We start from the raw sequence: 72089 nt of genomic DNA on the forward strand, positions 1-72089 counted from the left end.
CAAAAATGCCTTAAAATGCTATAAATGAAACCATAATGTGAAACTTAGAATGAAATGGTGTTTGGCCCTTGGCCACACCTCATATATGATCATGGAAACCCTATGGAACAGAAATAATGAAATTTCCACGCCTGATGCAAAAGTTATGCTACAATGACTTATGAATTTTCAATATTTTCATAATTAGCCTTAAAAACAAAAGTGCATAGAATACATGTTACATGTCATTGGCCTCCAGCCTCATTTGATACATGTTGAATATAATGAAAATAGTGTACTTATGCACACTTTACATAAATGGAATCAAATAATACAAGTTTGATACAAAAGGTTACAAACATGGCATTTCATGCGAACACTTGCATGAAATGGAAATGCGAAAGCTATAAGCCTTCGAAGGAGTGACGAGCATCACGAACCAAGTCTTCATATCTGAACAAATCTCCCAGTAACTTCAGGGTAAGTAAACAAGTTTACTCGTAGAGAATAAGCATGTAGAGAATAAGCATGCATCGACTCGATTTCTTTAGAGATTTTTAGGACTAACATGATATAGTTCAAAAGGGATTATGCCACCTAACGTCTATGTCAAAGATTAGAGTCAAGGATCATCCTAAGCTACCATGGAGCATAAGCAACAAGAATCATGATATATCTACATATATGAAGCAAGTCAAGATTGGGATAATCCAAAAAACACGACAAGAAGGATGCTTGAGTACAGATCAACATGAATTGCATTTTTAATACAATTAAACAAGGTTTGGAATAATCCGTACAACACGACAAGAAAGTACTAGAATACAAGTATCACATTATTAATGGAATTGAACAAGGTTTGGAACATACCAATTAACACGACAAGAAGTATACTTGAATACAAGTTAACACGAGTTACATTATCAATGCAATAAACATGATCAGAGCATTCCAATTAACGAGATAAAAGTAATACATGAAATCAAGAGTAAGACATAATATCTATGCAATTAAACAAGAATGGAACATTCTATGAAACATGAAAAGAGTTATACATGAATCAAGAACAAGGCTTAATATCTATGCAATTAAACAAGATTGGAGCATTTCACATACACGACAAGTTTAAATCTTCAAGGAATAGCAACTTGAAATTTAAAGAGTGAAATCACCAATGTGGAAACTCGGACATCGCCCGAATTAAAACCGTACTCTTGAGATCACTTTAGGGCTACTAACCCATGAGTACCTTTCCCCTAGTGCGCACTATAGTGTAGGAGGACAATCCCCCATACTAAAACTAAGTCCTAGCCATGACAATTCTTGATTGATATCCCAAGTCTCAAAATCAACAAGTTGTGCAAGTCAAGATTGTATCAAAATACAAAAAATGCATTAACCACATATCATGCACAACCATGATTTTGGAACACACAAATCATGCCCCAGTTTCACAACTATGATGGCATGTGAAATGTTAAGAAAATAAAGTGTACATCTATATAGACTAGAACCAAGGTATATATTGCATAAGAAAATCCATCGAAGCAAATATACCATAAGTGTAAGATACACGAATCAATTACATACTAAACAACACATGTGTAATTAAATCATTCCTAGACAAATGAGCATGTTCATTAAGCACATTAATGAAACCAAGACACAAGAAGTTTAGATACATGATATCAAGGTATGATTAACTCGAGGAAGGCATAAAAGAGAATTTAATCTACTTAAGGGATTAAATAATCAAGGTTACATGGCAAGTCCAAATGTTCTACAAACAAGTTATGTCAAGGATCATATCAAGACCAAGTTCAATGTCAAGTTTCAAGTTCATTTCATACATGACACAACCATGAGAGCTAAGTTCCATACAAGGAAAATAAATAAATATAAGTTTCAAAACTTATCCGGTTATGCTCAATGTAATACACGTGAAGGAACTTATCAAGGAAATCATGAATACAAGGTTAGAAACTTAATCAAGTGCATAGAACCATTGAATGGATTTTAATTATTTCATTTAATTAAAATCTCTAGATTTTGAAACTCATCCAAATGATTTCAATTTAATGTATGTTATTAAACATGTCAAGACTTGATTTAAGAGCATGATACAAGTGCATTCTATGCAAGTTACGGCCATGTGTATTAAACTTTAATACTGGAAAAATAATAATTGAAAGGTTTCAAAACCTAATCAAATGTTCTAGATTTAATATATATGAAACTACATGCCATACACATCAAGAATTTCAAGTCGGAATTCCAACGGGATGAATCGTACACTTGGAGCAATTTAATTAATCTAATTAATTAAATATTACTAGATTTCAAAACACTTCTAATTTCTAACACCATCCATGTTCCCTTCCACCAAACAGAACACTTTTTGATTTTTGGCATACCATTTGTCATAACCATCGTCTGATTTAGCAAGTGGCTTTGTTTTGCCACGAATATAGGAGAGTTTCTCCCTTTTAGCAATATGCATCTCCATCAGTTGGGACCAAATGTCATAATTGGATTCAGTAAGACTAATTCCTGCATTAAAAACACTTTCAGATTGAACAACAATAGGAACTGATTTTGTCCCAGAGGATTCAATATTTTTTTCACTCATTTTTTCCTTTTTTTTGATATATATATAAATATATAAATATATATATATATATATATATTACAAAAAACAAAACTAAACTAATTATATTCAAGTAGCCCAATTAGTCTCTGTTAAGTAATAGAAACAAAAATAAAGAATAAAAAAACTGAGATGAGAATAGAGTTGGTAGATCCAGTAAAGTGGAAAAACGATGGTTGCGGAGAGCTGTCGGCGATCTGATGATGGAGACAGCGGCTGTAGGTTCTCATCCTTATGCGACAGTAACGATGGATCCTGCGGCGATGATTGAGACTATGGCTGGTTCGGTTCAGCTAAGATGGATCTGGCGATGCTATGGACAGCGGTTCGGCAGTCAAGGGCTGCAGAACCGACGACGGCTGTCAACAAAGAAGACCCGGTGACAGCGACGGTGCGGCTGTGGCTTGTGATGGCTGCGGCTTGTAATGGTAGCGGCTTGTATATGGATATATATTGGGTCTGTTTATTTCAAGGCTAAATTCAAAAAGATGAAAGTCTATGTATGTATATGGATCTATATATTTCAAAACTAAATTCAAAGAGAATCAAAAAATACAGTTCAATGATGGCTCTGACACCATCTTGAATTTCAGAGAAAGAATATGAGAATTAAAACTCCATTCAATATTATTCACGATGGTGTTACATTCAATTTATAGAGTAATACCTAGCTAAAATAGGTAACTAAATATATAATAATCGAGAAACTAATTACTTACCAATTAGCCCTAAATCAAGGAGTAAATAATTCAATCCTACAGCTGTACACTCTATATAATCCCGAATTACACGAGGTAAAATCTCAACACTTGAGGCCTAGGGACAAGTTTATTTCGGGGCTTTTGATTATGGCTTTGATTGGAGTGATGTGCTTGACAATTATATCAGTTGTGGTAATTGTGTTTGTTTCTATTGCTGCAATTACTACAGACAACCTTGGAGAAGAAATTGGTCGTCAAACCGGAATATTTGTTGGGATCATTTTTTATTGCATTCTATTGATATCTCCTATCACAGCTCTAGTAGCAATTTGTTACTTAATACCTCATGGTATAATTAATGTAAACCATGCCAATGGAGGCCAAGAAGCACTTGGAACTCACGTGCGTTGATGTAAACCTGTATGCTAATGATAATCAAGAGATTTCTGAAATTCAAGTTGTTGTAGACCATGCCAATGGAGCCCAAGCAGCTTCTGAAATTTAGTAAACATGAGCTGTGGTGAAGTTCATTATTTATGTAAATGTGTAAATTTTCACTTGTCTTTTAAACGACATGAAGGGCTTTAACACATAATGTATGTATTGGTTTGCCTTAAATCTTAATATTAAGTGTTGTTTTATTGACTTGTAGGATGTTGTATTTGTTTTTTAGAAAGAGATTAATTTATTGGTTTATTCTTTAATTTTGGTTATCTTTTACTTTTACCTTCTTTTTTTTTTTTTTTTATACGTCGTCAGTGGACTAAAGCTAAAGCTAAGTCAGGTACGAGAGAGTGAAATGGAATAAAATAAAATGTCCATTTTACTTTATAAATTCCTTTTTAATGTTTTGTAAGCTAAACTAAAACCTTCCTATGATGTGGTTAAAAACATAAAATTATGAAGGCTCAAAAGCGGCAAAAAGAATTGAATTAATCATTAGGGAAATTCGATTGCACCAGACTTTATTTCTCACACCTCCAAAGGAACTCAAACTCGAATCCATTAACGCATTCATCAAAAACTCCTATGAAGTTTCTTTTCCCATAACAAAGTAAGGTGACATATGGTCTCATTCTCAGAGGCCTTTGCTAGTTTCTTTGAAAATATCGAGTACGCATTAAAGATACCACATAATTGCTTCTGTGAGTTATACGCAGTGGAATGTATATAGGAAAGTTTTAGGTTTTGTAAAACAGATCTATGTCGTTACCAACTTTACTTATTTTAGCAATTAAACAGGTAATCACATGCAGATAAAATAAAGCAAAGTATAAAGTTAGAGATGACACCAGGATTTTAGCGAGGAAACCCCAGTTGATAAAATATATCAACTGTAATAGGAAAAACCTCGTGGACTTGTACAGTCTAAAGTAAACCAATCCACTATGCTTGAAAGAAAGTATACCGAACTTTGACTCCAGCTCACACCCTATCGTTTTACACCACACCAACCGCTGACGATCCTCTGGCTTCGCGACTCCCCGTCCAACAGCAACTTGACCTCAAGCTTACACTTGATATTTGTAGAAGAGTAAAAGGTAGATCAGACAGCACTCCACAAATGCTCCAACCCTTTCAAAGTGTGACTGTATTTACTTTTGTTCTTCAATCGTCTGAATGATATAGAAGAAGATCTGCTTTGTCTGATCGATGTTAATACAACTGTATGATTACAATTAGGTGAATATGTGCATGTTCTAGGAAGATAACAGAAAAATCAGCTTTGATTTTTTGAGAAGGATAAACTTCCTAAGGCTTTTAAAAATAATGAAACTGTATAACAAAAGCCATGAATAAACTAATGTATATGACATGGTTTGTATAGAGTATAGAATGACCTAATCCTACTGAAAAGAAGTAAAAATTCATGTATAGGATTTGGTATAATTTTAGACCAACTGGGAAACAATTCAGAATAAGGAAACTGAAGTTATATAGCAAATAGAACATCTTAAACCAGTTCAAGGAAGCTGAACCGGTTCAATTTTGGCAGTGACTCAAACTTGAGCATCTTAAATCAGTTCAAGGAAGCTGAACCGGTTCAAGTTTGGCAGACCTGAATTTTGAATTCTTTCAACCTTGTTTCATTCTACGGGAATTTTAGATTAACATAGTAAGTGTAGAATATCCAACCTTGTTCATATTCCTTCCTAAAGTAGTGTCCTTACCCTTTTCTTCACAAACTCTTCAGGTATGGTAAGTTTGACTCTTTTCCAGTTCTGTAGTCCCTGTCGTACTTGATGACTTGTAGAACAAGTAATTTAAATTACAAATCAACTTAGACTTGTTATGTCTACGATAATTGCCAAAATAAATAATATCTCATAATCTCCCCCTTTGGCAATTTCGTGACAAAACCCTAAAAACAATTTTGCAATCTTCCCAAAGCAAAAAAGTAAATTACATTATTTGTTTAAAGGCAAAAATATAGAATAGGAACACTATTCTTCTTAGATTCAAAACTTGACCTATTTCCTGCATACTATCAAGCAACAATTACCAGTGAAGTTTAATAAATAAAAATTTATAAGAACTCCCCCTAAAGTAAATATCCAAAAATTTTATCTCCCCCTTAACAGTACATTTGGTATCCCCTTTTTTGTAACAAATTGACAAGGCATAGAGACAAATAAAAGAACAGATAATTCCAATTCAAAGAAGTTAATTAAAGCATATTAAAGTCATTGAAAGCATATTCTAAGAATATCTAAAAACAAAGACAAGTTGTGCAATAATTAAACAAAACATGATAACATGATGCATAAGAATTTAACATTAAAAGCAGCACCATGTCTCCTCAACCACTCAGAGATAAGAAACATCATCACTAGTCTCCACCACTCTCTTCTTCATCCTCATTCTCCTCATCTTCATCTGTTTACTCATCCTCATCTTCCTCATTGTTAGCTAACAGAAACAGATATGGAGGTGCAGGCCTGTAGTTATCCTTATTCGAAAGCGTCATCTGTAGTTTGAGATCTCGAATCTCAACCATTATCTTCTCAAATAATGAATTCTGATACTGAAGTAGATGGGAATACATGATGTTGGCATCAGTTTTCATAAAAGTCCCTTTCAGAGTAAATAGCTGAGTAATATCTAAAACTTGTGATAGCCCCTCATCAACAGATCTCCTCGCCTTTTCTGGCATTCTCTCTAGCAATCTTTAATTTGTTCAAAGCACGAGGATCTAATTCCGTCATTATCGGCTTATGATTAGCTCTTGGAGGAATCGGCACATTCTTCTTTTTCAGAATTTCCATGATGATCATTGGAAATGGAGAAGAGTATTTGCGAGAATTTTTCTTGTAATGAGCAATGATAAGCTACACAATAGAGTGGTCAAGCAAAATATTCTTATTGTTGGCAAGAAAATATAGTACTTGTGCTCGCTCCAGAGATAATTCATCATTCTTCCTGAAGTAGCCCAGATTTGCCATAGCAAATAAGTTGAAGAACGCAACTTTATCTATCAGAAATCGGGCTGGGATAGTATCTTGATTCACAGAGGAGTTATGCACATAGATCTTTGGTACAATCCGTGAAAAATCAGGGCCTGTAACTATCAAAGGCAAAGTATGTCCCGAGAATTGATGATTTTCTGGAAGGCCAAGGATAGACGCAATATCCTGCTCATCAATGGTATAATCAACTCTAAACAACAATACAATGAAGTAGGAGTCATGAACCTCATGGATATTAGTATACAAGTAGCTACTCATATCCGGACAATAAACGCCTTTGTCAAGCCTAGTGAAGAAAAGCTAATTATGAGATTTGATGTAATTCACTAGTGCTTATCCTGCAGTGTCTTGAAGCTTCTGAAGATTAACATTTCTCTCTACTTTTACGGGCCCATCCTTGTAAACAGAGGTATACACCTTCTAAGCTTCTTCATTGTAAAATGTGACTGTGTAAATTCAATCCTTCCAGTGCTAGAATTGAATGATATCTTATTAGAGCCATACAAGGTGCTTGTGAACCACTTCGAGGTTCATGAATGGTGATGCTGGTTCTAGACCTTTTTAGTGGTCTAGGATTAGCAATTCCTTTCCCTTTAGCTTCCCGAGTCAATTTAGGAGCCATGTCCTTTAGAACCTTTTTTACTTTGAAGCTTGTAATTCTCTCAGGAATTTTAGCAAACACTTGGTGTGCAACCCCAAAAGTATTAAAAGAAAAACTTGTTTTGATCTTCAATTCACCCCAAAATCAATCAACACATGCAACTCTGTAATCCCTAAGCACAATGAAGCATCAATCTCTTCAACCAACTCAATAACTTAACCAATCCTCTAAGATTTAAACCCAAACTCCACAAAACTCATTAAAACCCATTTTGTAATTTTTAATCTTCATAATCTTCTATTCTTGTCTTCAATCTTATGAATATCAAGAATGAATGACAAAAATTTATGATATGATGCATATGGATATATATATATGTGTGTGTGTGTGTGAGTTATGTAGTGATATGGAGTGAAGGAGAGCAAGAGAGATGGAGTGTAGTATGCAAAAATGAGGGCTGAAACATGTTTTAAATCCCAAATCCCATGTTCTTAAGCCAGTTCAGCTTTCTTGAACCGGTTCAAGAAGGACAGTGTGCAATATGCACAACACCTTGAACTGGTTCCACAATCTTGAACCGGTTCAAGATGGACAGTCACTTGATACGTGGCCAAATGACATGCTTAAACCGGTTCATGCTCCATTGAACTGGTTTAAGACCTCCAGTCTTGAAACTACAGTGTATTTTTGAAAAAAACTTTTCCAATGAATTTCCAGAAAATTTTAACACATTGGTGATAAAAACAAGTAACAAAAACAAACTAAAAACATAAAAATCAAATCTTTTTGAATTTTCCAAAATTTTCAATTTTTTTTTTCCCGTTTTTCTTTTTATCAATAAAACAAAATCACCAATCATTAAAATTATCTAGTCAACACACAATTCAAAACCCTTTCAGAGAATTTCAAAACTATCATAGAGAACAAATATTTGACTCCACAGATTTTTCAAATAATTTTAAATATCAGAAAGTAATCACAACATGAAATCAAACTTGCAAATTTTACTAAAAAATTTAGAAATTAATCTAGCAAGTTCATTTGTGTGTGTGAAATCCAATCTAATCCATCTTCAGTTGAATTTCAACAGATCATTGTCTAAACCTTATTGATCAAAAAGTATCAAGATAAAATTATTTTGAGCAATTTTTTTCTAAGCAAGGCAGCTTTCACTCTAAAGAGTAGTCAGCAATTCCCCAACTTAACTTATCTCCACTTTTCGTTTCAATTCACAATTTAATGGGAGCTTTCAATCAAACTTCAATAGGTAGCCTTTTCCTTAGCAACTTATTCAGCATTTTTTTCTTTTCTTTTCTTTTCAAGCTGAATATATTTTTTTTTTTCAAATTGTTTTTTTATTTTGTTTTTACCTCCAATTTTTTTAAACAATAACCTTTATAGCTTTTGTGAACAATAAACTCTAGTCAACCAACCTATAGATATTTAATAAAATTTGTCAATGATGGACTATTGCACAAAAGTCTATAAACAAAAGAGATTCAAATTTAAAAATTCCCTAAACAATGCAAATTATCTTTTAATGTATAGATTACAGACAAAGAATCTATTATTATTCAAATTATCACGTGTTTCTATTTGCATTCAAAGATAGATCATAAATTCTTCAAAAGAATTTTCACATGTATATCAAGAAGATTATGATCGGAAAATCAAACCCTAACCTTATCCTTAAGAATGATGATCTGTTTCTCAAGCTTAGTGATGACAGACTTACTTTCAATAGCCTTTCTTTTGCCTTCATCAATTTATTTCTTTAGATCTTCATTCTCTCATTTTCCTTAGATAAGCTCATTTGCTAGCTTATTGATTGTCTGTTTGGTTTCAATGGTTTCTTTGACCATCTTCTTTAGTCTTTCATCGTTCTTTTCAGCCTCTTCAACTTGTTCATCATGAATGTCACTGTCTTCGTTATCTGAACTGTCAGAGTCAGATAAATTAACGACATAAGGACCCCTATCAAGAAAAGCGACATAAGGAAAATTATTAGTATCATCTCGAGGAGCATTGCTATCACTTAAACTAGACTTTTCAATCATAGAAACTTTCATTACTTTTCCTTTATTCCTTTCCTTTTGTTATTTTCTAGGACTAGGAAAAACATTTGATGTGTAACCTTTGCCACCACAATTCCAGCAAATGAATTCAGTTTCTTTTGATTCTTCTACTTTCTTTTCATTAAACCTAAACTTTGATGTCTTGTCAAAATTTTGAGGATTAGCCATGTTGCTATTCCTTTTCCTTTGTTGCCTTTACAAAATCTGACTGAATTGCCTTGACAAGAATGCAATATCATCATTCATAAAATTCACAAAATCTGACTTAAAGTAAGATTTTTCTCCTTCTGACTTAAATTAAAATTCTACATCTCAAAAGTTTTTATTGAACCTACACTAAAAGAAAAAAGGGCTTCTACGAGTGGCCAAAAACATCGTGGAAACTTATTCACTGCGCATTGTAGGCCCTCGTGTATGAGGGTTCCATAAATACTTAATTTTTTTTACGGGAAAAAATCTATCTCGTAGAAAAATAATAGATTCGCCGTAAAAAACAATTTTGTTTATATATTAAATTTATTTACAACATGGATATTCTCCCATTAATAATTAACTTATGAGACACCGACGCATGCCGTAGAAAATTTTTCTATGACAAATTGTAACTATCCGTAAATAATCTCACGAGGGTAGAAAAGTTTTCTACGGCGAATTGTAACTACCCGTAAATAATCTCACGAGGCATTGAAGTATGCCGTAAAAAATTTTTTTACGGCAAATTTTAACAACCCGTAAATAATCTCACGAGGCATTGAAGTATGCCGTAAAAAATTTTTTTACGGCAAATTTTAACAACCCGTAAATAATCTCACGAGGCATTGAAGTATGCCGTAAAAAAGTTTTCTACGGCGAATTTTAGCTACCCGTAAATAATATAAACCATTCTCACGAGCTGCCATATATGCCGTAGAAAAGTTACTTACAAGAATTTTCACTAATATACGGCTTTTTATTTACGGGGTTTCAAGCTCCCCATAAATAATATATATATATATATATATATTAATAAATAAAGCACCCTTAAGTAATACCAGTTAATCAATCATCCATAACCTGTAATTCACATCACTTTCAGCTATAATTCAATTCAAAAAACATATCCCATTAAACATATCAAAAGAGTTAGAATATTTTTACAATTCATCATTTATTAATGTGCCAAAACAATTCAATATTTATCAATGTTCTAAAACAAGAAGTAAATCCATTTGTTAATAAAATCATCAATTTCCTAACACGTCTATTGAAAAATTGATAAACCTTCTAATACTTGAGTTTCAGTCTGTGCTTGTCAAAAAACCACCTCACTGTACAAAATCCAAGGAAGTAGCTGCAAAATCCACGGTACAAAATTAAAGGAAGTAGCTGCATCACACGAGTCTCAAATTCAAAATGCTAATAAAAAAGGAGAAGAACAAGATTATCATTTATGAATCAAACACAAACATTTTGCTAAGAATTTCTTCCTCAGATCTGCCAAAAATATTTCAAGCAGATAATTTTCCTTAATTGAATACTAGATTTTTGCAAGGATGTATGAAAATAGACAATATTATAATCTCTTTATATTCATGAGATAAAGAGAATAAATTTTATAACCGACTCGAACCATAAATTTAGGATTGTATTACACTCAGTGATCAGGTGTCCATGGCATTTTTCTAGGTAATTAGTCCTGAAGAAGTTCCAAAAATTTTGAAAGAGAGAGAGAGAGAGAGAGAAAGGGAGAATTTTTTCCCCTTGGAAATGAAAAAGATGGAGAAATTTATTATAGTGTTAATAAATGAAAGCTAGTGTTTTGATATAGAGTAGTACAAATTAAAAGGGGTTGAAATATTATAGAGGGAAACGAAAGGAGAAAGTATGAGCATAGAGTAGAAATTAAAATGTAAAAAAAAATACCAGAAAATGAGATAAAGCAGAGAGTTGAAAAGTTGGAATTGTAGGGATAATGGATATGGTTGAAAGCAATTAAGAGAGGGCTTGATTGTTTGTTCCTGAAATATATTCAATGATTCATTGCTCCCATAAATCCATCAACTTCAAACTCTACCTAATAAGTATGCAAGTTTGCGTATTATTTCAAACCATAAAAAAGCAGCCTACGTTCAGAATCTACAATGTCCTCAAACTTAACCCTTTTATGTATTCTATTACGTGCTTTAATTTGAGACATAAACCCCACATCATCATCTATATATCACATAGATTAGTCTACCCTTTTTCGCATAATATATATATATATATATGATGTTCTAATTACGTTCTAAAAAGAGTATGTGATTCGAAATGTCACTATACATAGTAATGAATTCCAATTTGATTTCTTATGTTCATAACACATACATTAATTTTCAGAAAATGCCCCCGTATCCTGCTCTCAAATACCAAGCCTAAAGGCAATGACTTCAATATAAGAGAGTCATGCATGCCAATAATGTATGCTAGAAGAAAATTTTGCTCTACATATCATGAGCATATCAATTTTTTCTTGCCTTTGTTAGCTGCAATGCATTCATACTAAACATATGGAGTCATCCCACCTCATCAAAGAGACAAGATTGGACAACATGACAATTGCAACTACTCAAAACATTTCCCGTTACAAAACAAAATCCATGACTTGTAACAAAATCCATGAGAGTAAATAATTGTTATGACACAACAATTTTGAACTTTGCCTAGGCTGAATGTTTGTGTTTTCTGAAACAATTTCAAATGCAAGGAAACACAAAACAATTTTCTACAGAGAAAAAAAGTGTTGTATGAAATAAACATATGGAGTTTCAAGCTTAGATTTCACGATTTTAAAATAAACAAATGTAGTTTCAAGCTGTATTATCTTTTTTGTTCACTGAGAACATAAACTATTCCCAAAAAAACAAAATTTATATTAAATATGTTCTTAGCATAATATATATGATGGTACAAAGCTACTGAAAGTAACTGAAGATGGTAAGGTGAAGCTATTGACAAAAGAGGCTGAGGGTGTAGAATTCAAATTAATAGACGGTGTTGATATAGCAAATGATGGCATGATCTATTTTACAGATGCATCACACAAATATAACCTATCGAGGTTCATCTGGGACATTTTAGAGGGAAAACCACACGGCATATTAACGAGCTATGATCCATCCACTAAAAAGACCGAAGTTCTAATCTGGACCTGTACTTTGCAAAATCCTCCAAATAAATGTTGTAGCTTCCCCCCTCTAAATCCACCAAAAAAATGTTGTAGCTTCACATGTTTTGCCATGTGGGCTAAAGGAACAGACAGGGATCTTCTCTTTTTTTTTTTTTTTTTTTTTTTTTTTTTTTTGTCTATCTGTATTTCTCTGTGACTTTATATCCCATTTAGTTTGGTTTTTATTTTTTCCCTGACGCAAATTCTTTAAAATTTTCCTCTTTAATATTCAAAAATCTAAGAGGGCGCCAAAGGTGGAAGTTGGAATTGTGACCACTGATGCTTCAATGGATGAATGGCTGCAGGTGTGTAGTATCTACATTTTCCACAATCACAATATCCCTACTTTTTATTGTAATTATTTTCTTAATCATGTTCACACTTTTTTTTTTTTAATGATTTGTGTCATATTTTTTCTTCTTTTTATTTATTTAAACTTTTTTTTTGTTCAAGGGACAACATATACTCAGGCACAATCAAACAAATCAAAGAAGAGGAAGTAGACGATTACTCAAATAACCATTGATAATGATGATCTCAGTTTTATCATTTAGCGACTTAAATTTTCTATTCAGCCCAATATCGAACACAACTAGCATTACTAGACCTAGGCAATCCTTCGTGCATAAAAATAATAAATCGAAAAGCAGTAAAAATGGTCACTTAAGGCACGTGACCCCCTATACACCATAATATGAATGAATGAAAACCAAACATAATTTCCCGACCTCCATTTATACACAATAATAATAATAATATAGCCACTTAAGGCACATGACCACCTATAGACTGTAATATGTGATGAATGAAAACCAAACTCCATCCGCAATAATTTTCCGACCTCCATTTATACACAATAATAATAATAAAAAATGGCCCCTTAAGGCACGTGACCCCATAAAATAATTAACTTTTAAGCATATAATGCATTGCCATGGTGATAATAAAAATGAAGAAGCATAGCATTTGACCTTTGTTGTAGACTGGAATCATAGAAATTATGATTCTTTTGCTCCTAATGAACTGGTGATAATCAATCATGTCAGAAAAAAAACATTTCAAAAATGTAATGCCAACAAATATATAAAAAATCAGATTGTATGACTAATTTAAAAGATATAATAATAAGTTAGTGAATGACTAATTGACCTGTATAATTTTTACATATTTCTTAGGCCATACAACCGATCTTGTGTTAGCATAATGAAGATAAAAATTCCATTTAGGCTTGCTCTATACAAAGGACAGTCGCCGACTAAGATATCATTAATCCATACTTTCCGACAATCTGGACCAATTGGAAAATGATCTTCTAACACATTGGGATCCGTTGCTGCAACCCATTCCAGTATAACAACTCATGGTTATTTCTCTATTATGATCTCATCCCCACAATTGCCTACCCCTATTATACACACAAGTAGTAGAGGAAATGATTGGCCAAAGATCTATATAATCAATCCTCCAGATTGGGAGTCCACAACATTCTCTCGAGTCTGTCTTTAAAGAGAGAACAAAACTATAATCTCACTATTCCATAAGACAACATAACCTAGTTGAATAATCCAACATACTATGATCACACTATGTTTTTGCTTATCACACCACATGAATGCACATAAGATATATGTCACCTGTTATGTTGTGTGTTAAAACCACATACATTTATCTTCAAATGTAATAAATGTCCCCATCACTGTGATGACCCAGTCATTCCCTTCCTTTTCTTTTTCCTTAGAATTTCACGGATGAATTTTTTTTCTTTGAAATTTCTTTTCTGAGTTCAGTTTCTCGTCGCTTAGTGTCGTCTCGAGTGCTTAGAAATGAATTCTGAGACTCTTTCGTGTGGATTGACAACTTCCTTTGAGGACCGAGTCATTTTCGCATTTTCACTTTTCGGACACTATTCACTGTTTTGTTCTTTTCCCTGTTTCGTCTATTCCTCGTTTGTCACTTTGTTGGCAAAACCTCACTTCTTGTGTTTGGAGTTAGTTTTTGACTTCACGTGTCTTCATCTTGAGTGGTTTCCACAAAATACGTATCTTTACTTTTGCAGAAAAGTACTCTAGTTGCTCCCGGTGTCCATAGGGGCATGGATGCACAATTCTTTAGAATCTTTTTCTTTTCTTGGGGTGTTTTTCATAATTTTATTTCAGGGGTATCTAAGAAAATATCTTTTGGAAGATATTTTCATTCTGGGGTAGTTTCGCAATTAACCCTCTTTATAGGGGCCATTGTGCAATTAACGAAAGTTATTGCAGAAAGTCTCGTCTGGAGCCTGGATCCTCGTACAGGATTTATTTTCACATTTCGTCGAGTCATGTACTCTTAGAATTCCGTTCTGGTCATTTTTCTTCAGTTTTAGGGTTTCTGGACCTAGTTGCCGCCAAACTTGTTTGGGACATATCTCTCTGCTCGGGACTCGGTTTTCGACACCATTTTTTTCGTTGTTTGTATTTTCTCATTTTAAATCTTTTTCATTCAGAGAGTTTTGCCGTTTGAACACGTTTGCTCAAATTTCACTTTTTCGGACCCGGCGGGGCCTTTTCGGGGCACTTTTTGAGATTTTCTACAAAAGGGGGATGAGATATTTTGATTTTCATCTTCCCCACTCCATATGCACGACCTGAAGCTTCCATGGCAGCCCAAGGGAGGCTGCCATATTCTCTCTCCTCATTTGAGCTTCATTTTTTTGTCAAAATATAGTCGTGCCATAGTATTTGTTGTTCGTCTTGATGATGCGCATCTTTTGCCCTTATTAGAACCCATTTTTGGCCAAATTTTGAGTTTGGTTTTGAGGTCAAGTTGTGATTTTCATGGGGCTTCTTAGGGATTCTTGTTCACGGCGTTGTCCCCGACAAAACCTAGGAGTATCGTCAGATTCAGAGCACTTTTCTTTTGGTGGGGATTTGAGTTTTCATCTCAAATTGAGGTAGGGGATGTCTTAGGTTTATATTAATGTTGTATTGATTGCTATATAAGCAAATAAAACTTGTGACCATGCTTTTGTTTGAGATTTAGAATTTAATTTAATTATTTTCTATATTTGAGATTTAATCCATATGGTTGTGTGTAACTTGGAATTAAATTGTGGCATGCTAGTAAATTAGGCCTTGGTATGCTGAGTAACATATATTAGATTTGGAGCATTTGAATAAGATTTGCAAAACTTATTTAATAATTATCTTTGTGAAAGACTAATTCAAATAGTTGTATCAAGCATGAAATCAACTTGTAATGTAATTCTAAAGTAGGCTTTGATGAGTTCTTTAACATATATTAAATTGAGGACATTTGGATATGTTTGGAAATCTAAAGGAAAATTAATTAATTAGCTTAATTAATTTAATTTTAAGTGTTTTAGTCACTTAAATTGATTTTGGGTATGAAATATGTAAAGATTATGCTATAATCTTTAACATATGTTAATTTGAGCCTACTTGGAATTGAATTGAAATCTACGGACTTTCATGTTAAGGTGATAATTTCATGAAATGTAGTTTAATTAATTACCTTGTCAGCATGTTACTAACTTGTTGTAGAATTAATACTTGTGGTCACTAAAGATGGTAATTTGACTTAGTATGAGATGTGATATCATTTTCTTGAATAACCTGTTAAGTATATCTTGTGTAGTTATATAGCATGTAAGAATATTACAATTGTTCATCTTGAAATCTTGATACTAAATCGTGACCTATTTAGTTCTTGTGGCTTAGGATGGTAATGTGGCTCAATTATTGTAAAATATTCTTGCTTTGTGTATAAATTGCATATTGAGGACATGACTTGTCATATGCTATTTAGACTTGAATTCTAGGACATGAGTTGTGTGAATTTAATCTTACTTGTGCATGGAATGTGGTAACTTGCATTTGATTTTGTATAAGTTTTGAACTTATTGGTTTTGGAAAGCTTGTGAAGACATACTTTATGTAATGGCTAGGTTTGGCGCTAGTACGAAGGCAAGAGTCTTCTAAGTTATAAGTGCGCACTAACTAGTACCTTGTGGGTCGTAATTACCCGAAAATACTTGCTTGGTCTAGCGACTACATGTCCTAGTCTTTCCACTATTTGTTTTTGCATTTAATTTCAAGTTGTTAATCCTAGATTTCTTGTAGCTTGAGAATTGATTCTTGCTTCGGATATTTGAATCCTGTTTAGTATACTTAAACTTGTACACTTGTTTCCTGAGTTAAACTTCGTTTAGTATATTTGTGCTATGTTTATTTGTCATACGCAAAATCCTATTAATTTAGTATACTTGTGTTGTGTACTTGGTTTATGAGTTTTTTTTTTTATGTTAAATGCATACTTGTGTAGAGATGCTTAGACATTGCACGACTTATCTCAATATCGTTTAGTATACTTGGAAATGTATGCTTGTATATCGTGTGACATGTTTTGACATTGTTTAGTATACTTGAGCATGTATACTTGTATGTCGTTGTTCAATTGAATTGCATGAGTAGCTTAGGATGCTCCCTAAGTCTCATTGTGATATAGACGTTAGGTGGCATGAGCCCTGTTAACATGTTTTACCTTAACGTTATAAAATTGTAAAATGCTAGGTCAATGCATGCTCATCTCCTACGAGTAGCTTTATGTTGCTCACCCCTACGTTACTGGGGTATATTTCAGGTACAGGACTCAAGACTTGAAGATTTCATTGCCTTGGATGATTTGTAGCTTATCATGACAAAACTTGTATTCCTTGATTCTATGTATGTAAAGTGTACATAAGTACACTCTTTTCATTGTATCCAACATGTATGACATGAGGCCAAGGGCCAAGCATGCCTATTTTTACACTTGTACTCATTTGACACCACATTTTGTTTGGAAATGTACTTTTATCAATTTTGGAGGTTTGGCATGTCAAATTTTTTGATGGGTTGTAATAAGGCCATGGGCCATTGTAACATGTCTAAAATGTCATATTATACTTGCGTGCATGTTCACATCATCACACATTAGCATATAATGCAAATTAATCATGCCATGGGGGATTCCAATTAGACTTTCAGCCTTTAGTGCATAACATGAAATTTTTGCACTTTCTCACGTCATTTCGGTCAACTGAAATGGGTTAGGTTGACCAAAGCCTTTTGGGTTTTGTTTGAGCCTTAAAACTTCACTTTCCAGTAGCCAAAGTCAGCATTTAGGGTCATTTCGGTCGACTGATGGATCATTTCGGTCGACCGATGGTTCCTTTTGGTGTATCAAACCAACCAAGCCCTGAAGACTTGTTTTCAGCTGAAATTTTGTCTATTTCGGTCGTTCGATGGGTCATTTCGGTCGACCGAAATAGGTAGATCCCGATAGTAGCTTCAGTCCAGTTTCAACACTGTTCTTTCGATTTCAAATGACCATAACTTCTTCGTTTCTAAACCAAATGGGGTGATTCTTGAGCCTAAATTCATGAGATTAAAGTCATCTTTCCAATTACACCAACCATTCATTAAAACTCTAACTGTGGTGGGAGGTATTCATGTTTTAGTGAGAGGATGTCAGTTTTTGTTTAAATTGGAAGGGGTATTTCGTGGGATTCTCGTCCAATGTTCTTAGAACCTCTTGGAATGTTGTGAAATTATTAGATTAGGTTGCTTTCTCGTTATTTGACTTGTTTAGATTCAAGTGTCTCCTTTTAATGGTGAGTTGACCATTTCGCCCCTTGGTTCACAATTTTTAGCCATTTTGACATTTGTTTCCGCTTTCATCCTCTTTGAGCTTCATGACTACATGGAAGGTCACATTGGTGTCTTAGAGATGGTTTATATCTCTAAATACTTTGATTTCATCTTTTGCTTCCTCATTTCGAATCCGTTACCGGGTCAACTTTCGGTTCATCACTGACGCATCGGGTTAAAAAACCTTGGGCCTTCACAAGTGGTATCAGAGCTCGTAGGTTCAAAAACCTTAGGACGATGGGTTTTGGGTGCATATCATGCTTGTGTTGCAATGCTCTAGGTGTTTAGTTGCTTCTTGATAACATGTTTACGTGCTTGTGTGGACATATGTTTAGAAGTTTTCTTTAACAGTCTCAGCATGATACATGTGCTTCTTTACTTTAGTACATTGTATACATGTAAGTTTTAGATTATTGTATGTACTTGTCTGCCTTAGCATACTGTATATGTTTTTCAGCCTCAGTGCATTATATATGCTTTTCTGTTTTAGCATATTAACTGACGCTTGTTTGCCTAGCATGTTGGTTATGCTTGTCTACATTAGCGCATTGCATGTATTTGTTATTTTTAGATTGATTGTATGATGCATACATTGATATGCTTTATATGATCTTTTACTACTTGTGTGAGTATGTAGTCCATTGCTATGTTACGTGTCAACTGCTTACTTTTATATCTTGTTTAGCCATTGTGGGTTGTTCCAACTTGGTTGGTTGAGATTGATGATAGGGCATCATCTCTTGGAGTTTCATGGTGACCTTGATGTGATGATGTCATTGGGGTCTTGTTTTTAACGTCATGGGACGACGGGTCGAGCTGACTCGAGTCCTTCCTTAGGGATTGGGAGGTTTATTTTCTTGAGCCTCAACGGCAGGATTCTCACATCTTTTGTTCGAAAGTGATGGTTAGGGATTTGATGGGTGCGTTGACCTAAGATCTCTTCTTGTCTTGCCTTGGACAGCTCTTACGAGCTAAGGTTGGGATGTGAGTGTTTCCGTGTAGTTAATTGCATTAGAGCAATTAATTACTCTCCCTCGTCCTTGGAGACGTGGGATTCTGAATTTAGGGTTCTGATAGGATCCTAAGGAGTTCTCATCAAACTCATTGGCTTCTTGAGTTAAGTTCTCTTATTGGTGTCTCGAAATGGTTAGTATTGGGACTATCCATTACATCGTTGTTTGTTTTGTGTGGCGTTAAAAATTCCACCTTGGGTTTGAGGCAGTCTTGGGAAAGACTTGTAGACTCTTTGTTTCAGGAACCTTAGTGTTCATTCTAGGAGATGATTCCTTTCCTCACGATGAGAGATTGGAACCATCCGAGTCTTTCGGCCTCATTTTTGGTGAGTTGTCCTTCTGAGAGGCATTCCATCCCTTCTTGCTCTTGATTTTATGGGATTGTTATTATGCATAGTCATTCTTACGTGTTTACATGCCTTGTTGTTTTGAGCATGCCTTAGAAACATGTTTAGGGGATGTAACTATCTGGTAGTTATGTGCTGATATAGATAATGTGTTTTCCATTTGATACATCTGTTTGTCATGCTAGCGTCATAGGTGATGTTTATTATGTCTCTCATGCTTGACCCTTATGTGATAGGTAGCATAATTGATTGCCCTTGTACACTATGTGTTTAGTTGTATGGCGTGTGGATTTTCAATTACATTTAGTATACTTGTACCTAGAATGCTTACACGTTGTTTATTTCATTTTGTTTTGGTTGAATATACATGAGCTTGTATACTTGCCTACCATGGATTTAGTACTGCTTAGTATACTCGTGAATGTATACTTATACATACATATATATTGCGTTTTCATTTTGATACTTCTTAGTATACTTGTGAGTGTATACTTGCATATGTATATATTTGTTTCATAACTAATTGTTTTATTAGTTCATTTTTTTATCATTCCACACTGTGTTCGGGGTTGTATGACCTTGGTTATCAGGATTGTGTGTGTGAGCTTGATCCAGTGTCTTGATTTCCTAGGTGTAGCCTTGTAGTAGGTCAGTTTTAGGATGATGTGGAGGTTCTTGGGTGCATTTTCTTGTAGGGAGTCATGGTGACTAAGGCGATGATGATGTTGTTTGATTTGTAAAATCCGATCCATTGGCTTGAGGGCATAGACATGTTAGGCTTTGGATTCGTGACTGGTATGGTTAACAACGGTGTTTTGAGACTTGAGATTGTCAGTTTTTATAGTATTGAGGATTTAAGGCCTTAAGCGTAGTAGTGCCTATGATATTGTTGTCAGAGTTTTGCGATTGGCTAGGATGGTTTGGCCGGACATCTTTGGACCATATCTCAACTTTCACAAAATGCCTGGTTTCCGTGGTGCTTTAGGTAATGATTGTTTGACATTGATGTCATTTGTATCGATAGGTTTCACGGGTGAGCTTGTTAGGGGCAGGTGATGAATTAGGGCTTTATACTATCATGCTACCATACAGGTTGTGTGTAGGCGAGTGCTAGTTGCCGTCGATGCTACCTTGCATTACCTAGCTAGTAATGTGAGTGTGGGTGGGCACTTGACACTGTGGATGCTACCGCACCTTGGGTACGTTGTGGGTGGGTTCTAGTCAGTATTTGTACTGCCATGTTGCTTTTGGTTGTGTTCCTTGTTTCGATGTGTAGTTGCCTTGATCTCCTTGGGGTGGTTGACATTGGTTGGTATGTCAATTTGTTGGTTTCGAGTCTCAAGGTTCGTAGTTTCATGTCTCTTCGTTGATTTTGAGACCTTTGGAGTTGTCCATAGGTGCTTTATGATCTGTTCTTTTGTGTGACCTTATGTACGGTCCTTTTTTGGTTCTTCTGGGAATGTTCTTGATTTCGGGGATGAAATCTCTTTAAGGAGGGTAGGTTGTGATGACCTGGTCATTTCCTTCCTTTTCTTTTTCCTTAGAATTTCACAGATGAATTTTTTTTCATTGAATTTTCTTTTCTGAGTTCAGTTTCTCGTCGCTTAGTGTCCTCTCGAGTGCTTAGAAATGAATTCTGAGACTCTTTCGTGTGGATTGACAACTTCCTTTGAGGATCGAGTCATTCCCGCATTTTCACTTTTCTGACATTATTCACTTTTTTGTCCTTTTCCCTGTTTCGTCTTTTCCTCGTTTGTCACTTTGTTGGCAAAGCCTTACTTCTTGTGTTCGGAGTTAGTTTTTGACTTCACGTGTCTTCATCTTAAGTGGTTTCCACAAAATACGTATCTTTACTTTTGCAGAAAAGTACTCTGGTTGCTCCCGGTGTCCATAGGGGCATGGATGCACAATTCTTTAGAATCTTTTTCTTTTCTTGGGGTGTTTTTCATATATATCTTTTGGACATATTTTATTTTTGGGGTATCTAAGAAAATATCTTTTGGAAGATATTTTCATTCTGGGGCAGTTTCCCAGTTAACCCTTTTTGTAGGAGCCATTGTGCAATTAACGAAAGTTATTGCAGAATGTCTCGTCTGGAGCCTGGATCCTCGTACAGGATTCATTTTCACATTTTATCGAGTTATGTACTCTTAGAATTCCGTTCTGGTCATTTTACTTCAGTTTCAAGGTTTCTGGACCTAGTTGCCGCCAAACTTGTTTGGGTCATATCTCTCTGCTCAGGACTTAGTTTTTGACACCGTTTTTTCCGTTGTTCTTATTTTCTCATTTTGAATCTTTTTTATTTATAGAGTTTTTTCGTTTGAGCACGTCTGCTCAAATTTCACTTTTTCGGACCTGGCGGGGCCCGTTCGGGGCACTTTTTGAGATTTTCTACAAAAGGGGGATGAGATATTGCGATTTTCATCTTCCCCACTCCATATGCATGACATGAAGCTTCCATGGCAACCCAAGGGAGGCTGCCATCTTCTCTCTCCTCATTTGAGCTTCATTTTTTTGTCAAAATATAGTCGTGCCTTAGTATTTGTTGTTCGTCTTGATGACGCGCATCTTTTGCCCTTATTAGAACCCGTTTTTGGCCAAATTTTGAGTTCGGTTTTGAGGTCAAGTTGTGATTTTCATGGGGCTTCTTAGGGATTCTTGTTCACGGCGTTGTCCCCGATAAAACCTAGGAGTATCGTCAGATTCGGAGCACTTTTCTTTTGGTGGGGATTTGAGTTTTCATCTCAAATTGAGGTAGGGGATGTCTTAGGTCTATATTAATGTTGTATTGATTGCTATATAGGCATATACAACTTGTGACCATGCTTTTGTTTGAGATTTAGAATTTAATTTAATTTATTTCTGTATTTGCGATTTAATCCATATGGTTGTGTGTAACTTGGAAGTAAATTGTGGCATGCTAGTAAATTAGGCCTTGGTATGTTGAGTAACATATATTAGATTTGGATAATTTAAATAAGATTTGCAAAACTTTTTTAATAATTATCTTTTGTGAAAGATTAATTCATATAGTTGTATCAAGCATGAAATCAACTTGTAATGTAATTCTAAATTAGGCTTTAATGAGTTCTTTAACATATATTAAATTGAGGACATTTGGATATGTTTGGAAATCTGGAGGAAAATTAATTAATTAGCTTAATTAATTTAATTTTAAGTGTTTTAGTCACTTAAATTGATTTTGGGTATGAAATATGTAAAGACTATGTTATAAGCTTTAACATATGTTAATTTGAGTCTACTTGGAATTGAATTGAAATCTAGGGACTTTCATGTGAAGGTGATAATTTCATGAAATGTAGTTTAATTATTTACCTTGTCAACATGTTACTAACTTGTTGTAGAATTAGTACTTGTGGTCTCTAAAGATGGTAATTTGACTTAGCATGACATGTGATATCATTGTCTTGAATAACTTGTTAAATATATCATGTGTAGGTATATAGCATGTTATAATATTACAATTGTTTATCTTGAAAGCTTGATACTAAATTGTGACCTATTTAGTTCTTGTGGCTTAGGATGGTAATGTGGCTCAATTGTTGTAAAATATTCTTACTTTGTGTATAAATTGCAAATTGAGGACATGACTTGTCATATGCTATTTAGACTTGAATTCTAGGACATGAGTTGTGTGAACTCAATCTTACTTGTGCATGGAATGTGGTAACTTGCATTTGATTTTGTATAAGTTTTGAACTTAGTGGTTTTGGAAAGCTTGTGAAGACATACTTTATGTAATGGCTAGGTTTGGCTCTAGTACGAAGACAAGAGTCTTCTAAGTCATAAGTGCGCACTAGGTAGTACCTTGTGGGTCGTAATTACCCGAAAATACTTGCTTGGTCTAGCGACTAGATGTCCTAGTCTTTCCACTATTTGTTTTTGCATTTAATTTCAAGTTGTTAATCATGGATTTCTTGTAGCTTAAGAATTGATTCTTGCTTTGGATATTTGAATCCGGTTTAGTATACTTAAACTTATACACTTGTTTCATGAGTTAAACTTCGTTCAGTATATTTGTGCTATGTATATTTGTCATATGAAAAATCCTATTAATTTAGTATACTTGTGTTGTGTACTTGGTTTATGAGTTTTTTTTATGTTAAATGCATACTTTTGTAGAGATACTTAGACATTGCATGACTTATCTCAATATAGTTTAGTATACTTGGAAATGTATGCTTTTATGTCCTATGACATGTTTTGACATTGTTTAGTATACTTGAACATGTATACTTATATGCCATTGTTCAATTGAATTGCATGAGTAGCTTAGGATGCTCCCTAAGTCTCATTGTGACATAAACGTTAGGTGGCATGAGCCCCTTTAACATGTTTCACCTTAACGTTATAAAATTGTAAAATGCTAGGTCGATGCATGCTCATCTCCGACGAGTAGCTTTATGTTGCTCACCCCTACGTTACTGGGTTATATTTCAGGTACAGGACTCAAGACTTGAAGATTTCATTGCCTTGGATGATTTGTAGCTTATCATGACAAAACTTGTATTCCTTGATTCTATGTATGTAAAGTGTACATAAGTACTCTTTTCATTGTATCCAACATGTATGACATGAGGCCAAGGGCTAAGCATGCCTATTTTTACACTTGTACTCATTTGACACCACATTTTGTTTGTAAATGTACTTTTATCAATTTTGGAGGTTTGGCATGTCAAATTTTGTGAATGGTTTGTAATAAGGCCATGGGCCATTGTAACATGTCTAAAATGTCATATTACACTTGCGTGCATGTTCACATCATCACACATTAGCTTATAATGCAAATTGATCATGCCATGGGAGATTCCAATTAGACTTTCAGCCTTGAGTGCATAATATGAAATTTTTGCACTTTCTCGAGTCATTTTAGTCGACGAAAGCCTTTTGGGTTTTGTTTGAACCTTGAAACTTCACTTTCCAGTAGCCAAAGTCAGCATTTAGGGTCATTTCGGTCGACCAATGGTTCCTTTTGGTGTATCAAACCACCCAAGCCTTGAAGACTTGTTTTCAGCTGAAATTTTGTCCATTTCGGTCATTCGATGGGTCATTTTGGTTGACCGAAATAGGTAGATCCCGAGAGTAGCTTCTGTCCAGTTTCAGCACTGTTCTTCCAACTTTAAATGACCATAACTTCTTCGTTTCTAAACCAAATGGGGTGATTATTGAGCCTAAATTCATGAGATTGAAGTCAGCTTTCCAATTACACCAACCATGAATAAAAACTCCAACTATGGTGGGAATTATTCAAGTTTTAGTGAGAGGATGTCAGTTTTTATTTAAACTGGGAAGGGGCATTTCGTGGGATTCTCGTCCAATGTTCTTAGAACCTCTTGGAATGTTGTAAAATGATTAGATTAGGTGTTTTTCACCTTATTTGACTTGTTTAGAGTCAAGTCTCTCCTTTTAATGGTGAGTTGACCATTTTGCCCCTTGGTTTACGGTTTTTGGCCGTTTTGACCTTTGTTTCCGCTTTCGTCCTCTTTGAGCTTTGTGGCTTAATGGAAGGTCACATTGGTGTCTTAGAGATGGTTTATATCTCTAAATACTTTGATTTCATCTTTTGCTTCCTCATTTCTGTTCATCTCTGACGTATCGGGTTGAAAAACCTTGGGCCGTCACAAGTGGTATCAGAGCTCCTAAGTTCGAAAACATTAGGACGACAGGTTTTAGGTGCATATCATGCTGTGTTGCCATGCTCTAGGTGTTTAGTTGCTTCTTGATAACATGTTTACGTGCTTGTGTGGACATATGTTTAGAAGTTTACTTTAACATTCTCAGCATGATACATGTGCTTGTTTACTTTAGTACATTGTATATACTTGTATGTTTTAGATTATTGTATGTACTTGTCTACCTAAGCATACTGTATAAGTTTTTCGGCCTCAGTGCATTGTATATACTTGTCTGTTTTAGCATATTGACTGACGCTTGTTTGCCTTGCATGTTGGTTATGCTTGTCTACTTTGGCGTATTACATGTACTTGTTATTCTTAGTAAGATTGTATGATGCATACATTGATATGCTTTATATGATCTTTTGCTACTTTTGTGAGTATGTAGTCCATTGCTATGTTACGTGTCAACTGCTTACTTTTATGTCTTGTTTAGGCATTGTGGGTTGTTCCAACTTGGTTGGTTGAGATTGATGCTAAGGCATCATCTCTTGGAGTTTCGTGGTGACCTTGATATGATGATGTCATTGAGGTCTTGTTTTTAACATCATAGGACGACGGGTCGAGTTAACTCAAGTCCTTCCTTGGGGATTGGGAGGTTTGTTTTCATGAGCCTCAACGGCGGGATTCTCACATCTTTTATTCTTAGGGTGATGGTTAGGGATTTGATGGGTGCGTTGACCTAAGATCTCTTCTTGTCTAGCCTTGGACAGCTCTTATGAGTTAAGGTTGGGATGTGAGTGTTTCTATGTAGTTAATTGCATTACTGCAATTAATTACTCTCCCTCGTCCATGGAGACTTGGGATTCTGCATTTAGGGTTCTGATAGGATCCTGAGGAATTCTCATCAAACTCATTGGCTTCTTGAGTTAAGTTCTCTTATTGGTGTCTAGAAATGGTTAGTATTGGGACTATCCATTACATCGTTGTTTGTTTTGTGTGGCGTTAAAAATTCCACCTTGGGTTTGAGACAGTCTTAGGAAAGACTTACAGACTATTTGTTTCAGGAACCTTAGTGTTCATTCTAGGAGATGATTCCTTTCCTCACAATGAGAGATTGGAACCATCAAAGTCCTTGGGCCTCATTTTTGGTGAGTTATCCTTTTGAGAGGCATTCCATCCCTTCTTGTTCTTGATTTTATGGGATTGTTATTATGCATAGTCATTCTTACGTGTTTACATGCCTTGTTGTTTTGAGCATGCCTTAGAAACATGTTTAGGGGATGTAACTATCTGGTAGTTATGTGATGATATAGATGATGTGTTTTCCATTTGATACATCTGTTTGTCTTGCTAGCGTCATAGGTGGTGTTTAGTATGTCTCTCATGCTTGACCCCTATATGATAGGTAGCATAATTGATTGCCCTTATACACCATGTGTTTAGTTGTATGGCGTGTGGATTTTCAATTACATTTAGTATACTTGTACCTAGAATGCTTACACGTTGTTTATTTCATTTTGTTTGGGTTTAATATACTTGTACCTAGAATGCTTACACGTTGTTTATTACATTTAGTATACTTGTACCTAGAATGCTTACACGTTGTTTATTTCATTTTGTTTGTATACTTGCCTACCATGGATTTAGTACTGCTTAGTATACTCGTGAATATATACTTATACATACATATATATTGCGTTTTCATTTTGATACTTCTTAGTATACTTGTGAGTGTATATTTGCATATGTATATATTTGTTTCATGACTAATTGTTTTATTAGTTCATTTTTTTATCATTCCACACTGTGTTTTGGGTTGTATGACCTTGGTTATCGGGATTGTGTGTGTGAGGTTGATCCAGTGTCTTGATTTCCTAGGTGTAGCCTTGTAGTAGGTCAATTTTAGGATGACGTAGAGGTTCTTAGGTGCATTGTCTTGTAGGGAGTCATGGTGACTAGGGCGATGATGATGATGTTTGATTTGTAAAGTCCGATCCATTGGCTTGAGGGCATAGACATGTTAGGCTTCGGATTCGTGACTGGTGTGGTTAACAACGGTGTTTTGAGACTTGGGATTGTCAGTTTTTATAGTATTGAGGATTTAAGGCCTTAAGCATAGAGGTGCCTATGACATTGTTGTTAGAGTTTTGGGATTGGCCAGGATGGTCCGGCCGGACATTTTTGGACCATATCTCAACTTTCACAAAATGCCTGGTTTCCGTAGTGCTTTAGGTAATGATTGTTTGACATTGATGTCATTTGTATCGATAGGTTTCACGGGTGAGCTTGTTGGGGGCAGGTGACGAATTAGAGCTTTATTCTGTCATGCTACCGTACAGGTTATGTGTAGGCGAGTGCTAGTTACCATCGATGCTACCTTGCATTACCTAGCTAGTAATGTGAGTGTGGGCGGGCACTTGACACTGTGGATGCTACCGTACCTTGGGTACGTTGTGGGCGGGTTCTAGTCAGTATTCGTGCTGCCATGTTACTTCTGGTTGTGTTCCTTGTTTCGATGTGTAGGTTCCTTGATCTCCTTGGGGTGGTTGACATTGGGTGGTATGTCAATTTGTTGGTTTCGTGTCTCAAGGTTCGTGGATTCATGTCTCTTCGTTGATTTTGAGACCTTTGGAGTTGTCCTTAGGTGCTTTATGATCTGTTCTTTCGTGTGACCTTGTGTACGGTCCTTTTTTGGTTCTTCCGGGAATATTATTGATTTCGGGGATGAAATCTCTTTAAGGAGGGTAGGTTGTGATGACTCGGTCATTTCCTTCCTTTTCTTTTTCCTTAGAATTTCACGGATGAATTTTTTTTCGTTGAAATTTCTTTTAAGTGTTTTGTTTCTCGTCGCTTAGGGTCGTCTCGAGTTCTTAGAAATGACTTCTGAGACTCTTTCGTTTGGATTGACAACTTCCTTTGAGGACTGAGTCATTCCCGCATTTTCACTTTTCGGACACTATTCACGTTTTTGTTCTTTTCCCTGTTTCGTCTTGTCCTCGTTTGTCACTTTGTTGGCAAAACCTTACTTCTTGTGTTCGGAGTTGGTTTTTGACTTCACGTGTCTTCATCTTGAGTGGTTTCCACAAAATACGTATCTTTACTTTTGTAGAAAATATTTTTTGGAAGCTATTTTCATTCTGGGGTAGTTTCGAAGTTAACCCTTTTTGTAGGGGCCATTGTGCAATTAACGAAAGTTATTGCAGAATGTCTCGTCTGGAGCCTGGATCTTTGTACGGGATTCATTTTCACATTTCATCGAGTCATGTACTCTTAGAATTCCGTTCTGGTCATTTTTCTTCAGTTTCAGGGTTTCTGGACTAGGTTTCCACCAAACTTGATTGGGGTATATCTCTCTGCTCGGGACTCAGTTTTTGACGCCGTTTCTTCTGTTGTTTGTATTTTCTCATTTTGAATCTTTTTTATTCCCAGAGTTTTGCCGTTTGAGTGTGTCTACTCAAATTTCACTTTTTCGGACTCAACGGGGCCTGTTCGGGGCACTTTTTGAGTTTTTCTATAAAAGGGGGATGAGATATTTTCATTTTCATCTTCCCCACTCCCTATGCACGACCTGAAGCTTCCATGGCAACCCAAGGGAGGCTTCCATCTTCTCTTTCCTCATTTGAGCTTCATTTCTTTGTCAAAATATAGTCGTGCCTTAGTATTTGTTATTCGTCTTGATGACGCGCATCTTTTGCCCTTATTAGAACCCGTTTTTGGCCAAATTTTGAGTTTGGTTTTGAGGTCAAGTTGTGATTTTCAAGGACTTCTTAGGGATTCTTGTTCACGGCGTTGTCCCCTACAAAACCTAGGAGTATCGTCGGATTCGGAGCACTTTTCTTTTGGTGGGGATTTGAGTTTTCATCTCAAATTGAGGTAGGGGATGTCTTAGCTTTTGTTTAAGATTTAGAATTTAATTTAATTAATTTCTATATTTGAGATTTAATCCATATGGTTATGTGTATCTTGGAATTAAATTGCGGCATGCTAGTAAATTCGGCCTTGGTATGTTGAGTAACATATATTAGATTTGGAGCATTTGAATAAGATTTGCAAAACTTATTTAATAATTATCTTTTTGAAAGATTAATTCAAATAGTTGTATCAAGCATAAAATCAACTTCTAATGTAATTTTAAAGTAGGCTTTGATGAGTTCTTTAACATATATTAAATTTAGGACATTTGGATATGTTTGGAAATCTAGAGGAAAATTAATTAATTAGCTTAATTAATTTAATTTTATGTGTTGTAGTCACTTAAATTGATTTTGGGTATGAAATATGTAAAGACTATGTTAATAGCTTTAACATATGTTAATTTGAGCCTACTTGTAATTGAATTGAAATATAGGGACTTTCATGTTAAGGTGATAATTTCATGAAATGTAGTTTAATTAATTACCTTGTCAGCATGTTACTAACTTGTTGTAGAATTAGTATTTGTGGTCTCTAAAGATGGTAATTTGACTTAGCATGACATGTGATATCATTATCTTGAATAACTTGTTAAATATATCTTGTGTAGGTATATAGCATGTTAGAATATTACAATTGTTTACCTTGAAAGCTTGATACTAAATTGTGACCTATTTAGTACTTGTGGCTTAAGATGGTAATGTGGCTCAATTGTTGTAAAATATTCTTGCTTTGTGTATAAATTGTATATTCAGGACATGACTTGTCATATGCTATTTAGACTTGAATTCTAGGACATGAGTTGTGTGAATTCAATCTTACTTGTGCATAGAATGTGGTAACTTGCATTTGATTTTGTATAAGTTTTGAACTTATTGGTTTTGGAAAACTTGTGAGGACATACTTTATGTGATGGCTAGGGTTTGGCTTTAGTACAAAGATAAGAGTCTTCTAAGTCATAAGTGCGCAGTAGGTAATACCTTGTGGGTCGTAATTACCCGAAAATACTTGCTTGGTCTAGCGACCACATGTCCTAGTCTTTCCACTATTTATTTTTGCATTTAATTTCAAGTTGTTAATCATGGATTTCTTGTAGCTTGAGAGTTAATTCTTGCTTCGGATATTTGAATCATGTTTAGTATACTTGAACTTGTACACTTGTTTCATGAGTTAAACTTCGTTTAGTATATTTGTGCTATGTATATTTGTCATATGCAAAATCCTATTAATTTAGTATACTTGTGTTGTGTGCTTGGTTTATGAGTTTTTTTATGTTAAATGTATACTTGTGTAGAGATGCTTAGACATTGCATGACTTATCTCAATATAGTCTAGTATACTTGGAAATGTATGCTTGTATGTCGTGTGATATGTTTTGATATTGTTTAGTATACTTGAGCATGTATACTTGTATGCCGTTGTTCAATTGAATTGCATGCTTAGGATGCTCCCTGAGTCTCATTGTGACATAGACGTTTGGTGGTTTGAGCCCCTTTAGCATGTTTCACCTTAAGGTGATAAAATTGTAAAATGCTAAGTCGATGTATGCTCATCTCCTACGAGTAGCTTTATATTTCTCACCCCTACTTTACTGGGTTATATTTCAGGTACAGGACTCAAGACTTGAAGATTTAATTGCCTTGGATGATTTATAGCTTCTCAGGACAAAACTTGTATTCCTTGATTCTACGTATGTAAAGTGTACATAAGTACACTCTTTTCATTATATCCAACTTGTATGACATGAGGCTAAGGGTCAAACATTCCTATTTTTACACTTGTACTCATTTGACACCACATTTTGTTTGAAAATGTACTTTTATCAATTTTTGAGGTTTTGCATGTCAAATTTTGTGAATGGGTTGTAATAAGGCCATGGGCCATTGTAACGTGTCTAAAATGTCATATTACACTTGCGTGCATGTTCACATCATCACACATTAGCATATAATGTAAATTGATCATGCCATGGGGGATTCAAATTAGACTTTCAGCCTTGAGTGCATAACATGAAATTTTTGCACTTTCTTGAGTCATTTTAGTCGACCGAAATGGCATTTCAGTCGACCGAAGCCTTTTGGGTTTTGCTTGAACCTTGAAACTTCACTTTCCAGTAGCCAAAGTCAGAATTTGGGGTCATTTCGGTTGACCGATGGTTGCTTTTGGTGTATCAAACCAACCAAGCCTTTAAGACTTGTTTTTAGCTAAAATTTTGTCCATTTCGATCGTCCGATGGGTCATTTCGGTTGACCAAAATAGGTAGATCCCGAGAGTAGCTTCATTCCAGTTTCAGCACTGTTCTTCCGACTTCAAATGACCATAACTTCTTCGTTTCTAACCCAAATATGGTGATTCTTGAGCCTAAATTCATGAGCTTGAAGTCAGATTTCCAATGACACCAACCGCATTAAAAATCCAACTGTGGTGGGAGTTATTCATGTTTTAGTGAGAGGATGTCAGTTTTTGTGTAAACAGGGAAGGAGCATTTCATGGGATTCTCGTCCAATGTTCTTAGAAACTCTTGGAATGTTGTGAAATGATTAGATTAGGTTGTTTTCACCTTATTTGACTTGTTTAGAGTCAAGTATCTCCTTTTAATGGTGAGTTGACCATTTCGCCCCTTGGTTCACAATTTTTGGCCGTTTTGACCTTTGTTTCCGCTTTCGTCCTCTTTGAGCTTCGTGGCTTCATGGAAGGTCACATTGGTGTCTTAGAGATGGTTTATATCTCTAAAGACTTTGGTTTCATCTTTTGCTTCCGCATTTCGGATTCGTTACTGGGTCAACTTTCGGTTCATCACTGACGCACCGGGTGAAAAACCTTGGGCCATCACAATCACCTACTTGCACATAAATGCACAAACCAAAAAAAAAAAAAAAAAAAAAGAAATGATCTATTATAACCAATAACATATTTGTATTCATTAAATATAGAACTATGCATGTAGATTAAATGGGGAATTTCCAATACATGAAACAGTCAAGTACCGACGAAGTGAACATTTTGCAAAATTAACTAACTTGTTTTTATTTCCCATTGCAACTGTTCAACAATATATTAGATAATTAATGCAAGAATGAAAATTTTGATACAATTTTTTAAAGGATTCCGAAAAGGCAACAATTTTTTTTTTTTATTTCATCAATCCATTTAATATTTATATATGTTGATTAACTAACTGTGGTTCAGTCTCTGTATGTTCCCATTGAATGGAGTATTGTCAATCACCTTTACAGAAATTGCATGGCTTTATTTAATTTTTATCTGTACAGAATTCCTATAAAACTCTAGAGCTACTTTCTTCTTTCTTCTCTGTGAAGAAGTTTGATAGATCAATATCCTATAATCTGAAAATTAATGGGACAAAATAAAATCATATATTTAATGACCTTCCAATTGAATTGATTAATATTCTATAGTTGAAAGTTGATAAATTATCAAATCATTTAGCCCTGGTCTGAAGCTACCCCTTCCAAGAAATATCCTTTTGCTAATATCCAGAAGCCCAACTCATAGTTTTGTCAACAAGCCTAAAGCAATTGATACTCACACTTGATTACCACTATTTGTTTATTTCTCAGTTGTTCCTAATTCCAAGGTCTTTTAAATATGATGTGATCAATAATGCATTCTGATATAGTGGTTGCAACTAATTTTTAGAGTCAAACATGATGAACAAAATGGCAGCAGTAATCCAAAATCTGATATTGGGTCTTGTATTCTACATTCTATCAAAATTAAACTTCCCTAATACAATTTTTTTTAAAAAAAAAAAATCCTGAAAATAGACTGAAGTAAACTAATTTAACAGCTTTTAAATTAAATTTTAGAAACAAAAACAACATAAAGACACATATAGCAAAAAACACAAAAAAAAATTCTAACATGGTTCATTTATATAACAGGAAACATATTAACTAAGATCCTCCTCCTGCAATTTTTTGAATGTATTAAAGTAGAAAATTCATATATAATTCTACATATAAGTATACATATTTAAGTAAACATTTGATCTACCTAATTCAGCCAATGAGAAAGTAAAGATATTTGTTTGATACTACTACTTACTAGTCTTAAATTTTGTGTTAGCATGAATGTCTCAGAAACAAAGAGTGAGAAACTATAAAATTGGAAGAAGAAAAAAAACAATGCAAGTGGGAAGCACCATTGGTAGAGGCCTAAAGGAGAACTAAAGAATGTTGGGAAAGGTAGCCCTTGGACTTCACTTTAATGCATAGTTACAATATTACTAAAAATAATACATATTAAAACAAGGCATGTAATTATTATATTATTATTTCCTTGCCAAAAAAATAGAGTGAGAGTGAGAATTGTTATAAAGTGATTAAAGGGTTATGGCAACAAATTGAAGACACTGAGAATCAACCAGGAGGGCTTGAGGTACTCCGAAAATCATTTAGAATATGCAAGTAAAAACCTAACTCACACTTATCGTTGCTAATTTAAATTTAATTTATCGGGAATCATTTGATATTAATGTTCATTTTTATTTATTCATAGGAATTATCAAACAAGATGGCAATAATAACATATTAAGAAATAAATTAAAGGGTAAAGTGAAAAAATATAGAGTCCGTGTATGCGTTATAAGCATGTAAGGTGATGTGAATGTATTAGAAATGGGTGCCAAATGTGAGTGATGTTCTGGCAGTTTTCTAGTTTAGTGATTATTAGGACATTTATTGTGACAGATTGATTTAAATCATAGAGTTTCAGATCTAGTTAACATATTAAGAAATATTAAAAAAGAAGTGGGGATGTGGAAAACGTGTATCTAACACGTGGCCTTCAGATTTGGTTAACTTATGTAGTTCAGTTTAGCTGTCTCGTTTACCCATCCAGTTTCTTCTCTAAAATGCATGTCCTTATATATGCGAATAGTAAGACCCTCATCAAGATTTTCAACTTCCTCATCTTCGTCATTTTGCCTTTCTTGCCTTTCTTAACTTTCTTTCAGCTGCAACAAAGTAATAGTTAGCATTGGATAATATATGATTTAGATGGATAATTATCACCTCCACTTAGTTGTGGCCTCGTCTGCAAAGTATTACCATCACCTTCCATAATAGGCTGTTCATTTATTGAATTACTACCATCAGCTTCTCCACTCGGTTGTGTGGCAGCTGAACTTGTAGATGGTGTCTAAGTTCAAGTTCGAGACACGCTGGACTACCTTAATATTCCATGTATTGTTGCCTCAGAAGTGTCCATAATTCTGTTTACAAGCTGATATGAAGAATCAAGTAATATTAAATCAAAATAAACAAGCATATGCAGAATACATTCTGAGTCATCAGTTGATATTGGCGACTCAATTGCATTATCCTCTTGATTAATGTAGGCTAAATTGTAACTTGAATTAATGGATCATGCTTTGAATTGGTGAATTACACTACACTTAGTTTAATTGTCATTAGGAAAGCAATTTAGGCTTGACATTGATGCTTCATACTTTTCATTGCAATTGGTAACCTCATTTAGAATTACATTTGATTTTCCTCAGTTAGTTAAGAGTTATGGAGTTAGGGAATATGCTTAGTGATGAATCATACACCCTAAGTCTCTTTCCTAATCTTTTAAACTCTATTCTTTTGTTGCAAGTATTTAAATTAAAATTAGTTCTAATCACCAAGCATACCTCTTTTCAGCAATCACATAAGTACTAAAGTAAAATTCAATTCTAAAAACCAACATATTTTAGATCTCTTCAGACGATCCCTGCTCGCTTCATACTCTATAGTATAAGTGTTTAGTGGTTTTATAAATTATAAAATATGGTGCCCACTTGACATTATATCTAAACCTAAAGTGTTGTAAATTATTTTGTGCACACGCTCGGTCGTACCATAGTTTTGGTGCCATTGCTGGGGATCTAACGGTTTCAATAATTGAATTAAACATTAGTTCTTTGTTGGTTGTTTACTTTAAAGTCATTTTATTTTTATTTTCTCACTTGATACTTGCCAATTAGGTACTTGAAGCAAAGTGGAGCAAACACTAGACCTTGAAGCAATAAAAAATAAAAATAAAAATTCAAACACAAGTATGGATGGTCTACTTACCTAGGAATTAAAGTGCAATTAACTAATTAAACTTAAATTAAACTAATTAAGCATGAAATCAAAACTAATTAGACAATGAATTAACCTAAACATATAATGCCATCTGTTGCCCAAGTATAGACTCTAGAGGGGGGTGAATAGAGTCTTTGGCAAACAATGGCCACTTTTCGGATTTGCAAATTCTACTAAACCCTTCTAATAATTATGCAATGATTAAGATATAAACATGAACAATTACTAGCATAAATGTAAAGGAGATAAGGGAAGAGAGATTATAAACATTCATACGACGATTTTAGCGAGGTTTAGAAACTCATACTCTTCGGCTCAAGACCCCTCTTGAGACTTCCTAATCCAATATGGCACCTCCTTATGGGTGGAGAGCAAACCTTGATTAAAAGCAACTCCTTGCTTCTACTTACTAAAAGACAACCTCTCTTAGTCTTCTTTTGGGTCACACCAACCCTTACAAATATGAAGCTAGCTTGCTTCTTCTTTCTTGGGCCACACCAGCCCTTACAAATTGAAGATCAAATTTGTTGCATACAAATGTACCTCTCAAAGATTGATATGTAAATATTAGCTCACAACTTTCAGCTCACTCTAAAGTATATATATGAATATATTGAAGCTCAATACTCTATGAATGATATGGGATGAGAGAGTATGAAATAAAATGAAGAACAAAAGCTCTTTGGATGCTATATAATGTTTCTCAATGGTAGTAACACTTAATCCCAAAGTCCCCAACTCTATTTATAGAGTTTAGATGAGCCAATTCAAAAATATAGCTGTTGTGCACGAGCTTCAAGGCAAAATAGCCATTCAGATTCAAATCTGGGCAGGTTCGGTCATCCGAAAAAAAACACATCTAAGGTTTGGTCAACCGAAATGGTTTGAGGTTGACCACTAGCCTTGGTTCGGTAGACCGATGAAAAATTCCTTTAGTTTCGGTTGACCGAAACTCCTTCCTCCTTTGTTCCAAACCATTCTATGTAAATTGACTCTGCTGATTCATTTGCCTCTTTAGTTTCAGTCGTCTAAAACTCGAGTGGGTTCTTTAATATGCTAGGTTCGGTAGACCGAACTAGAATAGCCCTGAATTTCGGTAAATAAGGAAGTACCCCCCATTTGGATTCAATAAAAAATACTAGAAAATTGAAATCCAACTAAATCAAAATGTAGAAATTCAGTTTTAGTACAAATTTGGATTTCTGACAGTTTTGGTAAAATTGAATCCTTATGTAGACCAATGTAGACTTCGTCAAAAATTCTGATAAAATTAGTGTATGCCAGTTTAAGTATAAAGAGTTATTACCGGGAAAAATTATTTTGAAATAATCATTATTTCAAAAATCCATTTTTCACACTTAGCCAAAAACACAGTTTTTCATGGTGCGCATTCTGGGGTCCTAATGTCCGTAACCAACTCATGGTAATGAAGGCTTCTCATGCCTTAACTGTTGACCAATATGAATTATATGATTGATGTGCATGGTCTTAGCATTTCTAGCACAATGATGAGTTCTTTCAAAGCTTATGCAAGATTGAACTAACTCACTTTTTAACAAAGACTACATATGTCAATTGTATATGAATGAAGTGCATAGTCTGTTGCAATGGATATAGGAGCATATGAATGATGATATGATATGTATGGTCCTATAGAGATGAGCTTTAAATGTATTCATAAATACTTTGACATTAAATCCTAAACACTCACCATCCTATCTACCCCTTTTTTCACGCTTTGTCCATGATCGTGTAGGCTTTTAGGTAGACATGCTTTCTTCCTTTCTTTGAGTTTCTTTCTTGCTTGTTGTAGTCCAAGCTATCTTTGGATGGACTTTACATTTGGTTCTTTGCAACTTCATGTCTTCTTTGTATCCATTGCTTTCCTTGATATGATCTTAAATAATGGAATACTTGGAATGATCTTTCGTGCTTCATTGAGGTCATCCTTTGAATGTGAATAATCTATAACACTCAATGTAAACATTAGTCCTTAAACACTATTAATGGTTTGTTGTCATCAAAACCTCTAGATTGTCCTTGGATGGAATCCTTAAGGTCGACACCATCCATCAAGTATAAGCAATTTTCATCAAATTAAAACACAATTACATCTAATTAATACAATGTATAACCATTACATGATTCAATTCACAAAGAAATCAAGTGTAGAAATTAATTATCATTCAAAAATCAACTTCTTCTTTTTCCAGACCCCCACATTCATTAAAACTTCTCCAAAATATTAAATTTAACTGCTATACTCCATAACATAAACAGAAAATAAATCAAGCGATCTATGATTAGTTTAAATAAATCAGAAAAGTAATGAAGCACATAACCAAACAAGGCTAATTAATTTCCAGCACTCAACAGATACTAAAAGATAAATTGAAAAAGAAAATGAACTCAATTCTAGATAAAGTTCACATATTATCATTAGATTACAGTATCTAGAAGAAGTGGAATTAATATTGGTTTAACTAACTACCTAAACAAAAGTATTTGGACGTAGTCATCTGAATACTTAATTTATACAACTAATTTATTCCTTTGGCTTTCTAGGCATTTGTTCCATCTCAATCTTATTACTATTTGGCAAATCATTAAGCTAAAAATTGAATACTTAATTTTGTTTGATACTTGCAATAAAAAAACCACATGTACTAGTACTGTGACGACCCTGGATTTTACAAACCTAGTGTGTCATGTGATGACCCAAAACGGATCCAAAATATGAAAACTAAAAATAAATATAGCCTGTAGAGATGTACATCATCCCTAAGACACAAAAAATTGGCTTCCTCAGGAGTCCCAAGGCTCAACGGAAGTAAGAAGGAAACAAGGATTACAAAAACCCTACAAGAAATGAACCAAGGGTAAAATAGTCATTTTACCTAGAAATGGGTGCTACCATGCACACTATTGGAAAGACAACGAAAAATTAATGAATTTAGAATCAAGAATCGCTTGATTCGGAGTTCAGACGGAAAAGATATGAATATAGAACAAAAAGGCATCCTCCGATTAAGAGATACCACAACCCTATCTCACTAAAACTATCATAACTCTTACTATGGTTGGATTTTTTGTGTCTAGTTAATGCCATTGGAAAGCTAACTTCAAGATCTTAAAGTTAGGCTCAAGAATGACCTGATTTGGATCAAAAATGAAGGAGACATGACCCTTTGAAGTTGTCTCAAGAAAGCTATCCAAGAAAATAAAAAGAAGCCAAGCTTTAGGAGGATCAACAGGCTAACGAATAGTACCAGCCAGCCAAAACCCCATCATCAGCTGGATGATTAATAGTACCAACTGGCCAAAATGGCCTGTTTCATATGCAAACTCTCTGAAATTCACCTACGAAGGCTATCAATCGGTTGATGGACCTCATCAGCCGACCGATGCAACAAATAGCTGCAAAATCTGCTGCTGCTAAGTGTAGAAATCCACTTTTAATGCTTTAAATGCATCCCAAGTATCCCAAAATAAGTTTAAAAACATTCCATGGCTTCATATATGCATCTACAACATGATAAACCAAAAGAAAAGATTGAATCCAACTCTAATGCATGAATTTTGTATAAAAACTTATAAATCCTCCAAAAATAGTTCAAAAGTCAAAACTTAAGAGTTTTATGAAATGTAAACACGCACGCAAACGTAAAAAGACATTTAAGATGCGTCTCAATGGTCCGTTGCCTCAAAATGACCCCAATGCAAAATATGACCTCTCAACGGCCAAAAATGACTTAAAATGCAATAAATGGGACCAAAATGCAAAACCTAGAATGAAATGGTGTTTGGCCCTTGGCCACACCTCATACATGATTAATGAGACCCTATGAAAGAAAAAGAATGGAATTCCCACACCCGATGCATATATGGTGAAGCAATAACTTGACGTTTTCCATTATTTCTATAATAAACCTTGAAAGTTAAATTACATAGAATACAAGATACATGTCATTGGCCTCCGACCTCATCTCATACATGTCAAATACATTGAAAAGAGTGTACTTATTTATACATTACATACATGAAACCAAGGATACAAGTTTTGATGAACAAAGCTACAAAATGACATTTCATGTTAACACTTGCATGAAATGGAAACTTAAAAGCTACAAGTCATCCAAGGAATGATGAGTATCACGAATCAAGTCTTTATACTTGAAACAAATCCCTAATAACTTCGGGGTGAGTAACATAAAGCTACTCGTATGAAATGTGTATGCATCGACCTAGCATTTTACGATTTTATCACCTTAAGGTGAAACATGTTAAAGGGGCTCATGCCACCTGACATCTATGTCAAGATGAGACTCAGGGAGCATCCTAAGCTACCTTAGAGTATAATTAACAAGAATCATGATACATATACATATATAAAATCAGGTTGGGATAATCCAAGGAACATGATAGGAAGGATACTTAAATATAGATCAACATGAATTACTTTATCAACACAATTAAGCAAGGTTTAGAATAATCCATACAACACGACAAGAAGGGTACTTGGATATAAGTTGACAAAAATTACATTATCAATACAATTAACATAATTGGAGCATTCCAATTAACATGATAGGAATAATACATGAAATCAAGGACATGGCATAATATCTATGCAATTAACAAGATTGGGGCGTTTCAAATAACATGACAAGTTTTAAATCTTCAAAGAATAACAACTTGAAATTTAAAGAGTGAAATCAACCAATGTGGAAACTCGAATATCGCCCGAATTAAAACCGTACTCTTAAGATCACTTTAGGGCTACTAACCCATGGGTACCTTCCCCTAGTGCGCACTATAGTGTAGGGAGCTCTCTATCTCCCGTACTAGAACCAAGTCCTAGCCATGTCAATTCTTGATTGATATCCCAAGTTCCAAAATCAACAAGTTGTGCAACCAAGAGTGTATCAAGATACAAGTAATACATTACCATATTCCATGCACAACCAAGATTTTGGAACACACAAGTCATGCCCTAAGTTCTCAACTATCATGGTATGTGAAATGTCAAGAAATCATAATGTGCATCTATATAGATTAGAACCAAGATATATAGCATATGAAATCCATTGATGTAAATATACTACAAGTATAAGATTAATGATTCAATTATTTACTAAGCAACACATGAGCAATTAAACCATTCCAAGATAATCGTGTAAGTTCATTAAGTATATTAATGAAACCAAGTTACAAGGGGTCATGATGCTTGATAAAAAGATAAAAGTCCATGTAATACAAGTCCGATTCTAAGTTTAACAAGGATTCAAAATCAAGGCATGATTAACTCGATGGAAGCATAAAAGGGAATTTAATCTACTAAGGGATTAAGTTCTCAAGATTACAAGGCAAGTCCAACATTCTGTGAACAATTTATGTCAAGGATCATGTCATGGACAAGTTCAATATCAAGTTACAAATTCATTTCATACAAGACACAACAATGTGAATTAAGTTCCATACAAAGGAAATAAATAAATGTAAGTCTCAAAACTTATCCAATCATTCTCAAACTGATACACGTGAAGGAACTTGTCAAGAAAATCATGAATACCAAGTTAGAACTTAATTAAGCTCATAGAACTATTGAATGGATTTTAATTAATTCATTTAATTAAAATCTCTAGATTTTAAAATTCATCCAAATGATCTCAAATTAATATATGTTATACAACATGTCAAGACTTAATTTAAAAACATGTTACAAGTGAATTCCATGCAAGATACGGCCATGAGTATTAAACTTTAATACTATAAAATAATTAAATGAAAGGTTTCAAACCTAATTAAATATTCCCGATTTAATATATATGAAAGTATATGGAATACACATCAATAAAATGAAGTTAAAAATCCAATGGAGTGGATAGTGCACTTAGAATAAAATTAATTAATCTAATTCATTAATTATTACTAGATTTCAAAACACCTCCGATTATTTTCAAATTAACATATGTTGAAGAGTATGCTAGGGCCTAATATAATATGACATAACATATTAATTTCAAGCTAGATAAGGCCACATGAATTAAATTTTCATTCAAGAAAAATATTAATTAAAATCTTCAATAATTGTTCAAATGCTCTCAATTTAATATATGTCAATGAACATATCAAGGTGTAATATTCTATCATGCCACATGTTTAAACCAAGCTATAATCAACCGGGAAAATCAAATCTCACACAAGAAAATAAATAATAAAATCTCTAGATTTGATATCAAAGCATGTAAATAAGTTGTATAAGCATCAATAGCATGCAATACTTCAAGAACATAAACTATAACACCCCCTACTTCAATTTGAGATGGAAATTTTAAATCCTCACCGAAAGAAAAGTGCTCTGAATCCGACGATACTTCAGGGTTTTGTCGAGGACAACACGATAATCATTAACCCCAAGGAATCCCCATGAAAAACACAACTTGACTTCAAACCCGAACTCACAAAATTGTCAGAAATGGGTTCTAATAAGGGGAAAAGATGTGCGTCGTCAAGGCGAACACAAAACACGAGGCACTACGGTGTTTTACATGAGGGAAGTGGCCAGAAAAGAAGAGAGAAGGGTGGTAGCCCCTTGGCTGCCATGGCTGCCGGCCAGGAGAGGGAAGAAGATGATGAAAAAGTGACTTTTCACTTTAAGACATTCTATTTATAGTAAACCCTTAAAAGTGCCCCGAAAGGATCCCGCCGGGTCCGAAAAAATGAAATTTGAGCAGACGCGCTCAAATGACAAAACTCTGTGAACGAAAAGAACCGAAATGAGAAAATATGAACAACGGAAGAAATTGAATCCTGAGGAGAGAGATATACCCCAAACAAGTTTGGCAGCAACCGGAGCCAGAAACCCCGAAATTGGAGAAAAATGACTAAAAGGAAATCCTAAGAGTACACGACTCGACAAAATGTGAAAATGAATCCCGTATGAGGATTCAGGCTCAAAACGAGGTATTTTGCAACAACTTTGATTAATTCCACAATGGCCCCTTTAAAAAGGGTTAACTGCACTATATGGCCAAAATGCAGAAATAACTCGGTCCTTAAGGAAAGTTGTCAATCCAAATGAAAGTGTCTTGGAAACCATTTCCAAGCACTTGAGATGACACCAAGTGACAAGAAACAGATTTCGAAAAAGAAAATTAAACGGAAAAAATTTATTTGTAAAATTTGAGGAAAGGAAAGGGAGGAAAATGACTGGGTCATTACAAGTACCGACAAAAAAAAAATATTCAAGTAGAAATTTTTTTTTTTTAAAGATGCTCCATAAAATTAGAGGTGATCAAGGTGACAAAAGCTATAAATTTCTTTATTTCTTTATAAATTCCACAAAAATCAAATATTTTCTTCATCTCTCATAATATTCAAATAGTTCAAAAATAATAATAATAAATGAAGTAGTGCAAAACAATATAGGTTTGATAATAAATGAAAATACTAAAAAACAATATAGGTTTCAACAAATTAAGTTTTCCATAATATAAATTATACAGGGATGAATTCCCTCTTCTCCCTCCCTCACAACCCTGTACACCACATTCTTTTACACATCCCAGTTTTTGATTGTCTTGGCAGCCCCTCTTGGCCTACCACAACCCCACTTAAGCTCTAAAATTTTGGCACTAAATTTTGGCCATATACTTGCATTTCAATTTTACCTGTATATGCATTGAAGTTGTAAGTGGAACAAAGATCAGAGAGTGCATAACAATATGATAATAAAAATATTCATAGGCATATATATGTGTGTGTGTATAAGGGTTATAATAATCATCTTATGCATTACAAGATAGACCAGAGTTGAAAGTGGAACAATGATCAGAAATAATATTATAATATAAACACACACACACTTATATATAAGGCCATAAAAAAACATATATATCAAATCTATTGAATTGATTTCTTTTACTTTTTGAACAAAACAAATTAAGTCAGATATAAAAATACTCTACAAATTACACCTTACACACAAAACAATAAATAGGTATAGATTCATTTAACTTTTCTAAAAGGTGACCAACATGGGTGAATTTTTTAATCATATGTGATAAACTTATGACGACCTTGATTTTCATTTTATTTTATTTTTTCTACTCAAATTTCCACTATTCAAATAAATTTGACACTTTAGGGATTTCATATGAAATTAAATTAGGTTCTAAATTTCATGATTTAAAGTACTAATTGATGCTCCAAAGTTTATTTTCTTAAAGATAACCCACCATTTATAAATTTTATTTTCATCTTGCAAAATTAAATTTGTTTATTTCCCTATTTTGCTTTCATGAAACCTTTGCAAAATTAGGAGATGATTAATCTGATTGAATTTTAGAAGTGAAAGATTTAGAATCTATGGGATTTGAAAAGAAAATAAGAAATACTCTGACTGTGAGCAATTATTCAAATGTTTCTATTAAGCTATCAATCTCAAACACTATCTTCTCCAGGTGGTATAAACAAATAGTTCGCTCAAATAAATCAAATCAGGAATCAGTTCATAAACACACACATACACACACACATATATACAAACATATGTGCATAAAAATGTATAGATATAGAGAAAATTTTGTGAAAAAGATTAGACTGATACTGGAAAGGATGAGAGGCAACTGTAACAAGGTATGTACCGTCGTCCATGGTGGCTCGATTCAACTTCAATTTTTGGTCGCCTGTTCAAAACCCTAACCTTTTCGCTGGTCGCTTATTGAATGATCAACACTGTCGGGAGTCCAATCTGAGAAAGATGAGTTTAGGAAATCAAGCTTTCTTTCCTCAAATTACTGCCATCAACACGGTTCATCCAAAGAAATCGATAGATGAGAGATTCGGGTCTCTTTCTTTCCACACTCGTTGAAGCTTCTTTTGGGAAGAAAAACTTTGAAACTCTATAAGTTGGGCTTTTTCTTTTTTTGTCCAGTATATATATTTAAACTTATTATATTAATTGTGCCCAGCTATTTTACTTTGGCACTTTGGCGGTACTTTGGCACTTTGGCGGGGGAGTGAAATTTGTTTTGTGGGAAAGTTTTATTGCTTATCTACAAGGCAAAAAAGGCACCTTAAATGTGAAATTTATTCACGAGCTCTTTCTTACACTGTAAAAGAACTTAAGTTCATTTTTTCATTCTTTTCTGTATATATTTTTTAAGTAATTTTATTAATTGTGCGTATTCAATTTGGCGGGCAAGTTGTATAGCTTATTTACGGGGGAAAAAAAAAAGGCCTTAAATGTGAAATTTTAGTGCATTATCAACGAGGAATATTTATCCCGTTAAAAGTGTACAAATATGTCATAAATATATCTAAATATTCATGAGCTCTTTAATACACCGTAAAAAAAAATTTCTACGAGGATTCTACTAAAACCTCATGAAAGCATGTCCTATAACGTAACAATTATGAGGATTCTTTTAAAAACTCCGTAAATGGTGGTAATCACAAGGCAAAATAAAGAAGCCCCGTAAATACTATGTTGTAAAAGCCCACATTTCTTGTAGTGTTACCATTTCATCAAGTTGACAGGTAATTAAATCCCAATGTTTAGAGATGGTTTCAACCCTAATCTAGAATCTTTTAGGTAAAGACCTTAAGATTTTCTCACAAATTTTTATATCAGTGACGTTTTTCCCTAAGTGACACAGTTTAGAAATTATTTCAAGAAGACTAGAATAAAAATCAGAAAAGGATTCATCTTTTTTCATCAACATGTTGCCAAATTTATGAGAGAGTAACTGAATTTTAGACAACTTCACTTTCGAAGTTCCTTCATGAGTAACCTGCAAAATATCACAAGCTTCTTCAGCAGTTTTACAATTAGAAATTCTAGCATATTCAGATGGAACAACAGAATTAATAATTGAATAGAAAGCTTTGTCACTAGCATCATTACGCTCAGTTTCAATAGTAGTAAAAGCAAAAGTATCTTTTAACTCTTTGACTATTTTACCATCCACAGTTGTATCTACTATTGGAGGTATATACCTAGATTCAATTATCGCCCAAGTTTTACTACCAGAATTTTGCAAATAGGCTCTCATATTTGATTTCCAAAAATTGTAATTATTTCCTTCAAGTAAAGGACCACGTTGACTAACGCACAAGACATGATTAAAATAATTTTTTGAAAACAATACTAAAATTTCCAACAAGGATCAACTCAATGCATAGAGATCTACTCTGATACCAATTGGTGAGTTATATGCAGCGGAATATACATAGGAAAGTTTTAAGTTTTGTAAAACAGATCTGTGTCATTACCAACTTTACTTATTTTAGCAATTAAACAGTTAATCACATGCAGATAAAATAAAGCAAAGTATAAAGTTAGAGATGACACCGGGATTTTAGCAAGGAAACCCCAGTTGATAAATACGTCAATTGTGATGGAAAAAACCTTGTGGACTTGTGCAGTCCAAATTAAACCAATCCACTATACTTGAAACAAAGTATACCGAACTTTGACTCTGGCTCACACCCTATTGTTCTACACCATACCAACCGCTGATGATCCTCTGGCTTCGCGACTCCTCATCTAACAGCAACTTGACCTCAAACTTACACTTGATATTTGTAAAAGAGTAGCAGGTAGATCAGATAGCACTCCATGAATGCTCTAACCCTTTTAAAGTGTGACTACGTTTACTTCTTGTGATACCCCTCAGATCCGAGACACGGGTTGATCAAGCCCAGGCCCAAATCCGAGGGAAATATCAAACAATTAATATTTAATGAACACAAAATACAAGTTGAAATAATAAGAAAAAAATAAAAATAAAAATGCCCGAAAAGAATTCTAATTGAAAATCCTCAAAATATAATTATTCAAATCCATTAATCCAAAACCTCCAACTATTTAACAACTCGGGAATCCATCTAGTGGACCCCTAATAAAAAAATCCAAACTGTAAAATAAAATAACTGTAATCAAAATCCAAAGCTAACAAGGGAGCTGCCCTACGTAGTCAGTGGAATGGAAGTCTGTATCTGCTCTGCACGACCAAGCTCTAACCCTGGAACTGACGAGCACTAGAAAAATAAGAGAATGGTCGGGCCCACATGCAAGTTCTATTCTACTAAGATCCAAACAGGAATCCGATACGCAAATACGTCCTAGATAGACTCAACAATATCTAGAGTTGTCCAAATATGTATAAGTACACACTATAGGACGCTCACTAGTCCAATAGGTCTGTCTCAGCCTGAGTAGAGATACCATGCAAATCGCACATAATGTGGTCATGTGTACCTAGACCTACCAGGGAACAGCAACTACTGTCCAGTTATCCATTCTAGGCGATATACACACCCTAACCATGGTCCTGAGACTTAAGCGCATACTATGGCTCCATATCATAAATATATAAAGTCTGCATACTCCTAATACGAAATATCATCCATCTGTATAGTGGTCAGATATATGTAAAACAATCCATCCTGAAACCAAGGTAGGTCATTCAATTATTTTATTGACATGACACAAATATGAGTAGGATTTAACCTTTAAGGTTAATCCATACCCCAATCCAAATTAGGTAGGACTTAGTATTTGAACTAATCCATCCCTAGTATGCCACCATCCTATACCGTTGCATACAATCAACAACATCCATATAATTGACAAAATTTAATATCATAATTCAACAATTAAAATCCAACACATAAATCCATGTAATTGACAGAATAGAGGTTAATAGTTCAGCAATTAATAACCAAAACAATAATCCATGCAATTGCAGAACAGAGTTTAATAGATCAACAATTAATCCAGAGTATGTATAGATCAAGTTTGACAAATAAATGACCCTATTATGCATCCAAAACAAGATTTATAGTCATGTTATAATCTGTTAAATCGCCAAATTAAAATTAAGCAACTAATTTCCTTCCATCCGTTAACAACATGCAAAGTTGTTTAAACTTCCCTACTGATACATCCGTTAGCATAAAGACTTTAATTATGCACATCAAAAAGACAGATTTAATCTCCATAGCAAAATTAAACTATTTAACCTCAAGTTTTTTTTTTTAAACTTAAAACAGTTTAGTACACATCCACTAACTAACTTTTTAGTTAATTAAATCCCATACTTAGCATATCTAGGTATATTATACAATCCAGTAAGTTATTGGACTAATTTACATACTCTGATGTTAATAAAATAACCCCAAGTGCATTCTACATGAACAACGCAACACTGGACCAAGCTATTGACCAATTTCCCAAACTAGTTGTTGTTTTCTCTCTAGGTGTCAACCGGTTTACACAAACTGGCTAATGTAAAGTTTCCAAGTGTCAACTGGTTTACCAAAACCGGTTGATGTAAAGTTTCCAAGTGTCAACCGATTTACACAAACCGGTTGATGTAAAATTACCAAGTGTCAACCAGTTTACACAAACCGGTTGATGTAAAATTTCAGATGTCAACTGGTTTCTCTAAACCGGTTGACATCTAGCCTATAAACGTCAACGTGAAGCCTCGTAATCTGTCTCTTCTCTGACTCCGATGACTCTATTCTCCTCCGTTAAGGTTACTAATGATACAGTTTTACGTCCCAATCAACCCTAAACAATATTTTCGTTCTTAATACATACTTTAAGCAAGTTAAAATCGTAAAACACGCAATAAACTTTAAACAGAAATCAAACATATATACATAGAATTAACATACTGCAATTCAAGTTTTAACATGTATACATGGTTGATTTTAATAACTTAAATTTCCTGGAGTTTCCCTAGGCATGCACAGAACACAGATTAAAGGGAAAAAGTAAAACAGAGACTTGCCTTGAGTTTAAGTTTTGAAACTCTAATCCACCGTCTCTGAATTTTCTGACAAAATCCCCTATTGATGTTCCACCTCTGTTGCTCTTGGTTTCACCTACGAGCAACCTCTCCTTCCTCCTCCTTGGTCCAACCTAGCCTTCCTCTCCTATCTCTCTCTGTATCTCACTGTCTCTCTGTTTTACAGAAATTACGTTTATCTCCAACCCTAAACCACAGTAATGTCATATTTAGAGGCTCAGAATAATAAACCCTAATCCGTGTCTAACTAGAGAATCTAACTAAAACTCTAGTCGGCGCAACCGTGAAACCTAAAACCCTACATCCTCCTCTTAACTTATTTATATAACTAAATTACCAACTTAAATCCATTAGTGTAATTAATACCCATAAGAAAAAAACAATCATTTAAAACACTTAAGTCAATAATTTAGATAATTAAAACCACAATTCAATAATTCAGATAATTAACCACAATTCAATAATTCAGAAAATTAAAATAATAATTCAATAATTCAAATAATTAAAATAATAATTCAATAAGTAAACAAATAACCATTTAAACAAGCACATAAATAAAAATCAATAAAAGAAAAAAAAAATTAAAATGTCGAGACTATCCTTTTAAAATTAGGGGTATTACATTCTTCCCCCCTAACAAAAAGGAATTCCGTCCGCGGAATTCGCTCTGACCTTCTTCCAATATTTCAGGTAATTACAAGCGAATGACATCCTCCCGTTCCCAAGTAGACTCAGCCTCATTGTGATGACTCCACTGAACACGTACCAAAAGAATAACCTTATTACGAAGGATTTGATCCCGACGGTTGATAATACGAAACGGTGGCTCCAAATAAGTTACATCCGGCTACAACTCAATCTCCCCAACATCGATATGCTAATATCGATCCTTATCTCGCAGAAATTTCCGCAACATGGAAACATGGAACACGTTGTGGATGCAATCTAAATTATCTGGAAGTGCCAACCGATAAGCAACAGCTCCAACTCAATCCGTAATCATGAATGGACCGACAAACCGCAGTGACAACTTCCCTTTCTTCCCAAAGTGCATTACTCCTTTCATAGGAGACACCTTGAGTAGAACCTGATCCCCAACCTGAAACTCCAATGCACGAGTATGACGATCTGCATAACTCTTTTGCCAACTCTGGGCAGTGCGCATGCGCTCCCTAATAAGAGCAATCTTCTCAGAAGTATCCTTAATGAACTCAGGACCCAAGAATCTGCTCTCGCCAACCTCCAACCAACAAACAGGTGAACAACACGGTCGGCCATATAATGCCTCAAATGGTGCCATCCCAATTGTCTTCTGGAAACTATTATTATACGCAAACTCCATAAGTGGCAAATAATCCTCCCAGTAGCCCCTGAAATCAAGAACACACGACCGAAGCATATCCTCCATGATCTGATTAACCCTCTCAGTCTGTCCATCAGTCTGAGGATGATAAGCAGTACAAAGGTGTAATTCGGTACCTAAAGCCAGCTGAAAACTCTTCCAGAATGCTGACACAAAGCTCGAATTCCTGTCTAATATAATAGACAATGAAATGCCATGCAACTTCACAATCTCTAAAATGTAAAGTCTTGCCAACTGCTCTGAAGTGAAGTCAGTGCGAATAAGCAAGAAATGAGCTAATTTCGTTAATCTATCCACAATAACCTAAATAGAATTGTGATCCTTGAAGGAATTTGGCATTCCCTCCACAAAATCCATAGAAATGTTCTCCCATTTCCACTCCGGTATCGGCAGTGGCTATAGAGCTCTTGGTGGCCTCTAATGACCAATCTTGACCATCTGACAAGTACTACATCGTGAGACAAATATAGCAATGTCCTTTTTTATACCTACCCACTAAAACTGCCTCTTCATATCCTGATACATCTTGTCCCCTCCTGGATGAACAGAAAACTCAGAGTGATGAGTCTCAGTCATCACATCCTTCCTCAACTCATCAGCAGAAGGTACCACTAACCCTCCCTTATACCACAAACCTCCATCAGCCCCAACATAGTAGAATGGAACCTCTCCGGAAACTATCTCTGCAACTTTATCAATGCATTGTTGATCCGTGAGTTGTGCCTTCAAAACCTTGTGAATGATAGAAGGTGTAACTACCATGCAAGCTGAGCCATGAAAGCATCCGACAATTCATTAGCCTTTTTTAATGCATTCCACTCAGTAGTGAATAGAGCAGAAAGGCTAGCAATAGGTTGGCGACTGAGTGCATCTGCCACTACATTCACTTCCCTGGATGGTACTATAAAGAGAAGTGATAGTCTTTCACAAACTCCAACTATCTGCGCTGTCTCATATTCAGCTCCCGTTGAGTGAACAAATATTGCAGACTCTTATGATTGCTAAATAATCTGAAGGACTCACCCAATAGATAATGCCTCCAAATACGTAAGGCAAAGACCATAACTGCCAACTCCAAATCATGTGTTGGATAATTAAGCTCGTGTGGCTTAAGCTTAGGAGATCTATACGAAATCGGTCGCTCCTTCTGTATCAAAACACATCCAAGACCCTGCAAAGAAGCATCAGTGTAGACAAGATACTCTATCCCGCTCTGTGGGGTAGACAAAACTGGTGCAGAAGTCAACTTAGTCTTCAGCTCATCAAAAGCTTTCTGACAATGTTCATCCTACACGAACTATACACCCTTCTTAGTCAGATGAGTGAGTGGTCCCACTATCTTGGAGAACCCCTGGATGAACCTACAATAATATCCTACCAAAACGAGGAAACTCCGAATCTCGGTAGGTGAAGTAGGTTGTCCCCACTCAACCACCGCTGAAACCTTGGCTGGATCCACCGCTATTCCCCTTTCTGACACCACATAACCCACAAATTTCACCTCCCGCTGCCAAAATTCACATTTCTCGAACTTAGCATACAACTGGTGCTCACGAAGCGTCTGCAAGACTATCCGAAGATGTCTAAAATGATCGTCCTCTGACCTCGAGTAAATCAAAATGTCATCTATGAAGACAATGATAAATTGATCCAAGTAAGCCCTGAAGACTATTCATTAAATCCATGAAAATCACTGGTGCATTAGTCAACCCGAACAGCATCACCCGAAACTCATAAGATCCATATCTAGTGAGCAACGTTGTCCTTAGAACATCCTGCTCCCGAACCTGAAATTGATGATATCCAGACCGCATATCAATCTTAGAGAATTACGTAGCTCCCTTCAACTGATCAAAAAGATCATCAATCCTAGGTAACGGATATTTTTTACGAATAGTAACCTTATTTAACTCCCTGTAATCTATACACAGCCGAAGTGAACCATCATTCTTCTTCACAAATAAAACCGGTGCTCCCCAAGGTGAAGTACTCCTGTGAATAAAACCCTGGCTGAGTAGCTGCTGAATCTGATCCCTTAGCTCTTGCATCTCCACTGGTGCCATCCTATACGGTGCCCTAGCAATAGGCATAGTGCCGTAAGCTAAGTCTATCACAAAGTCGATCTCTCAACTAGGCGGCAACCCTAGAATCTCCAGAAATACATCCGTAAAATCCTGTACAATTGGTATGTTATCCAAAGATACAGTAACCCCCTCATCCGTTTCCTCCTCCACATGGAACAAATAAGTGCTGATGACCCCGTTAGAACGCGGCACAGTGACGACGTATATATCTTGACTAGGTATGGTGAAAATAACAGACCTATCATAACAATCAACTTGGGCATGGTAATGCGATAACCAATCCATCCAAAGTTTTACATCATAAGTATGCATGTCCAGGACTAAAAGATTAGCTAGAAATCTGATCTACCAATATCTAGTGTCACTGGCCCATCACTCTCATGAAGAATGGTTGTATTGTCTAACGGCGTAGAAATACCCTGTGGTCTACTGCATACCCGAGTCGTCATCCTAGACAAAGCAACAAAAGATCTAGCTACAAATGAGTGTGTAGCACCTATGTCAAATAATACACGTATATGTAAACCAAAAATAGGAAACTTACCCTTAACAGCCTGAGGTGCCTGCATATCCTGTAGCATGGGGTTGTAACCTTGCCATAATGTAGCTACTGCGGTGCCTGTCCCTGAGGCTGCGGCAGCACTGCTAAAGCCTGATATGTCTATCCCTGAATCCGTGGAACCTGTGGAGCTGGTAAAGGCACTGGTGCCCTTTGCCCCTACTGGACATGTTGTCCCTGTTCTTGTCCTTGTCTTGCTTTAGGACACTGCCTGAAAGTGTGACCATACTCTCTACAAGTATAGCAACTACCCTGGAAAGTACCAAATGGCCTCCTCTGTCGGTTAGCCTGTGGCTGACCCTGTCCTGCTTGTGGTCCCCTATTCTACTGTCACTGAATAGATGCCATATCCCTGGGAGCATCTGAACCACCCTTGTGCTTCTTCCAAGGCTGTTGTCCCTGGAATTTGCCCTTGTCATTCTGTCGGTGTCTATTGCCATTCCTTTTATCAGCTGATTGATTAGCAGAGTCTCTGTCACCCCGCTTCTCACCCTTGGCCTGTCTGAAGTCCACCGTCAACTGATACTGTTGTAGAGCAGCGTCTACCACCTGAGCGTAGGTAGTATAGGCTGGACTACCGGTAATAGCACTTTTGATAGACCACATCAATCCCTTAACAAAACTGTTATGTTTCTTTTCCTCTGTATCCACCTCCTCCGGTGCAAAAAGAGATAAGCGCGTGAACTGCTGCTCATACTCCACCACTGTCATGTTCCCCTGCTGCAAATTAAGAAACTCAGTCTTCATGGCTGCCCTGACTGCATAAGGGAAGTACTTCTCATCAAAGTGTGCACTGAACTGATCGTAAGTCAATGCCATCCTCTCCTCTGCGGTGATAACTAACTCCCACCACTATAATGCATCTCCGACCAGCTTGAAGGTAGCAAGCATCTGCTTCTGAACCTCTGTGTAATAAATCAAGCGAAGATGTCGCTCGATGTCCTGTTTCCACTGGTGAGCTGTTTTCATATCGGTGGAGCCTGTGAACTCAGGTGGGCTCCCCTTTGTGAAAGAACTCCTGGCCTTCTCCCAAGTATCAGTCTGAACCACCGGTGTTGGTAACGGTGCCGATTGTACTGGAGGCTGATTCTGAAGTATAGCTATTACCCCTACTTCTATAGCCTAAGTAATAAGGTCGTTGATGTGAGGAGGATACTTTGGATCTCCTCCCTGATCCCGAGTCTGCTGAACTTCCTCCTGCTCCTTATAGAACTGACCATCATCCTCTTGAAGCTGCCTGCAGGCCGCTTCCCTTCGTCGCTGATTGTTCCGTCTGGTTCTAGCGTTAACCATTCTGTCAACACAGAAAGACAGACATCAGTACGATTAAACCAAACCTTAAAGGAATACAATGAATCCTAAACTTAAGCTCTAATCAAGAGAAAATGCTACGTGGAAGTCTTATACGATAGAATCCTCGAGACACTTAAACCTGGAGTGCTCTGATACCAACTTTGATACCCCTCGGATTCGAGACACGGGTTGTTCAAGCCCAGGCCCAAACCCGAGGGAAATATCAAACAATTAATATTTAATGAACACAGAATACAAGTTGAAATAATAAGAAAAAAAATAAAAATGGCTGAAAAGAATTCTAATTGAAAATCCTCAAAATATAATTGTTCAAATCCATTAATCCAAAACCTCCAACTATTTAACAACTCGGGAATCCATTTAGTGAATCCCTAATAAAAAAATCCCAACTGTAAAATAAAATAACTGTAATCAAAATCCAAAGCTAACAAGGAAGCAGTCCTACGTAGTCGGCGGAATGGAAGTCTGTATCTGCTCTGCACGACCAAGCTCTAACCCTGGAACTAACGAGCACCTAAAAAATAAGAGAGTGGGTCAGGCCCACATGCAAGTCCTATTCTACTACAATCCAAACAGGAATCCGATATGCAGATACATCCCAGATAGACTCAACAATATCTAGAGTTGTCCAAATATGTATAAGTACACACTATAAGACGCTCACTAGTCCAATAGGTCTATCTCAGCCTAAGTAGAAATACCATGCAAATCGCACATAATGTGGTTATGTGTACCTAAACCTACCAAGGAACAGTAACTATTGTCCAGTTATCCATCCTAGGTGATATACACACCCTAACCATGGTCCTGAGACTCAAGCTCATACCATGGCACCATATCATAAATATATAAAGTCTGCATACTCCTAATACAAAATATCATCCATCTGTATAGTTGTCTGATATATGTAAAACAATCCATCCTGAAACCAAGGTAGGTCATTCAATTATTTTATTGACAAGACACAAATATGAGAAGGATTTAACCTTTAAGGTTAATCCATACCCCAATCCAAATTAGGTAAGACTTTGTATTTGAACTAATCCATCCCTAGCATGCCACCGTCCCATACCGGTGCATCCAATCCACAACATCCATATAATTGATATAATTTAATATCATAATTCAGCAATTAAAATCCAACACATAAATCCATGTAATTGACAGAACATAGTTTAATAGTTCAGTAATTAATAACCAAAACAATAATCCATGCAATTGGAGAACATAGTTTAATAGTTCAACAATTAATCCAGAGTACGCATAGATCAAGTTTGACAAATAAATGACCTTATTATGCATCCAAAACAAGATTTATAATCATGTTATAATCCGTTAAATCGCCAAATTAAAATTAAGCAACTAATTTCCTTCCATCCGTTAACAGCATGCAAAGTTGTTTAAACTTCCCTACTGATACATCCGTTAACATGAATACTTTAATTATGCACATCAAAAAGACATTTAATCTCCATAGCAAAATTAAACTATTTAACCTCAAGTTTTTTTTAAAACTTAAAACAGTTTAGTACACATCCACTAACTAACTTTTTAGTTAATTAAATCCCATACTTAGCATATCTAGGTATATTATGCAATCCAGTAAGTTATTGGGCTAATTTACATACTTTGATGTTAATAAAATAACCCCAAACGTGTTCTACATGAACAACACAACACTAGACCAAACTGTTAACAAATTTCCCAAACCAGTTGATGTTTTCTCTCTAGGTGTCAACTGGTTTACACAAACTGGTTGATGTAAAGTTTCCAAGTGTCAACCGGTTTACCCAAACTGGTTGATGTAAAGTTTCTAAGTGTCAACCGATTTACACAAACCGGTTGATGTAAAATTACCAAGTGTCAACCGGTTTACACAAACTGGTTGACATCTAGCCTATAAACGTCAACGTGAAGCCTCGTAGTCTATCTCTTCTCCGACTCTGATGACTCTGTTCTCCTCCGTTAAGGTTACTAATGATACAGTTTTACGTCCCAATCAACCCTAAACATTATTTTGGTTCTTTATACATAATTTAAGCAAGTTAAAATTGTAAAACATGCAATAAACTTTAAACATAAATCAAACATATACACATAGAATTAACATACTGCAATTCAAGTTTTAACATGTATACATGGTTGATTTTAATAACTTAAATTTTCTAGAGTTTCCCTAGGCATGCACAGAACACAGATTAAAGGGAAAGAGTAGAATAGAGACTTGCCTTGAGTTTCAGTTTTGAAACTCTAATCCATCGTCTCTGAATTTTCCAACAAAATCTCCTATTGATGTTCCACCTCTGTTGCTCTTGGTTTCACCTACGAGTAACCTCTCCTTCCTCCTCCTTAGTCTAACCTAGCCTTCCTCTCCTATCTTTCTCTGTATCTCACTGTCTCTCTGTTTTATAGAAATTACGGTTTAAGTTATCTCCAACCCTAAACCACAGTAATGTCATATTTATAGGCTCAGAATAATAAACCCTAATCCGTGTCTAACTAGAGAATCTAACTAAAAATCTAGTCGGCCCAACCTTGAAACCTAAAACCCTACATCCTCCTCTTAACTTATTTATATAACTAAATTACTGACTTAAATCCATTAGTGTAATTAATACCCATAAGTAAAAAAAAACAATCATTTAAAACACTTAATTCAATAATTCAGATAATTAAATTAATAATTCAATAAGTAAACAAATAACCATTTAAACAAGCACATAAATAAATATGCAATAAAAGAAAAAAAAAATTAAAATGCCGAGACTATCCTTTTAAAATTAGGGGTATTACACTTCTGTTCTTCAATCGTCGGAATGATGTAGAAGAAGATCTGTTTCGTCTGATCGATGTTAATACAACTGTATGATCACAATCAGGATTCGAACTCCACAACTCTAACCTAACTAGGTGAATATGTGTATATTCTAGGAAGACAATAGAAAAATCAGCTTTGATTTTCTAAGAGGGATAAACTTCATAAGGCTTTTAAAAATAATGAAACTGTATAACAAAAGCCGTGAAAAAACCAATGTATATGACATGGTTTATATAGAGTATAAAATGACCTAATCCTACTGGAAAGAAGGAAAAATTCGTGCATAAGATTTGGTACAATTCTAGACTAACTGGGAAACAATTCAAAATAAGGAAACTGAAGTTGTATAGAAAATAGGACATCTTGAACTGGTTCAAGGAAGTTGAACCAGTTCAAGTTTGGCAGTGACTTAAACTTGAGCATCTTGAGCCGGTTCAAAGAAGCTGAACGGGTTTAAGGTTAACAAATCTGAATTTAGAATTCTTTCAGCCTTGTTTCATTCTACAAGAATTTTATATTAACATGGTAAGTGTAGAATGTCCAGCCTTGTTCATATTTCTTCCTAAAGTAATGTCCTTACCCTTTTCTTCACAAACTCTTTAAGTATGGTAAGTTTGAACTCCTTCCCAGTTCTGTTATCCCTATCGAACTTGATGACTTGTAGAACAAGTAATTTAAATTACAACTCAACTTGGACTTGTTATGTCTATGATAATTGCCAAAATAAATAATATCTCACAGCTTCTTCATTCGAAATTAAAATACACATTTGTAGAATATTTGTTGAATTCAGAAGTGGGAATTCCTTCTCTGAGGGATTTACACAAAATAACCAAGATTTTAAAGTAAACCAAGTCCAAATAAATTAATTAGCCAATTTTTTTACTATTGATAAATCATTGTATTGAAGAAAAGAAAAGGTTTAAGCTTCCATACAATAATCATGGGGTAAACCCTTGCTAGGGACAAAAATGATCCCATAAAACTCAAGCCCACCAGTATTGAGAAGAAATATCAGCCATAAAAAATAAATAAATAGAAGGAAATATATATATATATAGTAACGCCCATAATCTTCTAAATATCTATAGTGAGAAGAAATATCGACAAAAAAAAAAAAATTCTAAATATTAGGCTCTGAATGTTACACATTTTGGCCCCTTAACTTGCATGTTTTATTCTCTTAGTACTAATTTTTGTGAAATTACCCCAATCACGACACACAAATATAAAATAATGATGACAATAAAAAACAATATATGCGAGTAATGAGAGCAAGCTTTCCACTAGAGATTGTAAATTTGTACAATATAGAGGATTACAAAGATATGTCACTCACAAACCCTCAACCCTATCACTCACAAGGAAAATACTAAATTCTAAACAAAATTCTCTCTCGCCACACAAAGTGACCTCTCAAAAACAACGAGAGTAACCTATTCACAAAGATTATTGCGCTGCTCTGATATCTTGTGTTGTTGATCTATGCTTTGATCAACCATATATTTATAGGATTCTGCACCTCCTTTGTACCTCCTTCTCCAAGTTAGCATGTAACTAAAGTACAAAGTTAAACTTTGCTTATATTCCTTTTAATCACATTTCCACATCTTACACCATTCTTTTATTACCTTCCAGCTGCTTCTAGAAGCACCTTTACTCTTCCTTAGTCCACAATGACAGCTCAACATGTCTTTACATAACCAAATGCAGCAGTTAAATAATTCTTAGCCACAAGTCCAACAAATCTCCCCCTTAGGTAGAATTTTACAATTCTTCAAATGCACGAGACTCCTACTTGTAAAACCACAAGTAGTCAATTGGCCTTCTATATACCAGCTATACATAACCCAAACCAAGTAATAACAAACTCCACCTTGATTCCATAGCCAATGCATACATGCAGCTGTACCAAGTCAACACAATCAAGTGACTCTGAAAGGGAACCTTGATGAGACCTCTTCATAAGCAGGAATTTCATTCTCAGCCTCATTTATTTGGAAACACGTCTCCTCCGTCTAAATTACGTCCATTAATGAAACCTGCCGTAAGATCTTGCTTTCACGTGTCTGTGTCCAATTAACAATCAAAGTTTGAGTACCATTGGTACCCCTCACCAAATGATATAATCCTCCACTCTGTTCTCCTCGCATCAACACCATGCAGCCCTTCGTAACTTTCATGACTCTCCCTACAATGGAGCACTTGCAGTCTTTGGAATCCAACCGGCTCAAGGATATTAAATTACATCACAGTTGTGGTACGTAGGCAACGTCTTCCAAGGAGCGTTCCAATCCATCAAACATCTTGATTTCACCGTTCCCACACCCTAGCTTTATGGTACAAGTATCACCATTGGGCATAGTCAAAGAACTATTCTCAAGTCCTTGAAACGAATTAAAATATTCTTTCATGGAGCAAATATGATTTGTAGAACCTTAATCTAATATCCAATCATGTCGAGTCAAAGTGCTACCCTTGGAATTTGTGAAAACATCTCCAAAGTCTTCTTCAAAAGCACATACGATAGATGCATCATTCTTGCCGCCATTCCCCTTTCAAGTGGACAGTCCTTCCTGCTGTGGCCCTATTCACAGCATCTGTGGCACTACTTGCCCTTTCTTCCTGTTAATCTAAACCTACTGTAGCTAGATCCACTAGTATACTGCCTTCCCCTATTCTAATTATGAGCAACCATAACTGAGTCGTGACTCATATCACTAGTGTCTCTCCTCTTATCATTAGACAAGAGTGTAGACTCAACATATATTATAATTGAGTCGTGACTGCTTCAATGTTTCCTTTCCATATAGGATGGTAGTCAAAATGTTCTCATACGAACCTGGAAGTGCAGTAATTAAGAAGCAATAGGGCCTTGTCTTCTTCCTCAATCCACACGTCAACTTTTGCAAGTTGATCAATAATACCATGAAATACATTCATGTGTTCCAAGAGATTTTAGCCTTCCTCCATCTTCAGCTGATATAGATCACGCTTCAAATTGAGTTTTGTGGTGAGGCTTTTTACTAAATACAACTTCTCAAGCTTATCTCACAATTTTGGTGTGTAAACGCCAAATTTTTGCCCCTAACTATTTATAGGGAGGCAATTTGACAAAAGTGTCTACAAATATTGTAATCTTCATTTTAAAATAATTTTATTAAATAATGCTAGTCTTGACAAGCTAGGAAGATGAGAAAATTTATTAGCCGCGTTATAAAATACACGTCACCATTGAGTTCAGAACGTTCATAAATTAACTCACTTGATGAAGGAAAAGGGTAAAATCAAAATTTTACACTATTTAAGTTTAATTAAAATTTGGAAGAAATATATAGGCTAATATGATATTCGAATAAAAAAATAGACATTATCATTGTATGTCGAATGCATCAAAAACTTAGATTAGAAAATTAAGCGAAGAAAAATAAATAATAATTTAAATAATAATAACAATTCAAATAAAATAAGTAATATATAAATATATAATGCACTTATCATTTTGTGGGTTAAGGCCACAAACTGATTCATGTCCCGCAGAAGAAGAGTAAGTGGGTTAAGGCCACAAACTAATTCATGGCCCGAAGAAGAAGAGTAAAATAAATAAATAAATAAGGAAAAATAAAATGTGTGTGTGTGTGTATATATATATATATATATATATATACGATGACATAATGATAACTACTACTATATATGTATTATAATAGTTATGTATATGTACAACAAGTTGCCCGCCAAGCAAATAAAAATAATAATAATAAAATGAAAAAAAAAATACTGAAAGTTGAATTGTATGGAGTTTCCAAGCCTATTCTTACTGCACCAATTTGCAATTCAAAAGGTAATAATAAAAAATAAAATAGAATGAAAATAAAAAATAAAATAAGAAAGATATGGTGATTAGGTTGTGACTTATCTACCACCCAAAGATAAATAAATATATATATATATATATGAAAGAATAAAAGATAAAACAAATAAATAAAATAATGGGTGTCTATTATATGCACGTGGCCTTAAGCCATAACCAAAGATAGGACCATAATATATATATATATATATATATATATATATATATATATATATATTGTAATGACCCGGTCATTTTCTTTCCTTTCCCTTTTCTCAGATTTTCACGGATATTTTTTTTCCGTTGTTCTTTTCCTTTCTGAGTTCATTTTTTCATCACTTAGTGTCATCTCGAGTGCTTTGGAATGATTTCCGAGACTCTTTTCCTTGGATTGACAACTTCCTTTGAGGACCGATTCATTCCCACATTTTTCGTTTTTCGACACTATTCACTTTTCGTCATTTTCCCTATTTCGTCATTTTTCCTATCTTGTCTTTTCCCCGTTTGTCAATTTTTGACACAACCTCAATTTTCGTGCTCGGAGTTGGTTTTTGACTTCATGTACCTTCATCCTAAGTGGTTTCCATGAAATACGTATCTTTACTTTTTGTAAGAAAGTACTCTGTTTGCTCTCGGTGTCTATAGGGGCATTCTAGACTTTTCACATTAGTTTTATTTTCTTCTTTTGACATGGTCGCTTAGAAAATTTGATTTTAGGGGGGGTTTCTTCTTCGTGTTTTTCCAAAAAATGTCATCTTGGCATCGAAAATCCATCGCAAAGTTCAGCATTAAATTTTGCATTTAGCAGCTTTTTGACCCTCATGATCAGATTTCGTGGAGGGGCATTTTGGACATTTTACAGCGACTTTTTTTCATTTTCTCTCATGAGTCCGGGTAGAAATTTGATTTCGAGAGGGGTTTTTTCTTTGTGTTTTTCTAGAAAACATCATCTTGGCCCTCAAAAATCCACATCTTTCCGAAAAATCCTTACTGCCAGGTTTTTGCTAAATTTTTAGTACAAGTATGCTTGGTACTATTCATCAATTTTTTTTTGAAAAATGTGTCGACTGATCTGAAACTTCTGAGGGTATTGTGGGTGTATTTTAAGGTTGCATTTTCAATTTAGGCAATTTAAAAACCTTCCGAAGCCCCATTTCCTTTCCTTGGGCCTCGGAAATGATTTGCACTTCTTAACCTGATTTTCTTGGGGGCATTCTGGGTATTTTACATTGCATTTTTTTTGTTTCCGTCCGCGAAGTCGGGTAGAAAACTTGATTTTGGGGGGGTTTCTTCTTTGTGTTTTTTCAGAAAAATTCGTTTAAAGGTCCGTTTCAAGCCTCAGTTATGGAAAAATCCAAAATTACCCTTGCTGCCAATAGTGCTATACTCATGGGCGCCGCTTGCCGCCGCGTCATCATTTTTGTTTTTGATCTTTATCCCTCGTCCGGACTCCAAATCAAGTGAAATTTTTTTTGAAATTCACTAATTTTTCGTCATCTATCCAACGGTGTGCTTGGTTGCACCCATATATTCTTAGATAATTACCAGTTTATCCTTTTTGCCTTAAGTGCTCGTTTTTCTTCGTCTTGTCGTTTCTCCTTCGTCCGAACTCCGAATCATGCGATTCTTGAGTCCATCTTGATTAATTTTTTGTTTTCTTCCTAGCGGTGTGCTTCGTAGCACCCAAATTCATATTTTTTTAGAAAGAACCATTTTACCCTTGGGGCTATTTTTGTCCGATTTTCTTGTAATTTCGCTTCCGCTACTTTCTTTTGAGTCCCATGACTTCACGGGAAGTCATGGATGTGTCTTGAGAATAATTTACATTCTAGGGAAGTCATTTCTACGTAAAATGACTATTTTGCCCCTGGGGGCTTATTTTTCATATTTTTGACCTTTTGCTTCCGCATCAGTTCTCATTAAGTTCCACGACCTCATGGAAGGTTACTTTGACTTCTTAGAGTCTTGCTTTCCGTTTTCGCTTTTGTATTTCGGATCCGTTATAGGATCATCTTTTCAGTTCATCACTGACGCACTGCCTAAAAACCAGGTCGTCAAAAATATAGTAACAAATAAAAGGAAAGACAAATAAGAAGTTAATTGCAAGATTACCTACTATCAAGCCACCACTAAAACAAATTAAAAAATGTCAGCAATAATAAAAATGAGAAAAATAATAAGAAACAAAAGTTGATCAATTTAACTTCCAAAAGTAAAATTTTTACTCGCCAAGCACATGCACTTGGTTGCCAAATATATATACTTCATGGGGAAGGTTTTTTTTAGATATGGTCGGTAATTAAGGAATTGATTGCAAGCTATCTATAAGTATAGTTGTTTCCTTTGTTGATGCACAATTCTTTGAGAACCTCCCCTTTGCGATCCTTACTGAATGGAAAAGGCTTTTTTATTAATTCATTCCATGAAAGAAAAATCTTCTTCCTGACCAACCAATTGAGGAGTTTTCATATTTTGCTAAAAGAAAAATATACAATAACGATAATAAATAAAATATTAATAACGATGTGCAATGATAATAAATAAATAAATAAAATATAACTAATCAAAGTATATATAAATATACATATACATATATATATATATATATATATATATATATATATATATATTAACCATGCTTATGGTGATAAAATTGAAGTTTTAATTGGTACATTTTTATTCTTATCTAATATGATTTTTCTGCCAGCCATTGCAATACAAATGATCCTATCAAAGTATTGATCACATACTGCATATGTATATATATATATATATATGTATATATATATGGTAGTAAGTGAATGATGGTAATAATAAAATTTTAAACTAAGTAACACATTATACATGATGCATACATAATAATATTATGTTTATATAGGAACAAGATAAATGATAATTCTTTCTTTCCTTTTCTGCTGGTCACATATCGTATTTCTCAAAAGATTATATTCTTGTTGGTCACGCATTAAAGCAATATAAATAAGTCCTTCTCCTCCACAAGAAAGGGATGGGGAAAAAAGCACAGATATTCACAAAAAGACACCCTCAATGTAATGACCCGGTTATTTCCTTCTTTTCCTTTTTTCCTCAGAATTTGACAGATGAATTTTTTTTGTTGAAATTTCTTTTCTGGGTTTGATTTCTTGTAACTTAGTGTCATCTCGGGTACTCGGAAATGGTTTCTGAAACTCTTTCTTTTGGATTGACAACTTCCTTTAAGGACCGCGTCATTTCCACATTTTTCATTTTTTGACACTATTCATTTTTCGTCTTTTTCCCGTTTGTCACTTTGTTGGCACAACCTCACTCTTCGTGTTCGGATTTGATTCCGGTTTTGCATTAATCCACGATATTTTTATTCCATGCTATGTGTATTTTTACTTTCTTAGAAAAGCATGCTAAGTGTTTACTTTTCTTGTAAAGGGCATAGATGCATAACCTTTTTGTAATATTCTTAACTTGTGGGGTTTTAGTGTAATAACATAAAGTAATTATTTTTCATCTTAGGGACCACTTTGAAATTTAATTTAGAAGATATTTTGAAAGAGGACCATTTTGCAATTTTTGGAAAATGTGACAAGTGTCACACTCCTATGGAACCATTTGTTGACATTTTGGTGGAACCACTTGGAAACTTAATCTTTAGACACATGGAGAGTGGAGATTCACCTATTTGTTGGCCTAGGATTGGACCACTTGTTGGCTTGGATGAGTGACAAGTGTATGCTCCAAATTAAGTCTTGCAATTATTTTTGGGCCACTTTGGGATTATGATTTTAAAGAAGGGTTTTTGTGCAATTGACCAAACTTTTGTGTGTTGACCATGGTGTAAGATCACATAGTGAGTGGAGGATTTCTATTTCCTCGACTCACACTTCATTTCATTGTTTCATTTTCTTCCTCACTACAAACCCTTGCCACCATTAGAGAAGCTTGATGCTTAGGCATTGACTTTGATTTTTGAGAACCTTCCATTAATTTCCAAGCTTAACCTTGGGAATACTTTTTGTTCCCCTTATCCTCCTCTACATAACTTGCTTAACATAGGTATATAGCTTGTAAGAATATTATAATTGCTTACCTTGGAAGCGTTACTAAATTGTAGCTTATTTAGTACTTATGGCTTAGGATGGTAGTGTGGCTCAATTATTGTAAGATATTATTCATTTATGTATGAATTGCATATTGAGGACATGACATGTAATATGCTATTTAGACTTGAATTCTAGGACATGGTTTGCGTGTATTCAACCTTACTTGTGCATGGAATGTGGTAACTTGCATTTGAGTTTGTATAAGTTTTGAACTTATTGATTTTGGAAAGCTTGTGAGGACATAATTTATTTGATGACTAGGGTTTGGCTCTAGTACGGAGACAAGAGTCTTCTAAGTCATAAGTGCACACTAGGTGGTACCTTGTGGGTCGTCATTACCCGAAAATACTTGCTTGGTCTAGCGACTGCATGTCCTAGTCTTTCCACTATTTAATTTTGCATTTAATTTCAAGTTGTTAATCATGGATTACTTGTAGCTTGAGAATTGATGCTTACTTTGGGTATTTGAATCCTATCTAGCATACTTGAACTTGTATACTTGCTCCGTGAGTTTAAATTTCATTTAGTATACTTGTGCCGTGTATACTTGTCTTATGTGTATTTCATTTAGCTTAGTATACTTGTGCTTGTATACTTGATCTATGAGTAGTCTACCTATATCGAATACTTGTGTATGCACGTTAGATATTGCTTATCTTGTTTAACATGATTTAAGATACTTGTTTAACATGATTTAAGATACTTGAACATGTACACTTATGTGTCGTATATTATGTTTTAATACGATTTAGTGTACTTGAGCGTGTATACTTGTGTGCCGTAATTCATTTCAATTGCATGGTAGCTTAGGATGATCCTTGAGTCTCATTTTGACATAGACGTTAGGTGGCATGAGCCCTTTTAACATGTTTCACCATAAGGTGATCTTATTGTAAAATACTAGGTCGATGCATGCTCATTCCCTACTAGTAAAGTTATTTACTCACCCCGTAGTAACCGGGTTATTTTAAGGTACGGATACCTTGGTTCCAGGTGCACATCATTCCTTGGATGACTTGCTACTTTTAAGTTTACAGTTCATGCAAATGTTAGAATGAAATGTCATTTTGTAGCTTTACATATCAAAAACTTGTATCCTTGATTCCAAATATGTTATGTGTGCCTAAGTACACTTTTTGAATGCTTATTTTGTATGTATGACATGAGGCCAAGGGCCATCAATTCTAAAGTTTACAAATATATTTTTAAAACTTGAGATTTTAGTACTTGGTACTATTCATCGACTTTTTTTTGAAAAATGTGTCGACCGATCTGAAACTTCCGGGGGTCTTATGGGTGTATTTTAAGATTATATTTTCAATTTAGGCAATTTAAAAACCCACCGAAGCCCTATTTTCTTTCCTTTGGCAGCAGCTCGAAAAGATTTTAAATTCCTTGATCTGATTTTCTTGGGGGTATTATGGGCATTTTACAGTACATTTTCTTTGTTTCCGTCTACACTGTTAGGTAGAAAACTTGATTTTGGTGGGGGTTTCTTCTTTGTGTTTTTCTAGAAAAATTCGTTTGATGGCCCGTTTTTGCTCTCAGTTACAGACAAATCCCATAGCAGCTTTTTGACCCTCTTGACCTCTTCTGATCTAGGGGCATTTTGGGTATTTCACAGCGAGTTTTTTTCATTTCCTTCTGTATAGTCGGGTAGAAACTCGATTTTAGGGGGGGTTTCTTCTTCGTGTTTTTCCAAAAAAGTCGTTTCGGACCTCGTTTCGACTTTCAGTTCTAGCTGGAACTTTTCTTCCCTTAGCATGTCATGGTGTTTATCGGGGCGCTCGTGGGCGCTCATGGGGTGCTCGTCTCGACGTCGTGACGTCGACTTTTGTTTTCACTCGTTCTCCTTCGTCCGAACTCCAAATTGAGTGATCTTTTTTTAAAACTTAACTAATTTTTCACTGTCTTTCCAATGGTATGCTTAGTAACACCCAGATCTTCTTGGATAATTACCAATTTACCCTTTTAGCCTTAAGTGCTTGTTTTTCTTCGTCATGCTATTTCTCCTTCCTCCGGACTCCGAATCATGCTTTTCTTGAGTTTATCTTGATTAGTTTTTCACTGCCTTTCTAGCGGTGTGCTCGGTGACACCAAAATCTATAGTTTTAGAAATGACTATGTTGCCCTTGGGGCTATTTTTGTCCAGTTTTTCTTACTTTTCGCTTTCGCTACTTTCCTTTAAGATCCGTGACTTCATGGGAAGTCACAGATATGTTTCAAGAATGATATATATTCTAGGGACGTCATTTCTATGTGAAATGACTATTTTGCCCCTGGGGGCTTATTTGTCATATTTTTGATCTTTTGCTTCCGCGTCAGTTCTCATTGAGTTCCATGACCTCATGGAAGGTCACATTGACTTCTTAGAGTCTTGTTTTCAGTTTTGGCTTCTGCATTTGGATCTGTTATTGGGTCAATCTTCGGCTCATCACAAGATGCACTGGCTTGAAAAACCAAGGCCGTCACAGGTGGTATCAGAGCTCCTAGGTTCGAAGACCTTAGGATGACGCGTTTTGGGTGCATATCATACTTGTCTTGCAATGCTCTATGAGTTTAGTTGCTTCTTGATAACATGTTTGTTTGCTTTTATGGACGTATGTTTAGAAGTTTACTGTAACTGTCTCAGCATGATACATGCGCTTGTTTACCTTAGTACATTGTATATACTTGTAAGTTTTAGCTTTTTGTATGTACTTGTCTGCCTTAGCATACTGTATATGCTTGTCGGCTTCAGTATCTTGTCTATGCTTGTCTGTTTTAGCATTTCAATTTACGCTTGTCTACTTAGCATGTGGGTTATGCTTATTTGCCTTAGCGTATTGCATGTATTTGTCATCCTTAGCCTGATTGTATGATGTATACATTAACATGCCTTATGTGACCTTACTTCTTGTGTGAATATGTAGTCTATTGCTATGTTACATGTCAATTGCTTACTTTTATGTCTTGTTTAAGCATTGTGGGTTGTTCCAGCTTGGTTGGTTGAGATTGATACTGGGGTATCATCTCTTGGGGTTTCGTGGTGACCTTGATGTGGTGACGTCATTGGTATCTTGTTTTTAGTATCATGGGACGATAGGTCGGATTAACTCGAGTTCTTCCTTAGGGATTGGGAGTTTTATTTTCGTGAGCCTCAATGGCGAAGTCCTCGCGTTTCTTCTTCTTAGAGTGATGGTTGGAGATTTGATAGGTGCGTTGACCTAAGATTCTTCTTGTCTTGCCTTGGATAGCTCTTACGAGCTAAGGTTGGGGTGTGAGTGGTTTCATGTAATTAATTACATTGGTGCAATTAATTACTCTCCCTCATCCTTGGAGTCTTTGGATTTTGTGTTTAGGGTTCCGATAGGATCCTGTAGAGTTCTCATCGAACTCATTGGCATCTTAAGTTGAGTTCTATTGATGGTGTCTCTTGATGGTTAATGTTGGAACTATCCATTACATCGTTATTTGTTTTGTATGGCGTTAGGATTCCACCTTGTGTTTGAGTCAGTCTTGGGAAAGACTTGTAGACTCTTTGTTTCAGGGACCATAGTGTTCATTCTAAGATATGATTCACTTCCTTGCGGTGAGGGATTGGACTCATCCAGGTTTTTGGAATTCACTTTCGGTGAGTTTGTCCTTTTGAGAGGCATTTCATCCCTTCTTGCTTATGATTTTGCGGGATTGTTATTTGCATAGTGATTCCTATATGTTTATATGCCTTGTTGTTTTGAGCATGCCTTAGACACGTATTAGGGGATGTGACTATTTGGTAGTTATGTAATGTAATAGATGATGTGTTTTCCATTTACTATATCTGCTTGTCATGCTAGCATCATAGGTGATATGTAGCGTGTCTCTGATGCTTGACCCCGATATGATAAGTAGCATATTTGATTGCCCTTGCACACTATGTGTTTAGTTGTATAGTGCATGGACTTTTATTTACATTTAGTATACTTGTACCTAGTATGCTTGCACGTTGTTTATTTCAGTTCATTTTGGTTTAGTATACCTGAGCCTTTATACTTGTCTACCATGGATTTAGTACTGCTTAACATACCTATGGATGTATACTTGTACACATATATAGTATTTCGATTTCAATATTTCTTAGTATACTTGTGAATGTATACTTGCAAATGTATATATATGTTTCATGACTAATTGCTTTATTAGTTTATTCATTTTTATCATTCTGTACTGTACTTGGGGTTATATGACCTTGGTTGTCAGGATTGTGTGTGTGAGCTTGATCCGATATCTTGATTCTTAGGCGTAGCCTTGTAATAGGTCAGCTTTAGGATGACGTGGAGGTTCTTAGGTGTATTGTCTTGTTGAGAGTCATTGTGACTAGGGCAATGATGATGTTGTTTGATTTGTAAAGTCCGATCCATTGGCTTGAGGGTATAGACTTGCCAGGCTTTGGATTCATGATTGGTGTGGTTAACAACAGTGTTTTGAGACTTGGGGTTGTCAATTTTTCCAGTATTGAGGATTTAAAGTCTTAAGCGTAGCGGTGCCTATGACATTGTTGTCAGAGTTTTGGAATGGCCAGAATGGTCCAGCCGGACATTTTGGACCATATCACAACTCTCACAGAATGCCTGGTTCCCGTGGTGCTTTTGGTAATGATCATTTTGACATTGATGTCATTTGTATCGATAGGTTTCATGGGTAAGCTTGTTGGGGGCAGATAACGAATTAGGGCTTTATACTGTTATGCTACCGTATAAGTTATGTGTAGTGGGTAAGTGCTAGTTGTCGTCGATGCTATCTTGCATTACCTAGCTCGTAATGTAAGTGTGAGTGGGCGCTTGATGCTGTCGATGCTATCGCACCTTGGGTACGTTGTGGGTGAGTTCTAGTCAGTATTCATGCTACCATGTTGCTTCTGGTTGTGTTCCTTGTTTAGTTATGTAGTTGCCTTGATCTCCTTTGGGTGATTGACATTCGGTTAGTATGTCAATTCATTGGAGAGGTGTCTTACGGTTCGTGGTTTCGTGTCTTTTTGCTGATCTTGAGACCTTTGGAGTTGTCCTTGGGTACTTTATGATCTATTCCTTGGTGTGACCTTGTGTATGGTCCTTCTTCGGTTCTTCTGGGAATGTTCCTGATTTTGGGGACGAAATCTCTTTAAGGAGGGTAGGTTGTGATAACTCGGTCATTTCTTTCCTTTCCTTTTTTCCTCAGAATTTTACAGATGAATTTTTTTCGTTGAAATTTCTTTTCTGGGTTTGATTTCTTGTCACTTAGTGTCGTCTCGGGTACTCGGAAATGATTTATGAGACTCTTTATTTTGGATTGACAACTTCCTTTAAAAACCGCGTCATTTACACATTTTTCATTTATCGACACTATTCATTTTTCGTCTTTTTCCCATTTGTCACATTGTTGGCACGACCTCACTTTTCATGTTTGGATTTGATTTCGGTTTTGCATGCATCCACGATATTTAAATTCCATGCAATGTGTATTTTTACTTTCTTAGAAAAACATACTAAGTCTTTACTTTTCTTGTAAAGGGTATAAATGCATAACCTTTTTGTAATATTCTTAACTTGTGGGGTTTTAGTGTAATTACATAAAGTAATTATTTTTCGTCTTAGGGACCATTTTACAATTTAATTTAGAAGATATTTTGGAAAATGACCTTTTTGCAATTTTTGGAAAGTGTGACAAGTGTTACACTCCTATAAAACCACTTGTTGATATTTTGGTGGAACCACTTAAAAACCTAATCTCTTGACACATGGAGGGTGTAGATTCACCCATTTGTTAGCCTAGGATTGGACCACTTGTTGGTTTGGATGAGTGACAATTATATGCTCCAAATTAAGTCTTACAATTATTTTTAGGCCACTTTGGGATTATGGTTTTAAAGAAGGGTTTTTGTGCAATTGACCAAACTTGTGTGTGTTGACCATAGTGTAAGATCACATAGTGAGTAGAGGATTTCTATTTCCTCCACTCACACTTCATTTTGTTGTTTCATTTTCTTCCTCACCATAAACCCTAGCCACCATTAAAGAAGCTTGATGCTTAGGCCTTGACTTTGTTTTTTGAGAACCTTCAATTGATTTCTGAGCTTAACCTTGGGAATACTTTTTGTTCCCCTCATCCTCCTCTATATAACCCTTGAAGGGTTTTCCATTTAGTGTTGATTTGCCTTGGATTCGAGGGGAACAATCCTCTTGTGAGGTAAGGGGTGTTATAGTTTATTTTCTAAATGATTTTAATTGCTTTTGTAGTGAAATACAAGTTGTATGCATATTTTATATCAATTTGAGATATAAATAATTTATTATAACTTATATATAACTCACTTTAGACTTGATATATGGCATGGCCATGACTTGATCTTTGTTGTATATTAATTTGGGGTTATTTAAATGAGTCTTCAAATCTAGATATTTAATAAATTTAAATTGATTTAAATTTTACTAAATTGTACCTTATTTGTATTCCATTTTTGACTTGATATATGGCATGGCCATGAGTTAGTCCTTGTTATATATTTATTTGGGATCATTTGAACAACTTTTGAAAAATTAGAGATTTAATTAATTTAATTAAAATCTACATGATAGAGTCTTGCTCATTTTGCTCTTTTGATTGGATATATGTAATGAGTATGTTATATTGTTTAACATATATTAATTTGAGGTTATTTGGAATTGATTTAAAATCTAGAGACTTTCCATGATTAGGTTGAAAATCTCTTAAAATGTAGTATGTTTAATTAGCTTGTGAGCATGCTACTAACTTAATGTAGAATTAGTACTTGTGACTCCTTAAAATGGTAATTGGACTTAGCATGATATAAATTATCATTGACTCAAAAAGCTTGTTTAAATATCTATCTTGTGTAGGTATATAGCTTATTACAATATTACAATTGCTTATCTTGAAAGCTAGTTACTAAATTGTAGCTTATTTAGTACTTGAGCTAAGGATGGTAGTGTGGCTCAATTATTGTAAGATATTCTTCCTTTATGTATAAATTGCATATTAAGGACATGACATGTCATATGCTATTTAGACTTGAATTCTAGGACATAGTTTGTGTGGATTCAACCTTACTTATGCATGGAATGTGGTAACTTGCATTTGAGTTTGTGTAAGTTTTGAACTTATTGATTTTGGAAAGCTTGTGACGACATAATTTATTTGATGGCTAGGGTTTGGCTCTAGTACGAAGACAAGAGTCTTCTAAGACATAAGTGCGCACTAAGTGGTACCTTGTGGGTCGTAATTACCCCAAAATACTTGCTTGGTTTAGCAACCGCATGTCCTAATATTTCCACTATTTGATTTTGCATTTAATTTCAAGTTGTTAATCATGGATTACTTGTAGCTTGAGAATTGATGCTTACATTGGGTATTTGAGTCCTATCTAGCATACTTGAACTTGTATACTTGCTCCGTGAGTTTAAATTTCATTTAGTATACTTGTGCCGTGTATACTTGTCTTATGTGTATTTCGTTTAGCTTAGTATACTTATGCTTGTATAGTTAATCTACGAATACTCTACCTATATCGAATACTTGTGAATGCATGTTAGATATTACTTATCTTGTTTAACATGATTTAAGGTACTTGAACATGTATGCTTATGTGTCGTATATCATGTTTTAATACGGTTTAGTGTACTTGAGCATGTATACTTGTATGCCGCAGTTCATTTCAATTGCATGAGTAGCTTAGGATGATTCCTGAGTCTCATTTTGACATAGACGCTAGGTGGCATGAGCCCTTTTAACATGTTTCACCATAAGGTGATCTTATTATAAAATGCTAGGTCGATGCATGCTCATTCCCTACGAGTAAACTTGTTTACT

Source organism: Cornus florida, unplaced genomic scaffold (assembly GCF_030987335.1).
Source record: "Cornus florida cultivar Cherokee Brave unplaced genomic scaffold, ASM3098733v1 CherokeeBrave_3.0.0_Hap2_Chr01, whole genome shotgun sequence".
Taxonomy (NCBI): Eukaryota; Viridiplantae; Streptophyta; class Magnoliopsida; order Cornales; family Cornaceae; genus Cornus; species Cornus florida.